Source organism: Nymphaea colorata, chromosome 4, assembly GCF_008831285.2.
Source record: "Nymphaea colorata isolate Beijing-Zhang1983 chromosome 4, ASM883128v2, whole genome shotgun sequence".
NCBI classification, from domain to species: domain Eukaryota; kingdom Viridiplantae; phylum Streptophyta; class Magnoliopsida; order Nymphaeales; family Nymphaeaceae; genus Nymphaea; species Nymphaea colorata.
Window position 1 is genome coordinate 13581762 of NC_045141.1, and position 72089 is coordinate 13653850.

The window sequence follows — 72089 nt, forward strand, 5'->3', positions numbered from 1 at the left end:
TCATCTTCTCACGGATTCTCAGCTGTACCCAAAGTTCTTGTGGTGAGAAGACCTTAATTGTCTGTAGATTTAACTTACCATTAGTATTCGTGATCTAAATGCAAAAGGACTTACCATTTTGGCTATGTTATTAATGATATAAGAAATTAAGCTTAAATGATTAATCTGGAGGTCAACTTTAATATATTGTATTATTCCAATGCTATACAATTGTTTTAAACAATTTATGAAACTAATTTGCATAAAAATGTGTCTAATATTAAGAAAACTTAAAGTAACTTTTTATGAGGATCAAATGCGGCAACCAAAATGTCTGCTTATGCAAGATGAGCTGCAAATATTTGGCTTAAGCTTGACAAAAGAACTGTGACAGCCTATCTACAAAGAGATAAAAGACCTCAAACGGGGTTGGTGGTATTGTATTTTAATCTTTTTCGGCCAAGGGTTGGTCGAAACCTATAGCTTGGCTACAGTATTGTAGTATTGTTAGAAGGAGCAGAAGTGCCACCTTTGTTAGATTAAAATAAAGTGTTTCTTGCACTTGGTTACCATCATTTGAACTATAGTTCTTATTGATCATCAAGTATTAAATGTTGAGTGAGTATGAGTATTTCATCCTACTATCCAACAAGAGAACCAATGCCCCCACCTATTCCTCTGTCCTGCAGGGTATTAGACTTGCTTTTCTTATCTTGGGGGAAGGGAAGAGGAAGGATACATGGTAATGCCTCCGCCATGATTTAACTTGCATATTGGTGTTCTCACTTTCTCATCCCCACCCTTCTCCCCTCCTCTTGCCTCCGCCATGATTTAACTTGCATATTGGTGTTCTCACTTTCTCATCCTCACCCTTCTCCCCTCCTCTTTTCCACATTTTGTAGTACAGGAAGTTGATATCCTAAAAATTCCAAATAGAAACTGTCTGCCCACCAGCCCCCACCTCGTCCATTGTGCCAACTTCCTTAGAAATCACATTGATTATTAAATGAAGAGTTGACAACAATAATACTCTTACAATACATAACTCTTTACTAATTGGGCTTATAAGCAATATAGGCGACCATCACCTTACTCAACACCATGCATTCTCTTCACTCACTCATGCTACTATTGTGGTTGTGCACACGACATGTGTGCCCAATATGAGAATTAGCCATAAACCACACATATCCTTGTGTGGAACCTAATGTCAATTATGGGAGGAGTAACAACAACCCCATGTTAGGGAGAACATGTTAAGCTTTCTGCTTAACTTAGCATCAAATTGCCAATACATATTTTTTCCAAGTCTTGTGTCGAAATGTCTCATACATTCCATTAGATTGTTAATGTTTACTTAAGAGAAACTATCGTGGATGTAAAACCTTTAAGGACACAATACCATTATGTCTCCAAGGTTCTGCCTTGCTCAATGTCTAAGCAGATGTACGATACACCAATTACTTTAGTGTCGCGCTTGTCATCATTTTCAGCCTCAGGAATAACATGATGGAACATGCCAACAGCCATAGGTTACAAACCACAAACCCTTGAAATGTGCACTGCCTTACCACCCAGTTGCACTATGACTGTCGAAACTTACCTTTCACTAAATTGGTAACATTCTCCGACAACTTTACCAGCTTGGCACATGTTGAGGTGAAGGACAGACGTCATTAATATGTCGCCACTCTCTTTCACATGTATGTTGTTCATCGTGCACTGGCTATCTCTTCTAGCATTTATTCAAGGGGTCTGGTTCGATCGTTGCCCACATGCATTTCATGTATTGAGCTTGTAGAATTCTTCAACTCCAAATCTTAAGGTCTCCTTAATGGCCATGTCAACAAAGGCCTCGTGGGCACGGTCAGGGTTAGGTGCATCGAACCACTTAGGCTCCATGAAAGAGACATATATGTGTATACATGCATGCTCCAAGCATTTATGACCAAAGTACACGCATACATCACGTATTTATCCACAACCTTAGAGTACTTTAAGATGTGCTTAAAAACAGATAAATAGACCGACTTTTTAACCAAATTAAAGAGTGCAGGGTCAGTAAAAACACGACTGTCTGAAGACCCTGACACGAGGTCCGATGGCAGTGGTGGAGCCAAGATTTTTCTAAGGAAGGACCATTGTATAATCATTAAGCATGTGAATAGATATGGCGATTCGATGAGAGATCGAAACTGTTCCACCTTCCTCTTGTTCTTGGAGTTCAAGGCCGCTTTATGACCTAAGTGGGAAGCAGAGCACTCGTCAATTGAAGTGCAGTGCATCTACAATTTGCAATGTAGAAGAGTAGTTCTCTCAATCGCAATCATGTTATTTTTTATGGCGATCTTATGAGTTTTATCCTTAAGCAATTTGAAGTGAGTGTTATGAGATCATCTGCGGATATTAGATCTGCAGTAATCAGTAATCAAACACAACCTAAAATAAAAAGAGAGAAACCCTAAGAAAGCATTACCAAAATCTAGCTACTAGAAAATCACAATCAACGCTGCATGAGACTTCTTCATGTGAATAAATATGTATAACACCCAGTAAATTATTCATCCTTACTAAAATTAAAAAGGAATCTTGAAGTCCCTAAAAACCATCGTTAAATATTTCAGTTTGAGGGAAAATTATATAATACCAAATATTTAATAATAAAGTACGAGGAAAATTTGTATGGTACAGAGTCGCGTTCAACTATTTAATTAGAACGGTTCGAGTCGCTGTTTTACTCGTAAAATTTTCCGTCTCATTTCTGAAGAACGATGCGAGTCAGAAGCCGCTTCCGACCACAGTGGATAATGCCGCGAGAGTCTACACTCGACTGCCTCCGTCTTGCCGAAAAGTTAGTCCTCCCTCTAAAACCCTCCTCTCCCTCGCTCTCTGTCAGAAGATGCTGCCATGGCCGATCCGGTTGCAAGCAACGGCCTCTATTTTGCGTTCCCTTCCCGTTTTCTTCGTTTCCTCAACGCGTGGCTGTAATTCGACCTTCCTCCGCCCGCGCCTCGTCCGACGCTGCCTTGGTGCCGCCAAGCGACGATACTCCGCCACTTCTGCTTGCGCTTCTTCGTCTTCGCAGGAAACTCTGGTTTCTGAGCCCGTCACTCGGTCGATTGCCAACCAGAATTCCCTCGAGTGGGTCTCGAGGACCGATCTCTGCGGCGATCTGACTGTCGACGATGTGGGAAAGAGAGTTCGCCTTTGCGGATGGGTCGCGCTTCATCGAATTCATGGTTCCGTTACGTTCCTCAACCTAAGAGATGACTCTGGACTTGTCCAGGTACATTTTTCTCGCCTAGCGTCGTCAATTCGGCGTTTAGCTTGCATGCCTATGGCTTATTGTCCAGGTACGTAGATTGTGTTTTCCAACGGTTTGGAATTGATTTTTTGAAGGTCACGACGCTGCCCGAGCAGTTCCCCGATGCACACTCTGTCGCAATCAAGTTGAGGTTGGAGTACGTAGTTGCTGTCGAAGGTGTGGTCAGGTCTCGCCCGAGCGAGTCCGTTAATCGGAAGATGAAAACGGGGGATGTAGAGGTGAGATGAGACATTGCAGATCAACACAAGCCTCTTTGTTTATGAACGTTTAATCTGATTGGTTGATTAGCTACTTTTTGGGAAGCGGACAAGATGCATTTGGCAACGGAATAGCGAGTCTCCCTAAGTTGCCTTATCTAGGAACTAAATTTTAAGGATTTGGCCTTTCCAAGGCCATTCAGAAGCCATCTGAATGCTGCTGGATTTGGTACGAAGGCATCTACGTGCCAACTCCAGAACACAGACCCTGTGAAGCCACTATTTTTAAGCAGTCTTCGTGGACCCTTTCCAATAATGAACCGATATTGATCGTTTAGGCGCCCACTTCGAACAGTTGATAGCGACAAAATGAGAAAAAAGAAGTAACTTTCCTCGAGTCCCATGCACATCACTTGCCATGACGCTCATATCACACACACATAGCGCAGTGAATGAAAACTAGGATTTCTGTTGGTCAATGTTTTGTTTTCCATTACCAACTGTTCATTTGTTCCCCTAGTGGTTGGAAAATTCTAGACCGAATGCCTCTCAGTAGAAGGGTTCCCAGCCTTTCCATTTTCAACTGTATTGTCGCATCCTCCCTGCCATCGGCAGCTTATCAACTTGTACCTTGAGAAGGACATCCATGTAGTGTAGGGTAGTCGTAGATTGCAGAAATAATGAATGAAAGATGAGGTAGCTAAATGAGCTCTCTACCTATCCCATAGTAGTGCCTGAATTCCTAATTCTCAGGAAAAGATGCTTGTGCGAGTGAAGTGTATCTAAATAAGGTATGTGATTTCTGATAGTTTCATGCATTAATGGCTCTCTGCACTTGATGGCATGCGGAATTGCATGATCATTTGATATTTCCGCCTTTCCTTAGGTTTTCTAGATATCTTATGTTGGAAGTGAAGTTTTCTCTATTCACTATTTTTCCATTGAAGGGGTTCAGCTTTTGCAATTTTCTGATAATTTATTACAATAGCTGTTATCTATTCCATATCCATAAATATTGCACGTTTTGATGTGTTTATGTCAGGTTACTGCAGAACATGTCCAAATTTTGAATCCTGTCAAATCTGCTTTGCCTTTTCTGGTCACTACTGCTGAGGACGCTAAGGAATTTGTGACAGAAGAGATTCGCTTGAGGTACTTAAAATCTTGAAGAATTTTTTGGAGTGAGATGTAGTGTCTGTGTGAGATACACATGTGCCTATTTTCAGTTTCTAAGTTTCCACATGGTGTGTAAAATGCATGTTCTTTGCCGAATATGTTCATTTTCTGGACTCATCTTCATTTGGTACATAGTATACACTTTCCTTCTTTGACGTTCAGAGAGAGAGAGAGAGTGTGATATATATATTGACAGATTCAACATAATATTCTCTTTGTCTCTTTCTGTCTCTATTTCTGTCTGTCTATCTGTTTGTCTCTCTCACTCACTCTCTCTCTCCTGGAAGGAAGTAGATGGATTGATGATATATCTCAATGGAAGATTTTTTCTTTGCAATGCAGGAGTTACATAAAATTGATAAATATTTCATTGTATCTATGGAGGAGCAGATGCATCCAGTTTGGCTTTTATCGAGTATCGTTTTCTCTTAGGTGGCTTTATGGCTTGTTTTGGTGGCTTATGTCTACTGCCATTTGTAATCATGCTATAGGTCCTAAATTGTTCTAATAGTAAACGATTTGCTTGCATATAGATAGGAATTGATGTAGATATGAGCATTGGTGAGTTACATCACTGAGTGTTTGCATCATTCTCCCATATAACGTGTTTAAAATTTTAAAAATATGGAAAACAAAAAAATTAAAACGTGAAAATTTACAATACTTGAAAAAATCACCAAAAGATAAAGAGCACATTTTTAAAACCCTAATCCCTAAACCCAAAACCCCACTTGTGTTTCTCTGAGACTTTTTTTGAGGAAAACAAACTTACCGATTAATACCTGACAAAAACCTTAAACCTAGGAAAGATTTTTATTACAATGTTTTGCATTATGGTGGGGTCACTGGGGGACCAAGTGGGGTTGGTAACTTCAAGGTACTCAGGGGGAGCCTCATGATACATTCAGGGTCTGAGGACATCCCAGGCAGGCAGATCAACTGGTTGTTTGATTGCCAGAAGCAAGTCAATAGTGGACCATATGATCATGAAATGTACCTCTTTAGAAAGGCAGAGAAATGTAAGATACAACTGGAAAAGTTAATTTAGGCAAACCACGAAGATGGAATTTTGCAGCTGGAGTAGAATGCTAGCTAATAACTGTCAATTTTGATATTGATTAACTTCGAGTGACATGTTATTGTGTAGTAAGAGATATTCTACTTCAGATATATAGGTGCACATGAGACGATGAGCTCAAGAGCATCCTGTTCAAGTTTGGACTTGGTTCAAGTTGTCCTGATCTGAACTTGAACATAGTTGCTGCAGTCATCTTCAGTTGTCTTGCTTTGCTTTTCAGAGCCTCCTTTATGACAGTATAAATCCATCTAGGAAATTTTCTTTCTCGCTGTTTTCCAATTTTTTTGACTTGCAAGTTTTAAGTACAAAAGGGAAAATGAAATGTAAAGATACTATGTTCCTTGAAATTTTTTCACATAAATATCATGACATTTTTCTACATTTTCTTGTTTTTTGGTGATCTTATGAAAGTGTTGCAAATTTGCAATATTTCATTGTTGTTATAAGATGGTAATGCTGTTTTAATATATTAAAGATATCAGCGGAAACGGTAATACTTTTATGGGAACCTTTTTCTTGAAGAAAAGGTGATGCAGTGGAATTTTTGTTTTCAGTGACCACCTCTTGCTTCTCTGAGCCATTGGGTCACAGTATTTCTTTTCCTATATATTTTATTATGTAAAAAGATAAAATGATGCTTGAATGGGCCCAAATGAGCATTGTTTTAGGCATAATACCATACAACAAGTGCATTATGATGACTGTCATAATTGTAGAGAAGAAAATTGATAACTGTCATGAGTTTTTTTACTAATTTTTCTTACAAAAGCATCAATAAAAATTGAAAATACTTACTAAAGAATATAAAATAAAAGTTGAAAATATATTAAAAATAAAATATTCACAATAGTTTTGTAAGAAACTCTAAATGATGATAATTTCACAATATTGAAATAAGTTCCTTTTTATTCATTTTATTCTGTTTTTGGCAATATTATTGCAATGTTATGAAAATGTTATTATTTGTGACTATAGCATCCGGAGACCTTAGATTTGGCTGTCCAATATATAAACCATGAATGTCCTGCAATTTTGGCCAGGATCTAACTTATATTCACAAATTGAATTGCATGGATGTGGCTGGATCATAAAAAACCATATGACCAGGGAGCATATAAATCATATTTTATGATTTTTTAACCCAAGACTGTTGATTGTTGAGCCCTAAACTCCAATTTACACATCAGATTTATTCTTTTCTTTTTTTCGCAAATCCTTCAGTTTCAGATTATCTGACTACATTTGTGTAGTTGGATTTGTGAAAACTAACCAAATCCAGCCTTGATAACCCAGGACAGCCTCAGATATTGGATGTTCAAATCTCCTCCTCCCCACCTCCACCCCCCCACCCCCGCCCCCCACCCCCACCCCCACCTCTCCCTTACACACACACACACACACACACCCAAATGCCACACTCTATATACATACATACACACACAGACACAATCCTATCAGGTCTGTGGTTATTGAGCTGAAGGTGGGTCCTTCAATTATTTATTTATTTATTTTTTTTGGGGGGAAGCTTGCCCATTCTCACATTTGCTTGTCATTTTTAACAAGTATGATTATCACATATTATCCCCTGGAAGAGAATGGTAAAGCACAAAGGCAAGAACCTCATGGTTAGCACCAAGTAAATAACTAAAAAGTGTGAATTTTTAGAATGAAGTTTGATAAGTGAAAAACGTAACAGTTCTAACTTCTAAACTACTAGCTTCTTAATACTTTTTAAGTTAAACAAAACGACCGTTGTACTAATTTTTTTTTCTTTTACTTTATCGAATGCTATTGAGGTAACTGAGTGATGTTCTATGATACAATTTGCTTTTATCATCTAAATCCAAGGAAGAGGGAGGTTGCTACATGCTTCCTTGTGATCAAGTTATCCTATAAAATAGTCCTTTCTTTTTCTGATTCACATTGCACCTCTATCCAATGGAATGATATCATATTTGAAACATGTGCTTAAGTGGGAAAATAATATTGTGGGGTCAAATAAATTGGCAGAACATGACACATTCTCATTCTATTATGTTTAACAATGTTCACATTCACATTCATTTCATTCTCCTCTCCTGTTTCAGGAAAACCAACATAGCACATATGCATGTCTTCACGTCACACTACATCTGTGTCTATATCCATTTAATGTAATATTTGCAGTTTCCACAGCATCCTGTTTCTTTGCATTCTCACATTTTCATTTCTATGCTTCTATGCTGATTCTGTTTGTTGATTTATATCTGATTCCATCCCACAAATTTTTCTGAGCAGATAGGATTTTGTCTCAATGCCCAATGGTCTATGATTTTACTACTCTTGTTTTAACCTTATGTTGATGGAATCTGAATCTGAATTGTTTTTGCTTTAGAAAGAGCATATGGAGTACAATTTCTTGTCTGAGCAACATTTATACCAATTGGATGATAAACACCATATCATATGGCTGCTATTGGACTCTTACCTGGAAATTGGTGGAATGGTTGGCTTTGCAATTGTGTGAAAAAATAATAATGTTTATTTATATCATCTTGCATTAGTTTTGAAGTATGTGGTGAAGGCAATATGGTAAAAATGAAGGTACTGAATCTGTCATTGGTGTTGGGAAGTTATAGTTGCAAAATTTATTCAATCAAAACAGTAATGTTTTTGCTAATTCTACATTTTCTAATGCTAGGTACCGCTGTCTTGATCTACGTCGGCAACAGATGAATTCCAATTTGATATTGCGTCACAATGTGGTCAAGGTCATCAGGCGATACCTGGAGGATGTACACAGTTTTGTGGAGGTAGATATCTATTGTTTAACAATAAGCTGTGTTGTTTGAGCTTCGTTCTTCTGCTTGTTTTGTACAGTATTTTTGTGATGGTCACTTAGCAACTTCAGAAAATCTTTGCATTATTTTGTTCTCACTCATTCATCCACTCATATGATAGGTAGAAACCCCAATTTTATGCAGATCTACACCTGAAGGTGCCAGAGATTATATTGTACCATCAAGAATTCAGGTACTATTATTCCCTTTTGCTTGAACCTGGTTCACTTTGTAGTTTGAAGTTTGAACCTCTAATGTGTGTTATAAATATTAGCTCATCCCATCCATACCTTCTACAAATATGCTTTTGTGTGGTAGTTGATAATTCTGCATTTTCCTGTAATAACGGCCAATATAATCTAGTTTTTTGTCATTGAGAATTGTATATTCATCAACTTCTAAGTTTGTATTCAGGAGCTAGAGTCTTTTTATTGTTTCCTATCTTTCACATCTCAAAAGACTATAGGTCAACACAGCCCATTTAACTGTGTCTTGTGCCTTTAAAATGTCATCATGATATTTGGTTTTGCAATAACTATAAAGCACCAATAACTAATCTTTCTCTCATCGTGTTGTGCAGTCCTAACTTCTCCCTCTCTCTCTCTGAGTGTGTGTGGGTGTGCATCTAAATATAATATTACCCCTAGCTCACAAATTTTCATCTCAGGGGCTCCCGCCCTCAGACCTCCAACCTTATCGGCAGACACCAGATGGGCAGGAAAAAACAGGGGAAGCCCATTATATTGGGGATCAGGCTCCACACTCTCCAACATGGAGGGCATAAGTGATCTTGTATGTTGCTAATTGTGACCACAATAATCACTGTTATGAATATTCTGGAAATATTAGTCCAACCAACAATATTCGTACAATATTATTTCAAAAGTATTGCTTGAAGCAAAAATATTGTGATAATATCATAATACTATGTCAAGCCAGAAAAGTCCCTTTTCATAATTTCATGCATGTTCTTTTTTTTCTTTTCTTTTCTTTTATGTTTCAAAGCATTCTTTGTACTTGTTTCTTTGTATTTCTGCAAAAATTTGTGATCAGGTTCGTGATTATGATAAACATTTTTAGCTCAAGAGTCAAGAAGTGATGTAGAAGAAAATGACCTCTCTTCAAGTTTTTGTTTTGTTTCCTAATGCCCTAAACTTTTTCTTTCTGTTCATGTCAAGAATTTTGTGGTTTGATTTTTATATCATGGTTGACTGTGTGAGTGGGCACTTTTAGTTTCTAAGCTTCACACTGTTTGCAGATTCTCAATGAAGATCCGTTTTCACATAATAAGTTCATATTCTTTTATGCAATGTCCATGGATTTATCACATTTCTGATCATATGTCCTTGTGGTTATTGAAGCCAGGATCTTTTTATGCTTTACCTCAAAGTCCACAGTTGTTTAAGCAAATGCTGATGGTTTCTGGGTTTGCTAAGTACTATCAAATTGCAAGGTCAGCATTCTCTTTCAGAATTGGTTTTGTTTCTGCAGTACGGCAGTTCTATTGGTGGAGATTGAGTAATTGTGCTAGTTTGTCTTGATTATAGTACTTAAATGTCAGCCCAATAATAAAAATATCTGTTGCCCAACTTTCTAATTTTTTATGGTGAACTCTTATCATCTTTTTCTTCTAAAATTGTTTGATACTAGAATCGGTTATGTTCAGGTGCTTCCGTGATGAGGACTTGAGGGCAGACAGGCAGCCTGAGTTTACACAACTAGATATGGAGTTAGCTTTCTTTCCTTTTGAAGACATGCTCAGACTTAATGAAGATTTAATAAGACATGTTTGTAATGCTTATTTTATGCTTCAGTTGCTATGTTTTTTATTGAAGAATTGATGCAATCTAGGTAGAGTTCAGATGATAAACCTTATATATTCTTCCTGATGATGATGAAATTGCAGTGGGTAATTTCAGGTATTTTCTGTCATCAAAGGGATTGAGCTTCCAAATCCATTTCCTAGGATTACTTATGCTGAAGCCATGAGACGATATGGTTCAGATCGACCAGATCTTCGCTTTGAATTGGAGCTTAAAGTTGTACGTTTCCAAAATAACATGCATTATGAATAAAGGCTAGTAGGCGTGTCTGCGGTAGATGCTTGTGTTCATGATTGTTTACTTGTCTTTATTATGCTTGTAGGATATATGTCTTTTGAAACTCCTTTTTTATTATTTCTGTCATCATAGAAGACTTGTTTGCTGTCAGATTGTAGCAAATAAAGCAAGTCTAGTTGTTGCATGTAGGATTGCTTTGTCTATCTCTCTTTATTGAATGCACATTCAATAAAAAGAGAAATATCTGTCTCTCTCTTTCTCGTCATTAAGTACAGGTTATCGACACACACACACACACACACACACACACACACAGACACACACACACACACACACACACACATATATATATATATATATATATATATATATATATATTGAATTAGCCGACTGCCGGATGTTGGCGGATGACAAAATATTTAAAAGCAGTCGCTAAAAATACTATGCTACAGCACTAACAACGGTTTGTAGTACAGCGACGGTTTATGTTGCATTTAGCCATTTGGCAACATCCGGTAGCCGGCAGATTTCCATTTTCATATAAATAAAAAAATAAATTATATATACATATATGTATAAATGTATGTATGTATGTCCTGATATCTGGAGAATATGACAACCAGATTGCTTTGTCTATCTGTCTTCATTGAATGTGCATTCAATAAAGATCTCTCTCTCTCTTTCTCTCTTTATTAAGTAAAGATGAAAGTAGTTTGGGTGGGTGGGTTGCACTGTGCACTATTGCTGTGGTTTAGCCTCTGAGCTGGATTCCAGGTTCCCAAAGTTTGTCACACAAGATGATGTCAGATTGTCTAAATCTACATATCTCAGAAAAAAAAGAATCATAAAAATCAGGTGAATAGATTGGATTTTATGACACAGTCAACCTAAAACCTTGATTTTGATAATTGTGAAAGATCTGAGCTACACATAGAATTTCATTTTTTTTTGCAAACATATAATTTTGGATAATGAAGTGAATTGTGTGGATGTACAGATAAAGTGAATCTAGTCCTCCAAAGTAGTACCTACTGTTCTTACCACCTTTTCACACAATTCAGACGCACAGTGTGTATAGACGCACATATAAGTTTGCTGCACCTCTAGCCATGTTTTTGCTTTTGGAAAGTTCACTACCTATATTTGCATCTGCATTAGCCTTGTGTGAGATAGGGCCAATATTAGAAATTTAGAACTAAGCAAACAATAAAACTTAAGCTTCATTGTCTTAGCTTCTCCTGACAATGGAAGTTTAAACTATTTTCTTTTGGAGTTGCAGGTCTCTGAAGTTTTTGAGGACTCTTCTTTTAAAGTCTTTTCAGATGCCTTGGCCAACGGGGGTATCATCAAAGCACTTTGTGTTCCTTGTGGTGCAAGTAAATATTCAAATACAAATCTTAAAAAGGGTGACATTTATTGTGAAGCAATTAAATCTGGGGCAAAAGGCTTGCCTTTTCTCAAGATATTGGATGATGGTGAGGGAAAGGTTCTCTTCATAACAAATGATTTTCTTTCTTGTTCCTTCTTTTTGCTGCTCTTTTTTTACATTTGTGAACTTCCCAATCTGCTGCTTTGGCTTAACAACCTGTGCTTGCTGTGAACCAGGAAATTTTGAAGGGATTCCAGCTTTGGTTTCAAGTCTAGAATCTACCAGTGGGGGGCAGTTGTTAAAATTGTGCTCAGCAAAACCTGGGGACCTTATTTTGTTTGCACTAGGTGATCATGCATCTGTCAATAGAACCCTCGACCGACTTCGTGTATTTATTGCTCATCAATTGGGGATGGTTGACCACGTAAGCCATCAAACTCTGCATTTCTTCCTTCTTTGCTTATTGTTCTTGTAGGTTGTTCATTTTGTATTAGTTTTTAGTTCTCACCTTGAAGGCCTCTAAAACATTTTGAAGGATGCTTACTTGTTGGTAATGCTTTATGCTAGTTTTGCAAAATAATTTTTTCATGGATATTGATTTACTTCTGGAAATTGAGTTTTCTTTCTTGGTACTGACTTGGCTTTGCTGTCTGATTGACTGGTTGAACATGATTCCCTTTTTCTTTTGAAAAAAAAAAAAAAAAAAAAAAATCTGGAAGGGCTCATTTTGCTTGAATACTTTTAGATTGCTTCTGAGGGATAAGATGTTCTGCATAAAACTTTAGAAATGTTTCTCTTTACTGTAAGAAGCTATTTGCTTTTATTTTTTTGCTAAAGACAACAGTATGACAGTCTTTTATCCAGACTGTTTTCAGTTGGCATAAAACATGGAACTGTTGTACCAAGAAAAGAGTAACTGGGCCATTGTTTTTCCTTTTATTTAGTTTTTCCTATGCTAAACTTTGCGACAACAAACAGGCCTTTTAAAAAGAAAACTGAGCTTCATGAAGGGATATTATTATTTATTAGAAATAAAAACAAAACAAATGAAGGGAAGTTCTGTATACCATCTAATAGTGGTACAACACGACACCTTACATCTTGAAAGTACACTTTAGATTATGAAATTGTTCTTAAAATTGCTACTTATCAAAAGTTCATTCTCTACCTCAAATTACACGATATTAGTTCTATCCTTAGTATTATAAATATGTTGTTTGGAGGCGTTGGTTCTTTTTTGGTAATAGGATGTATCAGTTTGTATTTTAGACCAAAGACAAGAAAACTGACCTGCAGAAGCCTATCCTGAAAATGGAAAAGCAAAGTAAGTACAAAATAGAAGCTATAGTTCTTAAAAATTTTTGTCACCCTTCTAGAACGTCCACATTTCTTAGATTCTTTCATGCCCATCTGTTGGGGCTTCTCTCTGGAGAGAGCAGGCCCACTCTATTCTTTATAGTCTCAGGAGGGGACTATGATGAACTGAATAAACTGTTGAATATTGGAGGAAGAAAGGGGCGAGAGAGAGAGAGAGGAAACTTTTTGATTGCATTCACGTGACCGTAATCTCATATTAAAAGTGATTAGGGTGCGTTGCCAAATTTACACATTTAGTTCACTAAACATTAGATAACAATTAAGTAGACCCATTTCAACTTTCTAATATTTCAAAAAGCCTCTACCTGACTCCTAGAATTATTTAACACCTCCCCCTCAAGCTGGAGCATAGATATCAATCATGCTCAGTTTGTTACATCTTCTCAAGAAATTGCCGATGGGAAGAGCCTTAGTAAATATATCAGCAGCTTGATCTTCAGAAGAGACATGAATAGTGCTAATGACTCCTTCTTGTACCAAGTCCCGAACATAATGACAATCCAGTTCAATGTGTTTCGTCCTCTCATAGAAAACATAGTTATTTGCAATGCAGGTTGCTGCTCTATTATCACAATACATCTTCATTGGGAGTTTCATTGAAATCCCCAATTCTAGAAACACCAATTTGACCCAAGACATTTCAGCCGCAGTTTGCGGCTTTGGGCTATAGCCGTATATTCAGAATCAACACTAGATCTAGCAACCACATTCTGTTTCTTGCTTCTCCAAGAAATAAGATCCCCGTCGACAAAGACGCAAAAACCTATAGTAGATCTCATGTCATCTACTGAACCTGCATAGTCAACATCACTATATGCTTCTGTGTCCACACATTAGAACAGCCTCCCAATGAATTTTTTGAGGTTTTTCCATGAATTGACTTAACTTGTTCACATCAAAAGCTGATGTCAAGTCGAGTGATGGTCAAATATAAAAATTTTCCTATCAAAGATCTGTAAGAACATGAGTCAAAAGCCTCTGAGGCATCATCATGAATATGAATTCGAGGATTCATAGGAAGTGTAGCAGGTTTGGCTCCCAATAACCCTGTTTCCTGCAGAAGATCAAGAATATATTTCCGTTGAGACATCACAATTCCTTTATTACTACGAGCCACTTCAATACCAGGGAAATAATGAAGTTGACGAAGATCATTTGTGACAAAATGTTTCTATAGGAACTCCTTTGTCTGAGCTATCTCTTGAGTACTTTCTCTAGTGAGGACAATATCATCAACATATACAATCAATATCACTACATCAGAAGTACCTCACTTGATAAACAACGAGTGATCAAGCTGAGATCTTTGAAATCCACATTTAGAGACAACCTCACTTAGCTTATGAAACCATGCATGGGGACTTTGTTTAAGCCCATAGATAGCCTTTTTGAGTTTGCATACCTTGGAACACTCTCCTTGTTGTTCGAAACCAAGTGGTTGTTGCATATAGACTGTTTCAGAGAGATCATCATATAGAAATGCATTTTTCACATCAAGGTAAAAAAGAGGTCAATCCTGTTGAACTGCGAAAGATATAATTAGGCGAATAGTACCTAACCATGCGACAGGCGAAAACGTCCCAAAGAAGTCCACCCCATAAGTCTGTGTATAACTTTTAGCAACAAGAAGAGCTTTGAAGCACTCTACAAAACCATCAGAGTGATATTTGATGGTGAATACCCATTTGGAGCCGACAACATCACAATTCATCGATGGGTCCACCAGTTCCCAAGTCTCCCTAGAAAGAAGAGCATCCATTTCCTCCTACATGACTTGCTTCCATTGTGAATCCAACAAGGCTTGGTGGTGAGAGGTCAGAATAGTGTGACTAGCCATTGTTAAGTTTGTACATATGGATCGGGTCACCCAGACCCAACCCATTTGATCCACACGCCCAACACATCATGGACGGTGGCATACTTGTAAATCTTATTGTTATTTTGTGTATTTTATGATGTACCCTAAATCGTAATTAGTATATAATGATAACAAGATGCATACGTCATTTGTTGCTGCTCTTTTTCATCTCTCTCTTGCTTGGACGTGCAACCCACTTCTCTCTTCCTCCTCTTGCATCTAAGTTCATTCGGTGGTTTGGTATTAGATATTAAAATCTTACAGCCATAGCTCGATCAAACTGTACCAAACTTGTGCTCAAATGGTCCATAGAAACCGAGTTAGAGATCGGATGCCTTGTGCACTGTCGCTGGCCCTTGCGAATGACAATAGGTAGATCATCTGCAGACTAGTCATCATTTCTTCCTGAGTTAGTTTTATAATTGGAATTTACCTCATGAGAAGACTCTGGTGGGAGGTTTGGAGAGAGACCTTGACGTCGAGTATAGACTATTGGGGAATTAAGAAAACGGTCACATGACAGTGGTTGAGAGGAGGGATTGACTCAAGTGATACTGGGGGAATAGGAAGAGGAACAAATGCAGGTAGCTCAAACACAGTGGTATTTGAAGTGGAAAAATAAGGACGAGAGTCAAAGAATGGAACATCTGCACTGACAGCTTGGGAAGCAAGTTTGTTTTGGTTTGGGCCCAAGATGTGTGCAAAGCAAATGCATCCAAAAATTTTGGGAGGTAATAGTCGATCTGGATATAGTATTTGAATGAGAATGCGTTCTTAGATGGCAGACGAGGGCAATCTATTGGTGAGATAGCATGCAATAAGAATAATATCACCTCAAAAGTAGGCAAACATATGAGTATGCAATATGAGGGTGCGGGCCACATTTAGAAGCTGTCGATGTTTGCGTTCAGCAACACCATTTTGTTGGGATGTATGGGGACATGTATATTGTGGTAGAATCCCACGATTGACATAAAATTGAAGTAGAACTGGAGATTTAAATTCAAGAGCATTATCAGTGCGAATATTTTTGACAATAACACCAAACTGAGTTTTTATTTCATTGATAAATTTCTGCAGAATACAGAGGACTTCAGACCTGTCCTGTAACAAAAATACCCAACTGACTCTAGAAAAATTATCAACTAGAACAAGGTAATACCAGAAACGTGAACGAAAGGAAACACGACTTGGACCCCAAACATCAACATGCAGAAGATCAAAAGGACTTCGAATCGATGGACTCTGACTTGAATGGAAACTATTATGTGTATGCTTGCCTAACTGGCATGCATCACATAAGAAAGACTCTGAAGCAGGAATATTTGGAAAAATGCGATGAAGCTTGGACACAGAAGGATCACCTAGTTTGAGATGCCACTGCAAAGGAGAAGGCTTCGACGTGAAAGTGGATGCAACAACATCTGCAGGGACAACATTCATGGCCGCCACCAATCATTTTCCCAGTTTGTAAGTCCTGAAAAAAATATGAATCAGGATAAAAAATGACTCATACACTGTAAATCTCTAGCCAATTGCTTAACAGATAACAGATTAACAGGAAATTGAGGAGCATATAGCACATGTAATGGTGCCAAAAGGTGTGAGATAGATATCACCACTGCTCAGAATAGAGGACAACTTGCCATCAACCAACCTGACGTGCTGTGGTGTAGTGAACCTGGTAAACGATAAAAACATCTATGGCTGATTATAACAATGCCCTGATGCTCCTTAGTCAATCATCCATCTCATACCTGGGTCACTGGTAGGGGCACCAATAGAGAAAGCCGCGTCTACTGCAGCTGTGCTGGTCGAACCAGATCATATTCTTCCTTGCTTAAGTTGAGAGAATACGATGAAGGTATAAGAGAACAGGTAGGAGACTCAGCCATAGAAGCTGTAGCCTGTGAGAAAGTTGTAGTAGATGAAGACCCTTTTTTTGCATTCGTTCTCCCTCCACCACATCCTACAGAACGGAGATGGGGATGCTTGTCCCAACAACGGTCCTCTAAATGCCCTAGTTTACCACAATAGGAACACTGAAATCTGCCACGTCTAGCACCACGTCCTGCACCACGTCTCCTAGTTCCAACAAAAGAACTATAGCCATGTCCTTCGGATATCACAAGTGCAGAGACTAGTGTGTCATGCATAAACTGAGTAAGAGTGACTGCAAGACAACTCAGTCTATTATAAGTATCTGCTAAGTCTAGAAGGTCATTGCCTTGTGAGAATTTGAGACTTCGCCACAAAATACTCTAAAGATAACCTAGAAAGAAACTTTGCTACCATACCAGTTTCAAAATGTGATGCATAACAGTGCTTGCAAGGTGGGTGAAGAGCTTTTAACCGTTCATATGCAGCAGTCAATGTAGCAAAATATTGTGACAAATCTTGATCTCCTTGTCATATGTTACATAGCTCTTCTTCCAGACTTCCAGTTATAAAATCTTAATAACATTAGTGGCATGCAAATATGTCTTCTTCAAGAAAGACCACATATCTATATTTCTATGCAATTGTTGGAGCTATACGGGATTCTACACTGTTCATGATCCATGACATAACAATGTTATTGTCTTCATCCCATGTAGCATATTTTCCCTTTTTTTCAAGAGGTTCATCTTCTTCAAGAATATATTTTTTCTGATGACCAGCCACAGACATCGTAAAAACCCTAGACCAGATTTCATAATTTGGACCATCAAGTTTGATTGTGGTTCCATAGGAGAATGACTTACTGGCCATCTTGTATTCATTAGACCCTTCTGACCTACTACCGTCAGCCATAGGGAAAAAAAATTGTAATAGAACATGAAGTCCACAACCAAATGATGTGCAACAGGTTGAACACAAACACAAAAATAGCAAACTGTTTTCTGACGTGGATAGCAGGCAACACTTTCAGATGTAGATAATAGGAGCAAACAAGCACAAGTTTGACAACAGAAAAAAAACAGTCTCACTTCAACGATGAAAAAACAGAACCCTGCCTACTCCATACGATTTCAAACCTGTCTCACTTCAACGATGCAGGGAACAACTGAAACCTGCTAACACGACATACCTTTGCTTGTGGGAATCCACCAGACACCACACGACTAAACAGATCAGACTGCCCTAGCAGATCAGGCATTCTCTGACCTGAACATCTTCCACAGCAGCACCTAAGTCAGATATGATGTTGCAGCAAGGTCTGATCTGATACACCATTTCAGCAACGTGATCTGGCTCAAACTGCTTCAACGGCAGCAGCTTAACAACTACAATAACTTTCAGCAACTTAACGACAGCAACATCTTTCAGCAACTTAACGACTGCAACAGCAACACAAGGGTGCTAATCACGTGTCTACATGTTAAATGTGATTAGCCCCTTTCCACCCACCAATATACTTGCTTGTTTTGTAAACAGCAACTAGGCGTGTTGTTTTGTAAACAGTAAGAACCCTAGGCGTGAAACCCTAGTTTGGAAAAAGAGGAGAAATGAGAGGAGGAGGGAATCCTAGGCATGAAACCCTAGATCGCACAGCCCTAGGTCCATTGCTCTGATACCATGTTGAATATTGGAGGAAGAAAGGGGAGAGAGAGAGAGAGAGAGAGAGAGAGAGAGGAAACTTTCTGATTGCATTCACGTGATCCTAATCTCATATTAAAAGATATTAGGGTGCGTTACCAAATTTACACATTTAGTCCACTAAACATAAGAAAACAATTAAGTAGACCCATTTCAACTTTCTAATATTTCAGAAAGCCTCTACCCAACTCCTAAAATTATTTAACATAAACGAAGCCAAATGATTGATTTTGTAAGAAAGCCCACAACATTTTATGAATAGATGGAAGGGGAATTGAGACGTAGGTCATTCATTCAAATAATGTCAGTACATTAGAAGTTAAATTCAATCAAAGTTAGTACAGCTAAAAAAACCAAAAATGCAAATCGGTTCTAAAAGTTTACTTCTGTATTCATCAGAAGGTGGTATATTGATGCAGGACTAAAATTACCTCTGTTGATCTTGCTAACAAAACACGGCTGATAGGGTGGCCCCCTGGAGGTATAATCTGGCCTCATAGGGTGGCCCCCTGGAGGTATAATCTGCAGCTGCCAACACACGGCTGGAGCAATGAGAGAGCATGCCATGAAAGAAAACCATCAGGATAATGGACACCAACCCTGCCAAGCAGCTTGGAGAAACAACAAACAGATGCTTGGTGGTTCAACAGCCCTGTGAAGTTGTGAACATATGCAGGGCACTCGATGATGGGGTTATGATGAAGGATATTCAAAAAGCAGGTCCAGTTATGCCTATTCCTAGTCCCAACATGCAATGTAACTATGCTGGGATTATATAGAACATTATGTCTATCTGCATATGTTCAAATGACCTCTTCTCATAAGAATGTCAAAATGTACATAACCCTATTGTAATTGGAGTCAATTCCATGATGCCAAGTGAAAAAGCCCAGCCCATTCCCCTTTTTGTAAGAAGCAATTTGCTACTTTGATTCTACTAAGATTATCTAGGGGGATTAAGAACTAATTAATAGCATAATGAGTCAAAAACCCTGAAAATTTGCAAGAGAGAAGGGTCATTGATAGTCATTCCTGGTATTATTGATGTTATTACACATACAAATGAGAGAAGGAATTGTTTGATCCTGAAGGAGATCTCTAGTCTGTCTCATTCAGGCAGTTATATTCTTTGTTAACTTGTGAAAGTTTTTATTCCTTCATTCATAAAGACGAATCAGCAGCTGAACATGATACAATCATGGTATATGATGCTTGACATGCTGTTATGAAAATGCAACTACAGAAAAAATGAAGTATGCCAATTTATGTATCCTTGCTGTCTTTCAGAGATCTTCTTTGAGGCTTTGAGCAATAAATCCATCATCTTATAATAGGTGCTAATTGTTCAGTAACCAGCAATAGCTGATGTTGAAGATGCTTTTAGTTAAACTGAATTTTCCTTCTTTGGTTATACTCTTACTTTGTGGAGTATGAGTCACATAATATTTCTTCTATATTGTCAGTCAAAGCATTCCATCCTGTGGGTGACAGACTTTCCAATGTTTGAATGGAACAGCTCCGAGCAAAGGTTTGAGGTCAGTTGTGCTTGTTTCATCTTTATTCCAGTTATTTCATTCATAAACATTTGGGCTTGTCATCTGGTTCTGCTTTCTGCAGGCAGTTTAGAAAATTGTTGTTTGTCTTTGTAAAAATATTTGGTCAAGCATCCATTTGTGTAAAGTTTCATTTCAGCATGCATGCTTGTGCAAGTAAAACTAAAAAAAGCTGATCTCAAACCACAGATATTTAGTCATTTTCTTGCTAGAAAATTTTACATGCAGTTTTGTTATTAAATGACAAATGGCTGGTCTTCTGGAAGGTTGTAGGAGATGGATAAGATCATTTTGGGACAAGAAACGGAGAGGTCCCCTGGAAAGGTCATGTTAGATGAAAGGAGTTGTTTTGGAACAAGAAATCAAGTATGTCCTAAGACACACGGATACTTGGGTTTAGCCCATGTACCCGCTCCGATACGCCAACACGCAGATCTGGACATTAATTTAATGTTTTTTTTTTCATTTTATCATTTTTTTGTGACGCATCCAATTATTTCCATGAACAATCCTTTCAAATACTCAACATTTTTGTGATAAAACAAACTTTCTTACGAGATTGTAAGAGTGAACTATTAGTTTAATGTTTTTTTTTCATTTTATTATTTTTGAGAATATAAAATTTGCCGTATCCGCGTACCCAAAATTTTTAACATTGCCCTGTCCGTACCCGCGAATGACTTACAGAGGATGGCAAAATTGTTGGCAAGTTTCTTACAGTCTAATCACAACAGGTGTATTTGCTGGGACATGATTTGTTCTGTATATTGTCTAGTTGACACAAGGTAGGCTGGTAACAAAGTAGTAAACATACCAAATTAATGTAAATCAATCAATTTGATTTAAACCTAAAAAAAATTGGAAAAGGACTAAGTCAAAGATGTGGATGACTTTAGTCATGGGTGTGTGGACCGCATCTGACATGGCATTGACCATGTCCGTCGCAAGTTCGGAGCTGTGCCCATGTCTGGCCGTGATGACATGGGTGCGGCATCTTCCTAGCTGTCTCTGTGTTACATAGGTTTTAAATTCTTAATAGATAGGTACTTGGACATGGCGTACACACACACACACGCACATGTGTATATTATTATATATGTATATGTATGTATGTAGAGTAATTGGTAGATCCCAGACCACTAGGTCAGGGACAAGAACCAGACCACTTAGAATTGAGTATTGAAGTACTTCTTTGTATGATCCAATCACATAGATATGATTTTAGATTCTTAGGAATGTTTTGATGAGAATCATACACTAAGTCATTTTCTGAGTTTAACATTCTTCTATAGCCATCGAAAAATGAACGGCTCTTATGACTTCAAATTTTTAATAGTATAAAGGCCAATGTTTTCTTTAAAAACAACTTGAACTATATTCTATGTTGAATTAGTATCTATAAAGTTATAAACACATAAAAATGTTAATATGTTGTTTAGAGTATTTCTTACAAGAATTTAAGAGGACTGGTTTTTATCCCTGACTTCAGTGGTCTGGGATATACCAAATTTTCCACTCATATATATACATATATGTGTGTGTGTGTGTGTTTGTATGCACAATCTAGTTTGGATTTAAGTTGTTTGAACGCTATCCTATGGCTTAGGTCCTTCTTTGTGGTCTTTGATGAAGGCTATGCTTTAGCTTAGAAAATTTGATGCATTTTCAGACACTTAATTTGTTTTGAACTATGAAAGCCTTAATACATGTCAGATTCCAGGATTCAAAGCTGACACACAGTGAACTGCCCTTTTTCATGTTTGAAATAAGAAAAAAATTGAAAAGTGAAAAAATATGTAAGTGCACGCTGGATTGCATGTATTGGTGATTGTATTTTCTTTGTGCATGTGGTGTAGTGATTTCCAATTCTCCCCCCAATTTTTATCTGTTCCCTTGGGCATCTTTTTTTCCCAACACCTATGTGCTAGTTGTAGAGGGTGAAGGAGTATTGGTTAATGACCTTGATGTTCAAAAGTGTTGACACTGGCATCTCGGCTCTCTAGATCTGTCAAGGAATCAACATAACATGGCTTTACATACTTATGGATGTGATTAATATTCTCTTAACAGATTCCAGCACATACACAAAAATTTCAACGAAAATGTGTCATTCATGTCAATTGTCCATGAAAATTATGTGATGGTCACCCATAAAACTAGTTGGACTGCAGAAAAATTCATCACCCCACTTGTCTCATAATTGAAAGTTTATGATATTCAAGTTTCTTTGAATAGTTCAGTTATTCCTATAGCAATTATGATAAGCTAAATAATCTGGAACACAGGCTCTGCACCACCCTTTTACTGCACCAAACCCAAAGGATATGGACAACCTTCCTGCAGCCAAGGCTCTTGCCTATGACATGGTGTACAATGGAGTTGAGGTATGTCTTATGTTTTAGTTATATTCTTTTAGTTCTTTTGTTTTCTGGATCATCAGTTTTGTCACAGTTTTTTCTGATGATGTTATGCTGTGATATCCTATTGCAAACTAGATTGGCGGGGGGAGTCTAAGGATTTACAAGCGAGAGGTTCAAGAAAAGGTGTTGCAAGTTATTGGTATCACTCCTCAACAGGTACAAGCATTTTCCTACTATGTTGTCAGAAATGCTAGGTGCAACTTTGGCAGTGAGTTAAGCCTGGAGTCTAGCTGTTGTTAGGCAAAGTAAGTGGTCCCAAAAGAGTGGCAACCAACAAAATACAATGTCAGTTGTTAGAACTAACAGCAAACTTGAAACACTTCTCAATGTAAAGCCTACGGCTATCAACTTACAACAGAAAAAAATTAAAGATGTTAAATAATACTACCACAATAGAATTCCATAATATGATGATAAACATAATTAAAAGTTTGAAAGATCAAATTTTGTAAACTTAAGCAACTGCTAAAACTCTAATTTACATTTCTAGCACTTGAAAACCTAGCCACAAGTTGCAACCTAAGAGTACTAATCTAGTTTTTACTTTTTGAAAAAGCAAACATAAATCATCAACAGTCACTGCATGTTAACACTTTTTGTCATAAAACTGTCTTCTATCACAGTTCTAATAAACAAAAAAAAATGTTAGGAAGATTAATATATACAGGGTTAACTATGTGATTTCTATGATCCATACTGATAGTTTTGGAACTTTAACAATTAACTGTTGAAAAAAATGTTAGGAAGATTAATATATACAGGGTTAACTATGTGATTTCTATGATCCATACTGATAGTTTTGGAACTTTAACAATTAACTGTTGCGTATTTATCTTTTTTTATTTTATTTTATTTGACAGACTTCGAACAACTAGTCCCAACTTGTCCTGGTTACTCTTTAGATCATTTGCTGACTCGTGTCTGACTTCTGATTTTGACAATCAATCAGTCATCCTAGCCAAACGTTGTTGGTTTCTTTTTCATTACCTACTCAATGTAGTGGTGGGAAACCTGTGTTATTTCTGTCATCTTTGCCCAATTTTATTTATTACCTAGTTTAGAAGATGCCTAGTGGCTATTATTTTTCTGGAAAGTGGAATGGTGTTTTAACAGACTGATAGTTGTCATATTTTGTCTCCTGCTGACAAATGGGAAATGTTAATCTTGTTTAATGTTTTATGTTGACTGCAATGTTGTTCAGGCTGAAGAGAAGTTTGGTTATCTTCTAGAAGCGCTTGATATGGGTGCTCCTCCACATGGTATGTTCTTTCTTCTTTCTATCGTTTCTAACATGAATAACCATGCCCAGGATGTGAGATTTAGTCACGCTCGTGGCATACTAAAACCCTGTGGCTAGGATCTTCACCGTCAGGGCCTATACCTGCTTGAGCAGGCACAGAAAGTGAACCCATGGGGTTTGAACTCAGACTGCTTTTGTGACAGCTAAATATGCATTATATGGTTATACCAACCCCTCTAGGCTAATTTCTCTGTTCTTTTTCCTTTAATGTTCCAATTCCAAGCTAATTACTGTCAAGAGATGTATACGTCATTTCCTCGTTTTTTCTACTTAATGCTACACGTCAAAGGAAACATGACACTCTCTCACACACACATGCACTCACACAGCATATCTACTCCTAACTGTTGTAACCATTTTTATAGAGCATATTCAGGCTTCCTTGTTTAAGTGGGAGATGTAGGTCTATGGGCCATACATTTTCATTCTAGCAAAGAACATGAATTTAATTTCTAGGCAGTAGGTTATGTAGTCACAAATATAATCTCATGTTCGTATTGCCAAAATCTTTCTGAGGTTTCTACTGGTGAACCTTTTCTTGGGTATTAATCTGGAAGTTTGTTTTTGTTAAGAAAATCTCAGGAATTTGAGAAATTTCAAAATATACAGAAAAGTAATATAATTATGAAATTATGAATTATTGTATTAATTTTCTTGCAAAAGACATTAGCAAAAATTTAAAATAATTATTAAAACGTTAAAAGAAAAAAAAAGTTTAAAATAAAATTAAAAAGTGAACTTATAAAAATCTAGGAAAATTATGAATTATTGTATTAATTTTTTTGCAAAAGACATTAGAAAAATTTTAAAATAATTATTAAAACGTTAAAAGAAACAAAAAAATTTAAAATAAAATTAAAAAGTGAACTTATAAAAATCTAGGAAAATTTGTGATATTTTTATGAGAAATTGGAATTGGTAGTATTATTAAACTATCTTGATGAGCTTCAAATTTCTTACATTTTGTTTGGGTGATAGTATCACATTATTTTGAAAATATCTCCAGCATTCATGTCCATCTATGTGACACGAGTACGTGTAATTTGCCTAGCTACCTGTGTTGGTACGTGGGTACGGTGACACGGGTACTTGGGTACGGTGACACGGGTACGTGGGTATGGCGACATGGGTACATGGGTATGGCTGCATTTTAAAACATTTTTAATTATATGTTCAAACTTAATATTTTCTCTAGTTTTGATTTTTCCTTTCTTTTATATTTCCTTTCCACTATGATTCTATATTTTCCTCCCATTTTTCTTTACTTTTGAGAATTTTTGTGGATTCTAATGCTCTTTTTTTCATTTTATCATTTTTGAGAATATAAAATTTGCCGTACCCGCATACCCACAATTTTAAAAATTACTGTGTCCGAACCCGTATCACCGTACCCAAACCCATACCCTACCCGCACCCATGTGACATAGGTGTCCATTAATTAAATAAAGGTGAGGAACTTGTGAAATTTTCACCAATTTTGTTAAGAACAGCACTGTAAAGCATTCTTTATGGTTTTAGAATTCAAAGGAAAGAGAAAGTGAGTGAGAGGAGAGAGAAAGCGAGTGATATGCATGGTTGGGTCGACCCATCCATGCATATTTATCTCTCTCTCTCTCTCTCTTTGCATGGATGGTTGGGAGATGAAAGGCCATATATGAGAGAGTGATGCATGAATGGACAAACCCATCCCGGCACATTTGTTGCTCCCCTTCTCTCTGCAGTCAGGCATGCCTATTTCTTGCTCTCTCTCTCTTGTTCTCTCTCTCACACACACACATATATGCACAAAACACTTATGCCTGAATGGGGAGATGAATTGTTGCGTGGGACAATGGGAAAACGTTGTGATGTTATTCGTGATGATATGATGATAAATGTATTTAACTTCAAAGTATCACAAAATTTTTCATTTTCTTGTTTTTACGTATATTACACCTCACCACAATATGTTTGTTGCTTGACTAACCTGTTTTTAGGTAGTCAATGTATTATTTTCGTTCCTTAGCTGTTTTGTCACATATCTGTATCATAGCATTCCTTATTCTTTCTCAATGAAGAGGACCACCTCAGCTGTTTGTAGCGAAAAAAGAAACTTGCAAATAAGTGCTAGAAAACGGCAATTTTTTAAAAAACTCTTAAATGCAACAATAAGTCTTGCATATATATGCTGATAGAGATACACACACACACCCTACCATACCCCATAACCATGCATTTAAAATTTTCGGTATCAGCACCCACCCTGCACCTATACCAGCATCAATTTGAGTTAGCTCAAAAGTACAATTTGGGATATTCCATCTAAAAAGTACACCTTGTGAATCAAACTGGTCAGTAAGACACTTTTATCTTAAAAATCTCAAATTTACACTTAGAACAGTTGCACTTCTAGGGTGCAACCAGAGAGTGTGCCATGAGAGACACGATCCCATGACTAGATCTCTAAGATGGAGTGTCTCATGACACCCTTAACATGATCTAAAGCCTTCTCACCTAACCGGGTATGTGCAGTTAAATGTACTTCTCCTAACATGCATTTGGAATTATTCTTCCATTAAATTTCACTGCACATTGCAACAAAATGACTGAGGAGAGTTGTGAAAGACTAAGTGAACCTAAAAAGAAAGGAAAAACAGAAAATAGAAAAGAAGGGAGTTGCCATGACGAAGCATCTGTCGAGTAAAATTATTCCTAGCTTCAGTCCTAGAGGCATTTCTCTTTTTCGCTTCCTACATTTTCATAAAATCGAACATAGTAAAGGCAAGATTTTTCCTGACCTTGTGGATTGGAATAGCTGGGATTGGCTTTTGGTGAGCTGCTTGTTGACTTCTGCTTAATTTGTTACAATGCAAAAACCAGGTCATGTTTTCTATTTAAGTGCTTTAGCTAGACATGCTGTACAATGTTGGTGGGTGATTTTGTTGAAAGATGCTTGCTTGCTGCCCAACTAACTGAGGAAAGTAGCAAATCAATTGAGAATTTTGGGATGTTTGTTTTCTTTGATAAGCTACTTCTAATTCCTATTGCTAAATTAGGTCATATTTTTAATTTAATGATTTAGTCAATATGATGTACAAGAATGGTGGATTGTTTGTTGGAAGATGCTTGCCTGTCTTTCTGACAAGCTGGGACATTAGTATCTACTTGTTTTTTGAGAAACAATATATTCCATCGTGAAAGTTGTCAAGCTGTTAGTGAATGTACAGGAATAAACGTTATTTTACTATTCAGGTTCTTTCGTATATTTATTATCTTACTCCCTAATAAGAAGCACATGGTTGGTGCATTTCACCGTAGACAACCCCACAGCTTGTAAATTTTGTTGCTTTATTTAGCATCTGGCTCAGAATTGGACTCCGATTTGAACGGCTAGCCCCAAGCTGTATAATTTTTATTCTGTTCCTCCTTTCCAGTTTTAGTGTACCTAAGAATACAATCTTTTTGTCTCTGAGCTGTGTGTATATTGTTTGTAGGGGGGATCGCATATGGACTGGATCGCCTGGTCATGTTGTTGGCAGGTGCCAGTTCTATAAGAGATGTCATTGCTTTCCCAAAGACAACAACTGCTCAGTGTTCTCTGACAAGGTCACCATCAAGTATCGATCCCCAACAACTGCGAGACCTGTCTCTTACTGTTGCATCCTAGTAGGTAATGCAGAGAGGCCAAAAGCTGTAGCAGATGCTTGGTCTGGATATAACCTTCCCAGTTGCCCCATGTTGTGCTGAAATCAGTATGACTTGGATTTCAGGTACTCTTGATACACCAGAAGTATGATCTGATGCGTAAAATTTGTTTTGATTTCTCAGAGTATTGTTGGAACGGGTTAGAAAATTTTGGAAGGATTGGGGAAGCATAGAATGCGGTTGATATAGTTAACCTGTGATATTTTAGCACCAGTTGAATTGATAAGGTGCTTTTCGAATTGTATATGAAGATGCAACGTTTTGAGCTCATCTATTCATTTGTTGAACTAACTTCTTGGAATTTATACGTGGTAGCTGCACAGTACGTGTGGTAAAAGAAAACTTGATGATAGGGCTTCGGTCCTCGGATATTGAATTGTTAAAAGGATGCTTGACGCTTTTGCCGGGTTCCCTCTTGGGAGCCCAAAGAACATGCAAGAGGGTTCAGTCTGGATATCACGTTGACCTGCGACTGGAGAAATTGTTGGGACCTGATGAATATCTATTGTATCCTGGCACTTGGCTTGTTTCTCGAGAAAAGCTCAATGGTGTACCAGATTCAGGCGAGGTGACACTGTTAGGTGAGTTTCAGATATTTGGTGTGAAGATCGTCGGTAGTTCATCTGTGAGTTTTTTGTTGTGCATCTAAGGATGATCCCTTTAGAGTCTGGTGGAAAGTTAGTACGCCCCGTCTTTTGTAATTAATTGCAAGCTATCTTACTCAACTAATTAAGATTATTTAGGAGGTAATGGCTTGCAAGCTATCTTATTCTAATCTAGTCAATTGTTCAGATCTACAGGGTGTAAGTTCAATAGATTATATTAAACTTTCCCAATTAGACCTTTTGGCAATGTATATAGAGTAAAACGAGGACCTCGAGTGTGGATTTTAGGTACTGGCTTCAGACCCATAATCTAATAAACTGTGGATTTTGAGCACATACCAAATCAAATTCATGGATCTAAGATTAATGATAATCAAATATCTCTTAAAGGGCATTTGATTACTCCAGATCTGATTTCCAAGGGTTTAACTGGTATGAGATGGAGGCCTGTCATAACATGGTTTTCTCAAATTCTAGATTTCCAACCCATGAATTTTTAAAATCCTTATGATTCTCATATCCATAAATCTACATTGAAAAGGGTGGGAGACTAATTTCAGGATTAAGTATTAAAGATACTCAAGTAACAAATTTCTGTTCTAGTGCATGCGTATTTCAAACAAGATATCCATAATTTCACGTTGGAGACAGTGAATCTGAGATCAATCTTAAATCACCTCTGATCTCAAAGAGGCATTCAAATGACAATTATTTGCTGGGAAAAAGGGTACTATAATCAGAGTTATAAATTCTACTGTTTGATAGACTCGTGGGTTGGAAATTGGCCCACATATGATCCAATCCTCTTCTGTCAAATCTGGGACAATCAAACAACTCTCCTGTTGGGCAGCCAGGAATCTAAGGTGTAACCACCTCAAAATCCCCGCTTCTCAAATTTACAAATTGCTAAAAGTTTGTTAAAGTCAAGAAACTACAATTTTGAGATCTAAGATCTCATATGTTATCTTACCACAGATCTGAAATCTGAGGCAACCAAGTGTCTTGTTAAAGTGAAACACAAAGTATATATCCCTCCCTTGTCCACTGCGAAAGTCTCTCTCCACGCTTTAACTTTGTTTCAAAAAACACACTCAAGCATGCGGCACCAGACCTTCTCCAACTAAAACGTTACAAGCAAAACTTGCTTAGCCAGGCGCGTGGAGCTTTCAGGAATAAAGGATTAGGTATTTAGACCTCTTTTATGCTTGTTTCTAAAGCCCAAGCTTTTCAACCTTTGGTTTCAATTTTGGATCTGGGTGTTGCCGAAAAATATTAACCTACACACGAATCGGTTTAAAGAAATAAACGCTTGGGTGCAGATTCATCTTGGAAACATTATCTTGCCGTTACGGATAAGGTATTTTGAGAATAAATGGGTTGGCTTTGTTACAAGCCGACATGCATTCAGCTGGACTAATCTATTAATTCGATTGTATATTAGCAAATACTACTATAAATCCTAAACATTCAAAATGGAAAGCTTATCAATGCCACTAACCTAGAATGCGCTACAAATCACATCTTTCAGTTATATAATGGAAATACGCAAAATTACATTATTTTTTGTGGTGAATAGATGTCATTTACTTCTTGAAAGAAAAAAAAAGAAAACGGTGAATCACTTGTTGGACTGCGCTGTGAGCATCCTGTTTATTTCTTTCTTATTTTGAATATTTTCATATGTATTTGATATTTCCTAGTGAACTTTTAAAATTTAGGTAAAAGTACTGAACCATGTTTCTGCCACCATTTTTTCTTTTAAACTTCTGTTTTCATATACATATATATATATATATATATATATATATATATATATATATATATATATATATATATATATATATATATATATATATATATATATATATATCATCATCATCATCACACCGTCAAAAGTCACCATTGCTACCATTCTGCTTGACAATTCATTACTGCTTTGAAACCATTCTTACCGCCGGAGCTACTGTTACTGCCGCCATCAATCCGCTACCACTGCCATTACTATCGCCATCGACATCGCTGCCATCATTGGATTCATTGCTACCACTATTACTTCATTATCGCTGATCGAGTACTGCAACCTCGCTGTCACTACCATCGATCGCCACTGCAACCCTCATGATTTCATCACCGCTGTAACATCCCACCACCACAAGCGTCACTGCCATCAGCACCCCATCACCAAAATTTCACAGCTACATCAGTTGCCACTGCAGCCATTAGTGCCAACACTAGCTCAGTCTCTCCCACTGCTACTGCCTCCTCCATACGTATTATGCCACACCTCCTTATTTGTCATGCTACCGCCTGTGCCGCCATAAGTACTGCTGTAGAAGTCTAGCAACATGGGCCTCAGTCGGTGGCAAATCGTCTCATTCATTGTCCGATACGCTATTCAATATTTTATTATATTTAAATGCATTTAAATTTTTATTTTGATTATTTAATATATTTTTCAATTTAAAATACAAAATCTAGGTTTTTTCCGATTTCTAAAGCCATACATGGTAAAAAGTCCCGTGAATTCCTTTCCGACAAGTCAGTGGTAAAATTAAAAATTTACATTTTTCCTATCTAAAGAACGCCAAGATTGCGCCAACCACTTGAATAAAGTTTAAGACTTCAGGGAAAAAAAAAATCTACCGAATAAATATACTTGAAACTTTTGAGAGAGCTCTAAAAGTACACTTAATTTTTTGACATTGTCAACAGATTTTACTTAGCTAACTTAGTCATAGTTAAAACGTGCCTACTAATTTGCTACATAGTTAAGTATGCATTACTTGGTTGAATATAGTTAAACAGGCTAATATATGGCTTATCTCCCAGATGCTTATTCAATATTCTAATTTTAACTCGTTGGCAATCAACTTAGTTGGATTAATGAGGTATTGGTGTTCTTGATTTACACTGCAACATGGTAAGCATAGGTTTTAATAATACCATGTCTCTATTTCTTTTATCAAAAACTTAGGAGGGTATTATTAATTTTTATAATTTTTCTATGATTAGTACAGCTGACATATAACATCATAGAAGGATAGATTAATACGAACAAGAAATATTTGAAGTTAAGTACACCCTTGTCATCCTTTCGCAAATTCCTTCTTGATTGCATGAAATACATTTCTCTCCCTCCTATGTGCTGTCCAGAAGTAGAGATATGTTGTCTGTGCTCAAGCCTCCCATGCAACCCTAGACCCTATAGGCAATGGAAAGGGCTGAAGGTAGCCTTGGCTTCTCATGTCATTGACATTTCTCTCCCTTCCTACCTTACAAATTTATTTTACTTGGGTGCATGATGTTTGAATGTTTTAATCTAACTAATATTTATGCCATTCCCCTTTTAGATTGTTTCTTGCTTTTACCAATAACCTACTGGTTGTTGCAACTCACCTGCCTTGTAAGAATACTTTTTTTGATCTGAGTTCCCCTCTCTTCGTATGTGTGTATATTTGTATATATTCAAATTCACTGCATATGATGATCAAGCTATAGCAATATTTTATTTTGGAGGCCTAGATAGGGTCATAAAAGACTACATGGAACAAACTTGGTTGTGAATCTTTCGTATTTGTTTATTTAAACCCTAATAGCTTGAGAACAATGACAAGATTAAGTGAGACCCAATTGAAGGGCTGCAAGAGGGTGTTAGGAAATAAGATATCTTGTTGATATCATAGCTAGATTAGGTTTTACATTTTTTACATTTTATTTTCATTTTTATGTATTTTATTATTTCTTTTATTTTTCTTTTATTTTCCTTTTATTTTTCTTTTCTTTTTCTTTTCTTTTATTTTTCCTTTTCTTTTTCTTTTTGTTTCCCCTTTGTTCTAGCCGTTGGGAGTTCCAACGGCTCCTTTATGAGCCGTTGGAACCTCCAACGACTAGAACAACCCTCTCTTCCTTCTCTCCTTCACTCTAATTGGTTATATATATTCTTGGGCTGCCTCTTGTACAAAGTATGCTGTTTTACACAGCCATTTGACATTCATTCAATAAGATTGATATATTTCAAGTGGCCTTAGTGCCTTTTTCTATCATATTCTTTTTTAGTGACTATTATAGTCACATTTATATGGTATCAGAGCCATTGGGCTGCATGTTGGAAAGCTTTTATAAGCTATTTTTTGCTGTTTATGCTACTGGACTGTTGAAGAAAATTTTCAGACGAGGCCATTGTTGCTGATCAACATTTCTTGAAGACCTTATTATTGCTGCTCACCAACTGTTTGGTGAAATTTCTAGGAGGACTTCCTCTTTGTTTCTCTTGGAGATTGTTACTTAAAATCTTGCTCTTATGGAGGACTCCAAAGTCTTGATCGAAGGAGGAAGTTATCATGCTCCGTACAAGCTTGATGGAACCAACTACACTCTATGGGCAAAATGCTTGGCATATCAAAGGGAAATATTTATGGGGTTTCATAAGAGGTACGTCTACCCCTCCTTCTCTCAAGTTGACCAAAATTGAAAATGGAGTTGAGAAAGACTTGAATGTAGAAGAGAGAAAAAATGCCATGGATGAATACTATAAAAAATTAGATGATTGGGAGGCCAAAAACTCTAGAATTAAAGAATGGATTTACGGAAGTATAGAACCTAGAATTGCCCAAAATCTCATGTATTATGAAAGAGCAAGTGAAGTTTGGGAATATCTCAAGGGAATGTTTACCCAGAAAGATATGGCCCGTAAATATCTCTTGATTCAAAAAGCCCAAAGTATCAAGCAAGGTGAGAATAATGTTAGAGATTATTTTATGGAAATCTCTAGTGTATGGAATGAGTTAGATCAACTTACTCCCAAACTAGGATTGGATTGTAAATGTCATGAGATTAGAAGAGAAGAAATCGATGAATTTAGGTTTTTTCAATTTCTTCAAGGTCTACGACCCGAATTTGAACAAATTAGGTCAGCCCTACTTTCTTTAGCCTCTCCTCCACCCATTCATGAACTTCTTACGAAGTTAAGCGGTGAAGAAACTAGAATGAAATTATCCAAAGAATTAGATAGTGTTCTTATTTCCAAACAAGAAGAAAAAGTTTTAGCCGCCTCTAGACCCGGGAACAACATCAAATCTTTTAGACCTCCTCACTTTAAAAATCAAAATAGAGGGGAATTTAAGGTTGTTTGCCACTTTTGTCATGAACCGGGTCACATTAAACCTAGTTGTCCAAAGTTGAATAACAATGAAGGACAACCACGAAACTATGGAGGAAATCTTTTCAAAGGAGGAGCTTCATATCCTCAAGGAGGGCAACACAACCGTGGAAGTGGAACTTCATATTCACAAGGTGGGCAATACAATAATAGACAATTTGACCAAAGGAGGGTTGCAAATGTTGCAAATGAAGGATGTGATCTCTCTTCAATCTCCACAACGTTGAATCAAATCATGTCGGTGCTTCAACCTATGATCAAAGAGTCGAATCCCGGAGCACTAGCAACAACGGCATCTACCTCCAACACTCCCGGTATGTTTTCTTGGCTTTTAGATTCCGGTGCATCTTTTCATATGACACCAAATATATCATCTTTGACCAATTTTGAACAAGCAAGAAAAGAATCTAATGTAGTTACTGCCGATGGAACATCTTTGAATGTTAAAGGGATCGGGGATTTTGAAAAAGAATTTGGAAAACAAAAGTTCTTTGTTCCAAAAGTTAGTTATGTCCCTAGACTTAATCTTAACTTACTTTCTGTATCTCAAATTTCAGATCTTGGTTTTGACATCGTTTTCTCATCAAATAAATGTTTGGTGCAGGATCACCAAACCGGGAGATTGATTGGGGAAGGTTTTAGAAAAGGGGACCTTTACTACATGGACAATTTATGCATCCCCATGGAAAAGTTTTGTCACTATGTGAAAAATGTGGACATTAATGTTTGGCATCAAAGATTAGGTCATCCAAACATTAGAAAATTGTCTATGATGAGTCCTACCAAGGACGTTTGTATTGAGAATTTCAAATGTAATGATTGTATACATGGAAAAATGAAATCCTTATCTTTTGGACAAAGAAGCTTCTTTTCCTCTTTTCCCTTTGAACTTGTTCATTCCGATGTGTGGGGGCCCTCTCCTATCATGTCAAAAGGAGGGCTATCATATTATGTGATATTTGTTGATGATTTCACTAGATATTGTTGGATATATTTCTTAAGATACAAATCTGAGGTTTTTGAGATGTTCAAAAATTTTCACAACTTAGTACAAACACAGTTTAATGCTAAATTAAAAATCCTAAGGACTGATTCTAGAGGCGAATACATTTCAAATGAGTTCAAAAGATATTTAGAAAACTATGGAATAGTCCATCAAAAATCTTGTCCAAGAACACCTCAACAAAATGGACTTTCTGAAAGAAAACATAGGCACATAATTGAAATAACTAGAACTCTTCTTATTGCCAAAAATGTGCCTAAAAACTTTTGGGCCGAAACAGCCATAGCATCTGTATATCTCATCAATAGAATGCCTTCAAAAGCTTTAAATAATACAACCCCTTTTGAAAAATTATTCAAATATGAACCTGATTTGAAAAGGCTTCGTGTTTTTGGTTGCAAATGTTTTGTTCTTAATGACATGGCTGATAAACTAAGTTCAAAGGTTATTGAGTGTGTTTTTATTGGTTATTCTGAAACACAAAAAGGCTACAAATGTTATGATCCAGTCAAAGACAAGATCATAGTTTCAAGAAATGTAAAGTTTTGTGAAGACGAAAATGGATTCAAAATTTGTGAAAAATCACAACACAACAATGATTATTCCTTTTTATTTAAGTATCTCTCTCAATGTGATGATGAAATGCATGATGTTGATGATAGTAACACTGATGATAACGATAACGGAGTAGCCAAGGATATAATCACATATCATAGAAGAAACCGGCAACAAGATGTTGATGAAGGAGAACATCATGAGACTATTGATCTCCAACCAACTCCACAAAGTGAAGAAAACCTTAAAAGATCTATTAGAAATGTAAGACAACCCAATAGGTTTGTGTCATATGAAACTTTCACTCCAACTCATAGAGCTAGAATTAATGCCATTCACTCTCACTTTGAACCTTCTACTTTTAATGAAGCCTCTAAATATATTGAATGGAAGAATGCCATGATAGAAGAATTAGATGCCTTGAGAAAAGCCCAAACTTGGGAAATACAAGACCTACCTATAGGAAAAAAGACTATTGGATGCAAGTGGGTTTACAAGGTGAAGACTAGAAGTGACGGATCTTTAGAAAGATATAAAGCCAGGCTTGTTGCCAAAGGTTACGCTCAAGAATATGGTATTGACTATGAGGAAACCTTTGCTCCTGTAGCTAGAATGACTACTGTTAGGACCCTTATTGCTTTAGCATCTATTAAAAACTGGAATATCTACCAAATGGACGTTAAAAATGCATTTTTAAATGGAGATCTTATGGAAGAAGTTTACATGTAAGTACCACCAGGGTTGTCAGTTCCTCAAGGAAAAGTTCTTAGACTTAATAAGGCTCTTTATGGCCTCAAACAAGCTCCTAAAGCTTGGTTTGACCGTTTCTACTCTGTTATTTCTGATTATGGATTTCATTCATGTTTAACTGACACTGCCTTGTTTGTTAAGAATACTAATGCAGGTATCATAATCCTCCTACTGTATGTTGATGACATGATCATTACAGGTAGTGATAAGGAAGGTATTAGAGAATGTAAAAAATTGTTACAAAGAACTTTTGAAATGAAAGATTTAGGTTTTCTAACGTATTTCTTGGGTATTGAGGTTGCATATTCTACTAGATGATATTTTTTATCACAAACTAAGTTTGCTGCAGAGATCATTGCTAAATCAGGCATAACAGATGATAAGGTCATAGAAACTCCTGAAGCAGTAGGAAACAAAATGAAGATTGATGATGGAGTTCCACTTACAAATCCCACTCCTTACCGACAACTTGTGGGTTCCTTAATGTATCTTAGCATCACTCGGCCTGACATTGCTCATGCAGTTCATACTGTGAGTCAATTCCAACATGCTCCATCAACCGTTCATATGGGAGCTGTTCTTCGTATCATTAGATATATCAAGGGAACAATAAATAAGGGAGTATTTATGTCTTCCTCTTCCTCTTTAAACTTGATTGCTTATACTGATGCTGATTGGGGAGGAGATCCAAATGATAGACACTCAACTACTGGTTTTTGTGTTTTTTTAGGAGAATCACTCATCTCATGGAAGTGCAAGAAACAACAGAAAGTCTCTCTATCCTCTACTGAAGCTGAATATCGAGCCATGGCTTCTACAACTATGGAAATTGTGTGGCTTCGTCAAATGCTTCTTGATATGGGAACAAGAATAGAAGAACCTACTGATTTGTGCTGCGATAACAAGAGTTCTATCTACATTGCCAAGAATCAAACATTTCATGAACGAACAAAGCATATAGAGATGGATTGTCACTATGTTCGTGAAGAATTTTTGAACAAGACAATCAAACTTCCATATGTCTCCTCCGAGTTCCAGCTGGCTGATTTCTTCACAAAGCCTCTATGTTCTCCCAAATTCAACTTTCTTTTAGATAAACTTTCGGTGTTAGCACCGTAAGTTTAAGGGGGGTGTTAGGAAATAAGATATCTTGTTGATATCATAGCTAGATTAGGTTTTACATTTTTTACATTTTATTTTCATTTTTATGTATTTTATTATTTCTTTTATTTTTCTTTTTCTTTTCTTTTATTTTCCTTTTCTTTTTCTATTCTTTTCTTTTCTTTTTCTTTTCTTTTATTTTTCCTTTTCTTTTTCTTTTTGTTTCCCCTTTGTTCTAGCCGTTGGGAGTTCCAACGGCTCCTTTATGAGCTGTTGGAACCTCCAACGGCTAGAACAGCCCTCTCTTCCTTCTCTCCTTCACTCTAATTGGTTATATATATTCTTGGGCTGCCTCTTGTACAAAGTATGCTGTTTTACACAACCATTTGACATTCATTCAATAAGATTGATATATTTCAAGTGGCCTTAGTGCCTTTTTCTATCATATTCTTCTTTAGTGACTATTATAGTCACATTTATAGAGGGTTGGTGCAACTTTTCAACCCACTGCTTGGGTAGCATGAAGAGGCCAAAGCTCTTTTTCCTTTCTTCCTAGCTTTGAAGTTCAGAACTGCTTCGAAACCTGGGTAGGAAGTGTGATGCTTGTAAACTAAGCATTATATTCCACCATTTGCAGTCCAGAAAAATAACACCCACTATAATTGAACTGATGACCAGATTTTCACTGTTCCACTAATTCGACCAGTTATGCTACACTTGTCGAGAGAAACCAATATACTAATTGACGTGTATTAGGAGCTCCATGCTTGACAACAACGCAGCTCAACCATGGGGGCAGGGAAAAGGGAAGTTAGACTCCACACACACACACACACACACTCTCTCTCTCTCTCTCTATTTATTTTAAAATATAAATTCTCTAAAAAGGTTTCAAAAGAGCTCAAAAATGTTGAGAGCTGTCGGAAGCAATAATGTAAATTCGACGAAGGCAGGATATGCGTCAGTCGTGCATGGCCAAGCTGTTATGACATGGTGTAGATCTGTAAGTGTACAATATGAAACACACTGCCCGCATCTGAGCTACAGTGCCAGCGACTGTGCTAGGTGCAAGGCCAACATTTTTGACACCTTTGGACCTACCGCAATAAATGCGTGCAAACCCTCGAACCACCCAATTTACTGTTCCCAGTACTACTCTTTAATTTGTGAACCAAATTGGAGGAAGTTTGATTATAACCTGAATCGTATATAATCATGGCAACATTGATGTTATATACAAGTAATTTGTCTCCTCGTATCTCTACACGCAATACAGCCAAACATAACATGTGAAGAGCTATATATATATATATATATACACAGAAAAGTTGGTGAAAACCAGTCCTTGACCTATAAAAATCAATTATTGAAAACTTTTTTTTTTGCAATCTAACCTTATAGATATGATCTTAACAGACATATATTAAGGTAGTTATTTTCTTACTTAAATAACGGTTTCTTAATAGTCAAAAAATGAACTGCTCTTATAACATTAAAATTTTGATAGTATAAAGCTCCATTATTTTTACAAAAATGACTTGAACTGAAGCATGACTTATCTTAAATTAGTGTTCATCAATGGACTCATGAGTTCAGCCCAGCCAAAGTTAATTTGCAAAACTCCCAACCAAGCTATATCTGAATGAAAACCCCAAATATGAGTAAAGAGGTGCTAAAAAAAAAAAGAAGCTTTTGGAGGGTGGTTGGGAGATAGCATGAAGAGGCCGAAGCCCCACTCCCTTTCTTTCACCTTTAGGGTTTAGGGCTGTTTTGGGACTCAGGTGGGAAGTAAGACAATTATCAACTAGAGTATTGCACATCCATTTATTACAATTTAAAGGAATAGCATGCATGAGAATTAAACTGGCAACCAGACTTTAACTGGCCCGCCAGTCCGACCAGCACTTTTAAAAGGGAGAAACTTTACATTGTTAGAGAGATTGATCGTTTCCCACTTGAACAGCTTGAAGATGTAAACACTGACTAGAAGATTCCATGACCCAGGAGTGAAGGGATTATATGTACAGGCAGGGGCATTTGACTAATAATTAAGCATTAGTGTGGTAGCGCACAAATTAAAGCAGGTCATTCTATCATCACTTAAAATTATTGCCCTCCCTATTGTTCAGTGGCTTCTTGAAGCCAAACTAGATGATCGAGCCTGTGAAAAGCTGAATTCGTCCTAGTTCAATCAACTTGGGGCAAAATCCAGGATTTGATTCGGGAAGAACATCAAGGACTGATGACCTCAGACTTAGACCTATGAAACTAACGACATGCTTTGGCTGACATGACAAAAGGTCCACAATAAAATCCATGGTTCACGAATTAAGAATCTTATGAGAGACCTAAAATTCACACTTGCGATTCTCATTTAACTTTTTACATTAAAAATTGCTCTGATCTAAGATCATAGAATGGCGACGGATCTGATCTTAGATTCATGGATCTCGAGCCTAATCTACCTCAACTCCTGAAGAAACAAATTAGATCAAAGTATATCAAGGGCAAAATAACTCGTCCTTTGGCGGAGAGACACATGAAAAAGTTCTACTGCACAAAACCTTGCATTATTAGAAAGGTGACTATAGGCACGGCAGGTTAAACTAGCGTGAGCATGAACTCTTATCGGCCCATATATAGTGACATATCTCTTAGGATAGAACAATACACGCCCACCCTGGCCCTACAATATTTCTTATACTTGGGAACCGCCCAACCTGGACACAGTTGGCAATCATTTTACGTCTGCTTCCTTTGTTTTCGATTGTAAATGAAGCAAAGGCAAAGGAGGAAAGGGAGAAAGAAAAATTCTTACAGTATTCAACCAATCTCATTCTAGCAGCCTCTAGTACTATTGCCAGTGTCATCCCTTGAGTTTAGACCTCTCAACTCCACAAAATGAATAATACATAAGCTCATGTGCACAACAAATTTTTCACACCACCCAATGATAATAATAACAATGTTTTATAGCTGGTTGAGCAGGCGTCGCTTTACATGAAAATCATTGGTTCGATTCCGTGGGTGCTACTCTTCCGATACTACAAACTGTGGGATTACGACACTCTTTGAAAGATGTAACGGACCCTATCTAGGTCTTCGGTACTAGGGAAGGGCAGGAACGAGGGAAGAGTAGAGGGACTTTTTTTGTAAGTGGTGGATGATAAGTTCTCAACCTTCTACTCATTCGGAATGACAATAATAACAGTACCAACTATAATAATAAAACAAGGCAACGAGTTCAAAGATGTTGTCATCATATTGCTTCAAATATGATCATCCATTGTCCTAAAATTAACAAACTACATGCAAGAACAAAAGCATTCGTATGAAAAGTGAAGGCGCCCACTTTGATTGATTTGGAAGTAGTGAACAGTGATATTCCAAGTAAAAGGGCAGTAAGGTATGTCTACAACCGTGATGCAACATGAGTAAATTAAAGAGTAGTAGAGTCCAAATGAATGACCTATAAAGAATGACCTACTTATGCTTTACTCCTATTAGCCCTTTACATATATAGTCATATCCCACATGGGCTCCTGGCTAGTGGACAAATTCTTCTCTATCACTTCGCTTGCCAGCACACGTGCAGCTATGTATGTTTATAACTATGTACCTTTAATTCTTTCTGTTTATTATGGAAAATATTTAACACAGTGCCTTTCTTTTTTATATTATAGAAATTATATTTGGAACCGAATCCTTTGAAACTAAACCCAATAACGGGCTTTAAATACTTATATTTGTCTATGCTCGCAAATCCTAAACGGGATCGAGTTAACTTTTTAACATCTTCCAGCGCATGTGAGTATTTGTTTTTCCATTTTTACAACAAAGAAGTAAAGGGTGTTTTAGAGATATTCGCTAACTAGTTTAACTATTTAATCTTATAAGTTATCTAACTAGTCATTTGATCATAGGTTGTAAAAGCTTTAAGTGGTATAAAGTAGCTGGTCGGTGTACAAAATGTATGTGGATATTTTGACTCTCATAAACTCTAAACTTATGAGCTCTGCCATGAAAAAGTGAGATACCAAGTCAATGGTACATTGTCTCCAAGCTCTGGTGCGGCCCTTAGATCCAAAAAGGAAAGGAAAGAAGAAAAGCGCACTTTGATGAACTTAGAAACATCGGATCGCTTCTTTGCAAAATTGCAACAAAAGTGAGCCTCTAAACGACATTTTTTCCAGTAAGATACAACGCTTTGGAATCTTCTCAAGTTTGAACAGCAGCATAGGATGCTCTTTTATTCTGCCAGCCTTGGTAAATAATTCTACATAATTTTCCATTAATAATTGCCAGACAGTAGTGCAAGGGACTATCGCCTGTCACCCTTTAGTTCTTTAGTCACTGATTGGTATGACAGCTGACAGATGTCAACGGCTACTTTTTCTTAAACGTCAATCTTTCTAAAACCTTTTTCTGGGAGGATAGATTGTATTATTTAAATGCCATGCACACTCAATGTCAGTTGTGACAATACATTCCACGTCGCATGTCCGTCACCATAAATTATAATTTTTTCATAAAAAGTAAATAATAAGTGAAATTAATTTTATTTTTTTAATCTTTTTTATAGAAGCTAGGCAAGGGAAGGTTCATATGATCATGAAAAGGGATGTTGTTTTTTTTGTTTTTTTTAGCAACAGCGAAACTTAAAAACTTTTTTTTGCATGAGCTAAATTATAGTTTCAAAATTTTGACAATATATAACTTTTAAATTTTTTTATGAAGTTAAACTTAAATTTTTCAGACTTATAAGTAAATTTTAATTTTTTTAGAATCTAAAGGAGGGTCATGGACCCTGCCGGTCCTGTGACTTCTTTAATTGGGAGTTCTTCTTTCTTCTTGCTAGCTTTGGCTTAGATTTTATTGTCTGCTGCTTATAATCCATGATCTCCATGTAATGCCCCGCGATATAACAACTATAACAAAAAATCCTTCTTACTAAAGGTCGGAATCTGCTGTGAAGAATAAAACTAATTCGCCAAGTAATGGTGAGACAATTTGTCTCCTAAACATTTAAGCAAACAAGCAAATTATTTTACCATATCGTGTTTGTAGGCAGAGGTAGATAACCCCATGATTTTCACACACAAATAACTTTTGGATCTCAGATCTACCCATCTCAAGTCCGACCCCTCCCCAAAATCGGACATCAGATCATGGGGAAATATAGAACTGGAATCCACGTTTTCAATTATCATGAAAACCTACCGTTTGTTTAGGACCTTCGAAACAAGGATTTTAGATCGGGGGTGCAACTTATCCAAAAATTTTGAGTGCATGACAGATGAATGAGTCTGGAGCCTTGTGTCGACATCAAATCCCAGCACAACACAACAAAGACACGACAAAACATCCAACAAACCCGACCTGACTCATTTTGCAGCACAGCCCTTCGTTTTCAGATGGACATTCACATCTCCACGTGTTCCCTCTCATTTATGGGAGGAAGTCCTTTGTTCAATGAGTTGGAAGAGAGACGATGCAAACACAGGTTGGATACAGTTAAGATGTGACCGCCACTTAAGGGCCAGGTACGTTAACGAGCGTCATATTCAAATTCAAAAAACAGAGAACTTTAGCTTAATTCAAGCTCCACTAATTAGAGGCTCAAAACTTAATTAGCATATGGGTTCATGGATTTAGTATGTGTCGGTGGAAAGGTATTTTTTTTACTGACGTTCACTTCTTGAGTGTCGACAAAGACAAAATTTCAAGCCCATGTTCATCGAGGTCTTTTCAATCATCAGCGACATCACCTTTTAACCGTAGGTAAAAATTGACTTTCACTGACACTTTTTTTTTTTTTTTTTTTTTTTGGGGTATGGCCATTGGCCAGCCAGGCTATTATAAAAGTGACATGACTGCGATCGTATTCAACCTAAACACGACGCATGCACCTGACCATGCACAAGCCGTAGGGGCAAGGGTACTGGCTACAATTAAATGCGATTAAATATCATGTTCCCCAATGCAGTGTGTCGTATTTCTCTTATTATTGGGATGAAAGAAAGCGATTTAGGGACGTTTGAATCACAGCCCAAGACTACGTTTTCTGGATGCAAATATGCTTTCAAAACTAAGTTTAGGGCGTCCTTGGATGCCGTGAAAAGTTGTTTTTGACTAAAACCCAATGAATAAACCCTTAAATTACTCACACAAAGTTGTGTGTTGGGTGGGTCTTCCAAATACAAAAACCACTTTTTAAAAATTCATTTAAGAACTTGATTTTTTATCTTAAAGGGAACCACCAGTGGGTGGCTGATGCTACAAAAGAGAACCACTAACATGCATTGTGAGGGTAGCACCTGAAACACTAAAAGCATATCCTTTACCTTTACTTTGAGAGGGATAAAGGGTTGGGTAGGGGCTTCGCCTTCTTCTCGGTGATGAGAAACTCGGTTCACCCAAAAGAACTTACTTTTTCATTAAAATCTTTCATTTTTTGGTAGTTAATAGTAATTTGTCTTGATTTTTGAGAGGCTTAGTGTAGCGACTTGGGGTGATGGTTGGTAGGTGGTCAGTTTTCATTTCGAGTGTCAGTGCATTACTCTCTTGTGTTGCATGACAACTAGATGCACCAAAAACAATTTTTATACCCTAAAGGACAAGGGATTGGATAGGAGCTTCTGCTCTGTACCAGACGATGGGTCTCCTTCGCTCACTTGAACGTGTCACTTGTTCTCATTCATTCTTTAACAAATAAAAAGTAGGAGGCCCAACCTTTTACAATGCGGTTTCAAATGCCCCTATGATTTTTGGATGTATTAGATTTGCAAACTCAAGCCATGCCTTATTTTGCTTATGTCTCTTAACGATAAAGATACATGATTGAAAATCTCGTGCTTAAATAAAACTTTTTTCATTGCTTTGGCATTAAATGGAAGATTATGCATACACTTATGCTATGTTTGCTAAACCTTGGATCTAATATCCACATTCTATGGTGATTTGATCTCAGTCCATGGATCTTAGGTCCAAACCCCCTCCCCCAGCAAATGGTAACTTAGATAAAAGGCAAAGGCTTTGTAGGGAAAACATGGATTTGAAATCTACTATTTTTTATTTTTGTGGAGCTTGATTGTTTGTCCAAACAATGGGTCCAATTTCCAAATAAATTATGTGTAAACTTTGTTGAGAACCCTATTCAAGTACTTTAGCAAATTATCTTTTCAAAGACATTCGAAAAAATTGGAATGATACAAAGAAGATTAGAATGGCCCTTTGTAAAGTGAGTCGGATGCAACTGCAGAAAAAGTGCTACATCCATCTAAGGGAGTAGGAGGTTCAACAAAAGGCTTTGAGTTGAAGATCAGGCCAACAATTTAATTTGGAAGCTTCATCACGCTACTGATAATATCCTAGTAGGAGTCCACCTAACCTAGCTTGCAATATATATAAAACAAACAGTATGCGTTGATTGTCTTAGTTCTTTCTCTATAACTCAACTAAACAGGTCCTACCCTGTTAGATATGATCTCATTGAAATGGCTCACCTAATTGGCTTGAATCCGTATTAAGAAATGACAAGTCTGGTAGGTGCTTGCCACCCCAGCAACAATCAAGTGCTGCCTGTGTAATTGTAAGCTGGCATGCCCCAATAGTTGTAGTAATAAAAGGCAACAATTGGGAGGCCTTATTAGATTCTTTCATTTACTATAAATATATATATATATATATATTTTCTTTCCTTTTTTTTGTTTTTTCAAAGTCTTCAAAGGGCATAGCTCAATAGAGCGGTACTGTCATGTTCTGATGTGTTATTTTTCTGAGTTGTTAAAGGTGGTAGCAAACACCACACTCAATTTCAAGGGTGTACTATAATTCTACACAGACCCGAAAGCAAGATAGTACCTAGGAGGCATAAGAGTATTATTGCCTTAGGGGCTTTACATTAAACCCAGTTTTTCTTAAGTCAAAACAAAAAAAATAAAGTGGCACCTATGAGATTCGAACCATGGTTATTCATAATGTCAGTATGACCCCTATTAGTCAACCATAAATATATTTAGAAATTCAATGTTTTCAAGTTTTGAGACAGTGGACAAGTAAGTGGGTTTGCGATGGATATAAATATAGAACTAAAATAGTCTTGAAAGTAACTTTTTAAACATCAAAGGAGCGAGAGCACCCACTTCAGTGCTCAAATACCAAAATGACCAAAATGCACAAAGATAAAAAAAGGTATAGATACCCTCTATAAGGAGAAAAATGGAAAAATAAAACATTTATTTTTTCCAAAATAAACCATCCCTCATTTAAACATGTGGTGGCTTGTGATGGGTGACTTAATTTGTTATACTACAGTCACTTTTCCAAGGGGATAAAGCTCTGGAGTGAAGGTTTCTTGAACCTTGAAACCTTCACACAAACCACAGCTTATTAGTTTGAGAAAGCACTAATAAAGTACTTCAAACTCATAACCAGCAGTCTATATGTTGAACTTAACATTAGAATATTAACTTCGAGGGGTTGTTGAGCATTGGGCGGCAAGTGGGTCCACTTCAAATGGGTTTGAAGTTTAAAATCTCATGGTCGCTGTCACGACACAGTGCATTCATCCTCTAGACCGTAATAGATTCCGACACAAGCTCTGTGAACCCTAAGCGTGATGGACACATGAAAAGGGAGTTGTTTTCCTTTTCAGTGTCAGAATAATACTACTCACCCTGAAAAAGGAAACAAAAAAATAAAAAAAGCAAAAAACATTCAAATATTAAATGAACAACAGTAAATATAAACATGAACAAGAAATTAGTTTCTCTTTACATGGTGAATTCATGTGTACACGTGAAGCATGCACCACCCACCTGAACTAACAATATTGGACCCATTAGGCACCTTCAGGAAATCTTCTTGTGCAATATTGAAGATCCTTTGCCTTCTTACTGATTCATACTGTATTGTCAACATAAATTTGTGGTTCTAACCATAATCTCAACTACTTTCTGGTCCAAATGAAGCAGTTTGAGAGATTCTGCTGCATCTGAGGTGAATCTCACCCGACTTTCCGTGTGTTTATTAACTATCTTCGATCTGAAATTTCTAACAGTATTCCGGGTCCAACAAGCTACGAGGGTCTTTCCATTTCTTTAAGTTGACGATTTAAGCTTGAATGCTGAAATACGTATATACCAAACTATGAATTTGTCCTTTTAGCTTGAAGGTTTGAATGTCTTCAAGAAGTGACTCACCTAACCAGACCATTTCCTGCAACTGAACATGTAATCTGTTCTTCCTTTTCAGGGGAGAAAACGATAAAGAGAACGATCGAAGCCAACATTCAAAGTTTGAACCGGCTATCTCCTGTTCCCATGGCGGAAGAAAGATTTCTCCGTGCCCACCAAACCTTCTTTGCAGGGGCTGCTAATAAGTCTGACAGAGGACAGCTATAGTTAGAACAACTTTTGTGGAGAAGGGCCCAAGAAAGGAATGCATGAGCGCGCACGCGCAAACACACACACATATATAAAAAAACGGGGGCCCATGCAGTGGAAACACAAAAAATACTTATTTTTATTTTAACACTTTAGGAAAATGTTTTTCATTTACATGTTAATGCTCTTTAAGAATTTAGAGTCATAAAAAAACATATTTTTATATTAACACTTTAGAACACTTTTTTTTCATGGTACAGACAGGGAAATGCTTGAGACTTCAACTTCAAATTCTAAACTGAGATGATATATATATATTTCCGGTACATTGTAATTATATCAGACAAATAAGTACAAAGGAACAAAAATATATTGACCAATAAAAAAATCGGATTGGCACTAATTTAACATGAACTGATCTAATCTACCAAAGATACGGGTCTAACTTAACATGCTTGAAATATGAATTTATCCACTATGATCAATACACCACATTCAAATATTAGATTATGATAACGACGTCGGCACATTGGAGACAATAAAAAGCGTACAGGGATAAGCAATCCGTAAGTTATTTTCTAAGGAGTGAGGTCCCACCCTTACATTAGAGGATGAGTCGGTACAATAGAAAATGACAAACCCTAAAAATAAAATTGAGCTCATTATCTCTTCGCCTACCTTCCTAACGATACCAACAACATAACCCATGATTTTCATGCGGGGAAAGAGTGTGAGAAACAATGCATATTTCTTAGTGGCCGTCCTCCGGTTTATAAATTAAAGGCTCTTCGTGGGGTCTTCCTTTGCTTATATGACAACACAACTCGATTTTCGCTTTATTCTTTCATAAGTCGCTTGAGAGTTTGGAAACTCAATTTAGAATTTCTTTTTTTTTTTTCCTGGGTAGTGCTAGTTGAGTGAGCCGAGGAGTATTTCATCATATTATTGTCCAATAAGAAGGCCAAAGTTTTCGCCCTTCTCCCATCTTTCAGGGTACAAACATATTTTTGGGGCGATATCTCTTATATACTTTAAGTTGTATATCGATATGCCTCTTTTGCAGCACAGCACAAAAAGTTGATGCCCTATAAGTTTTAAATATAGACCGACCGCTTACTAACTTTCGCTCCGTTTGTTTTGCCAACTCCCTTAATGGTAATAGTATTTGTAGTAATGATTCTAAAGTTTTAAAATACAAAATACATTTTAAAAGCAACAATTATGGTAAGCCCGCTCCTTAACAACAGAAAGAGATAATGAGAGTAAGGGAAACATTTCCGTGTGTATTGAAGGGGGAGAAGCCCAAAAGTATACTGGTTTAGTGTTTATTTGGCTAATGAGAGGTTAACTATGAAAGCGCAGAGTTTTGCCAAGAAACGAAGCGTGTTTATGAAATATTGAGGGAAAGTTGTTTTCTTTTGGGAAATTTTGCTGTCCACTGGACGCATTCGACAGCAAAGCGGACGCTTTAAATTGAATTTAAATCGATCGTCAAACGGGCCCAAATAATAGTGAGAAGAAAAGTACCATAAATTTTGTTTGGAATGGAATGGATTTTTTTTTTTCTCTTTTTCCAACAAACTGGCCGTCGCTTTCTGAATTCGCATTCAACAAGTTCGAATAAACCACTTAATTTGTTGTCCCGTGACAAGTAAGCCCCGGATAATCAGTAGTAAGAAAAGTAGACCGTGAGATAGATACGATTCAGATCAAACGGCCGGAAGTGTTTGTGCTTCCATTTTCAAATGTTTGGGTGAATGGTTACGCTGACTTCTGCGTGTACCACAAGTCCACGCTAAGTTTATCTCGAGACCTTTTTCTCCATAACACTTTTCAAACAGTAAAACATCAGCAACCTGAATATTTCTGAAAATTCAATAAGAAAAAATGTGTTTTCTTTTGTCTCTTTCCAGTTGCCAAGTTGGGTATTCGTGCATTCTGTCCCGAGAAATTATAATTGTGAAATGGTTATATATTACCTTTTGTATTCAAGCATTAGGCTAATGGAGTCAGAAACTTTTTTTTTATAAATGACTAAATATACAATTAACAAATTTTTAATTAAGATTGTCTTATATAATTAGACTTATTAGATATACCTAAATTCAACCACTAAATTAAACTTTTAGAGAATAGGCTCCGCAGTAAAACGTATCTCACCTATCTCCGTCCTTGTCATGCAAACACGTCACAATAATAAGATCTGGATTGTATTAAAACTTTCATAGGAAAAAAAAAGGTATTACAGCACACCTATCAAGTTATATACTTTACAAAATCTAAACCAATTGCTCAATTTGATCCATCTCCTTCATCAGAAATGGCAAGCCCATTAAGTCTAATCTAAACCAGAAGCATGCCATGTTAACAGCTGCAGTCTGCAACTTCATCTCTTTTTTATTTCATAAATTCGAAATTAAACTAGTTGGCGAGTAGAGCAGGATCCAAAGCGGATCACTGTCCTCGGTTTCACCATTTTTACTTTTTTTACTTTCCACCGTTCTCCGTTACCGTGAAAATCCGACGGCCGCGGTGAAAACCGGCTCTCCAATCTCCACCGTCGAGGCTGCAGAAAGATTCCGTCCAGAGGCGGACGCCTGACGTCGGCCGGCCGCGAATCCTCAGCAACAGCCCACGAATTGAAAAAGGAAGGATAATAAATCGACCCAAAGAATTGGTGCGCCGGCGGGACCCATCGGGCGACCGGCCACCCGGAGGGACCGGTGCCGGTCGACGTCGTTCGACAGCTGGGCGTCCAGCCAGCCTGTGTCCAGCCAAGCTGACAGCCCGTCAAGGGAGAGAGAGAGAGAGAAGGAGCAAGACTCCAGATTAATGGCTCCGCTCCCGCCCCCACCAGCCGTACTCCTCCTCGTGCGCTTTCCCTTCTCTCTCCATCTCTCTCTCCGCCTCTGACCGCCATTGCCCGGGCCCTCTCCTTCTCTCTCTAGGCTGCTACTGCTTGTCGCTTTCCCACTCGCTCTGATAGGTTTAGAGAGAGAAAGGGGAGAACCAGACTGGCCGTACGTGAGAACAGCTCATCCCCGCACGCTCGACGTCGGGATTCTTTTGCCTGCTGTGGATCCGCTATCCACTTCCAGCCTGTAAACACCAGAGGGCGACCATGGCGGTCACCAGCTCTTAGCTGTGGGCCTTCACCTTGTCCCTTCCTCCTATATACTCCCCATAACCAACCCTTCCTCACTTCGGTTTTCGGCTGCGGTTAGTCAGTTCCCGTTTCGGAGATTTTAGCTTCTCTGCTACCACCAGTACGGGTTTTGGTATTCGCCGGACGGAGAAAGAAGAGGAAGGCCGCTACGGACGGACGGAGAAAAAGGCGTAAGAGATGGATCCGTGCCCCTTTGTGAGGGTGCTAGTGGGGAACCTGGCCCTGAAGATCGCCGCGGCCTCGAAGCCGGCGCGCACCGGCGTCCACCCTTCCAGCTCCCCCTGCTTCTGCGAGATCCGCCTCAGGAACTTCCCCGTCCAAACCGTGATGCTGCCGCTCCTCTCGCCGGAATCAGCCGTGCCCGAGGGGCAGACGCTTGCGGCCACTTTCCACCTTGGGCGGGAGGAGCTGGAGAGGCTCGCCGGGAAGACGTTGTTCGCCGGGAGGGCGAAGCTGACGCTCGCGATATACACGGGGCGGAGGGGGACGACCTGCGGGATGAGCTCCGGCAAGTTGCTGGGGAAGGTGTCGGTGCCGCTGGAGCTGGAGGGGACGGAGTCGCGGCCATGCGTTCTGCAGAACGGGTGGGTCGCCGTGGGGAAGGGCAAGGTTGGGTCGGCGAAGCCGGCGGCGCAGCTGCACCTCAGCGTGAAGGCTGAGCCCGACCCGAGGTTCGTGTTCGAATTCGACGGGGAGCCGGAGTGCAGCCCGCAGGTGCTCCAGATCCATGGCAACATCAGGCAGCCCGTCTTCACCTGCAAGTTCAACTGCAAGTCCGGTGCCGAACGCAACTCGCGATCGAGGTTCGTTTCCTCCTTCCCTGGCATGGTCTCGTTTGGAAATTGGGAAAATGTTCACGATTTTGCTCGAAGATTACAACATGTTTTTGAAAGTTTAGAGAACCAAATGCCGTTTGTATCACGATTTTGACAATTTTGGGATCTTGTTAGGCTTTTGTTAAATCCTTGCTTTTGTTTCTCCGTGTTCTTCGTCGTGTGTGTTGCTTCCGGATGGTATGGAATCTAAAGCGCGTTTTGGCGCCATTTCTGCAGATCCCTGCAATTGGATCCGTGTAGCTCGTCTCGAAGCTGGCTGGGTTCTCTGGGTTGCGAGAAGGACCGGCCGTCGAAGGAGAGGAAGGGGTGGTCGATCACCATTCACGACCTCTCGGGCTCGCCGGTGGCGGCGGCGTCGATGGTGACCCCCTTCGTTCCGTCGCCAGGCTCGGACCGTGTGAGCCGCTCGAACCCCGGCGCTTGGCTGATCCTTCGCCCGTCCGATGGGACATGGAAGCCGTGGGGGCGCCTGGAGGCTTGGCGCGAGCGCGGAAGCGGCGACGCCCTCGGCCACCGCTTCGAGCTCATCACCGACGCCCTCGGGGGCGGGATGGGGAGCGGCATCCCGCTGGTTGAGTCGACGCTGAGCATGTCTAAGGGCGGGAAGTTCACCATCGACATGGGTGGCACCGGCCGCTCTACCCCGGCCAGTTCTTGCTCGCCGGCCTGCAGCCCGCGGAGCAGCGGCGACTTCGGCAACAGCCTCTGGCCCTTCTGCGCCTACCGGGGCTTCGTCATGGGTTCGACTGTTGAGGGCGAGGGCAAATGCAGCAAGCCCGTTGTCCAGATAGGCGTCCAGCACGTATCCTGCATGGAGGACGCGGCCGTTTTCGTCGCTCTCTCCGCCGCCATCGACCTCAGCATGGACGCTTGCCGGCTTTTCTCTCAAAAGCTGAGGAAGGAACTCTGCGTTCCGCACGACAACTCCGCTTAGTAGAAGCGACAGAGAGGGAACAGAGCAGAGCGAAGACATTTTCCTTTTTGTTCTTTTTTTGCTTCATTGTTTCGTTCGTCAGTGGTATTATTTCTATTTTTGATTGTGAGTGAATTTTTCTTACTAACAATCAGAATGAGAGAATTTGGATTGTAAAATTGTACAGATGACTGAGAGAGCTAATATTAGCGGCTGTATTCGTTTCTTCTTTTTTTTCTGTAAATTTCTTTCGCAGCGGCGATGTTTTCCCTTCTTGTTTTCTTTACTTTTTCCTGTCCTGTAACAACTCAGAGGTTTAATGGAGTTCTTTTCCTTGTTCATTCTCAAGTTTCTTCTCCTGTATTCATTCTTCCATCCGTTCACCGTGGCGGGAATGAATGTCTCTCTTTCGTTCTTCGTTGGCAAAGACAAAAAGCGGAGCTCGCCGTGGAAAGAAGAAAGACGGGCGATTCTGAGCTATTTGAATCATGGTGGTGGTGTCAGGTTTCAGTCGTGTCCATTAAAGGCCTGCGCTCTGTGCTTGTGAGAAGGATGAAATAATGAATGGCCGTGTATAAAGTTCGTTGGTGCTCAGTGGGAGGTACTTCACGTGCTTCGTACTCCACCATTGGTAGCATCAGAGCAGCAGCAGCGAGCAACTTCTGCAGCAGCAGGAATCGTGCCTATTACTCAAAGAAGGGGAAGGAAGAACGTGAACGAGCAGCACCCGCAGCGTGATCTCTTAGCGTGAACGGGCCGACCGACCCTTCTTGCTCTTCCCGAGATCTTTTATTTTCCTATTTCTCTTTTGGTCTTTAGCGCTACACAAGCTTGAAATCTGAAACAATGTCCGCTTTCCCCCTCTTTTTACGAATCCTGTCTTTGCTCTTCGATTCAGAAATCCCGCCTCCAGAAAAGTTTGCTGCAGTCTGCATTTCGTCATTTCCATACTCAGAAGATGCCTATCAAGGCCCCATTCAGAAACCCTTTTTCCTTTGGCACTTGGCAGGCATAAAACTTTTGCCATCACATTACAGGATTTGGTTTCAGATCATCTTTAATGCAACAAAATATGAAGAAGGTTGTGAGCCGATGATTTTGGAAATCACTGTAAAATTTCAAAACATTGCTCAACAGTTAATCAGGAGACAGATTTAAGGTCATGCGTATAGTTTTTCATTACTTAATCCGTTGATTAAAAGAGAATTGAAAAATGGCTTCTTATTGCTTGGTTGCAATCCATCCTCATCATCAACAATTTAAAATCAATCTGTGGTATGAAACGTAGCAAGAACAGATTGCCAACTAATGTCCAGGCAGGCAAGATCTCGTTAGACACGTAAAAGTGTTGGAAGTACTGATGGAATCGTATGATCACGAGAACTCCCCACGTTCATTTGTCATGCTTCGAAAGCGACTAAGCTTGCCATCGGGCATCGATCACATGACGTGTATAAAAACTAATCTGTCAATTCCATTACCGCTTAACATCACTTTCTCTCTTCCTACGCTGCTGATTTCAGCAGGCCAAATATGATCATTGAATATATATTGTTATATAAGAAAATAGAAGAATAAAATAACAATGAACAGAGAAAATTTTTGAAATATTAAAAAAGATAATAAATAAATGAATAGAATATATAACTTGTTAATTAATCTTGTATCGGGGGTTGATTTGTCCCGCGGCTTGGCTGAGGTGAGCAAGAGAATTAATCCCACCACACAGATGAGAGCAGAAGCTCTTCTTCCTTATGTTTTTATCCATGGATGAGATCTCCACGTATAGGTAGGTCTCACCTCCTTACAATACAAGAACATAGCTTTGCTCGAGTCAAACATGAGACGTGTCGCATTATGCATTCTATACCCACCTGTTTGAGCTATGCCCCTCGCCCCTTCGGGGCTAAATTGATTAGGCCCCATTGTAGTAAGGGATGGACCCAGAAACCAGGCTGTAGGTCAAGCTCAGTCTTCCGCAAGTTAACCAAAGCCCAGGTTGCTTTTGGACCCTTTCCTTCTGTCTTCTTCTTCCTTTTCCTCCTTGCTCTTCTGCAGAATGAGTGCACGCGTCAAGCATTTGGTGGCTATTGGACTGCGTTGGTGCATCGGTCCATGGCTTTTCTTGCAGTTTGGTTTTTGTGACCAGACTGAGCTGGCTAGGCCCACTTCTTTTGTATGGTTGCAGATGGCCCCGTTAGCTCCATGCCTCTTGTACGAGGCTGGACCGAGTGGGGTCTAATACTTGACCTCCTTTTTCTTCTTCTTACAAGGACTTGACACCGCAAAGAATGGTCGAGACAACTTTTCTCCAAAACTGCAAGCTAGAATAGAATCCCAAGGTTGATTTCCTGCCAATTCAAACATGATTCGTGTGCCCGTTTGTTATAGATCTAATATTAGCATAATTGCACTTACAACTTCTGCTTGAATCAGGCCCATATGTCCACAAAATTTCGTCCAATCATGCAATGAGTAATTCAAATCAATCCCATCTAAGAAATGACATACGATTGGATTCAGATTTACATTCAGCTTTAAGTATCTGATGATATTCGAATTCGGGTTTGGTATTGAGTATATATCTTGAATTCGATATTCGAACATTTTGCAAATCGGTTCTTAATATATTGTAACGTGGGTTGCATTCGGTTTGTGGATTTAAAAGTCGGATTCGGATCGTGAAATTGACAAATAGATGGGGATATGGTACAAACTTTTCTTTCTTCGTATTCAAATCCAAGTTCAAACATAAAAGGGTACGTCCTATTTGAATATGATCCGTTGACATCCTACATACTAAGTATAAGTACAAGAATGCAATCACATGGCACGTGAGACATCCATCGATCTCGATTATATACAAGAATGCAATCACATGGCACGTGAGACATCCATCGATCTCAATTAGGAAACCAAAGCTTAACAGTGAAAGCAAAAGTGGAAAGCTCTTTAATCTAAACCAGATCTCTAAGCTTCTCTATTTTTTTTAATAAGAGCAGAAACCACATGAGCCGTCAGCAAGCTCTTGCTGTAATGACAGTAAAGCCGACATTTATTAAAGCCAGAAGTAAAGATAATCACACGATTAACATTATATTTAGCTGCAGAAGTACAGTCAAAGAGTGCTGGCTCTTGACCATTACAGCTAGGAGCATTCTTATGTCTACTGGATATACAAGAAAACCAGAGGCATCTATCTGTATCCTTCCTGCAATTCAAGAGTGCTTCTATGTTAGTTAACAAAAGCTCCATCCAGCTCCTGGCTAGGGTTTAGAACTTGACACATCTTGAGTGAATGGGATCAAGTATTCAATACTTGATGTGGAGGTTGGCGTAGTTGGAGGCACCCTTTATTTGAAATCCTCAAGATTTGAGATCTATGGGTTTAAGATCAGACATCCCCCAGTAGCATCAAATCAGACCTTTTCTCAATGCAAGAAGGTAAAGTAAGGATTTCAAGTGCGGATTTTTTGTCAAATCTAAAATCCTTAGTTTGATAAACCATAGATTTTACGATGGCTTTTTACTACATGGGCAATAAAAACATCACATCATATCCACATGATGATCTATGGATTATAAATCTGAAGTAGTCAAACACCCCCTTGTGGGTGTTACTCCCTTGCATGAGCCAAAGCAACCCGTATATGTTAAGAGTAAGAGAGGTACATTCTAGGGTTTTACCACTGCTCCAAGAGGACATGACATCCGATCATATTTAAATATACATAAATATCCAATTGAATTCAAATTCCGATTCAGATTTAGATCAGATTTTGTTTTCAATGAATATCCTATATCCAATGCTCTTACATTTTGAAGATTGGAAACATTTGGTTATCCGATTCATATGGTGAAATCAGATTTTGGATTGGGATTCAGATATGAGTTTTCTTTGTTCACATTTGAATTTGAATTTGAATCAAAATATGTGAAGATCCGAAAAATGGACATGGTTTAAGGTATATCCGATTCTAATCCGATCTGTCGACATCACTAGCTGATCCAAAACATAAAAATGTTAAAAGATTATCAAATTGGAAATAAGACTCAGGAAATCAACCAAACATATCATCCAACCCACTACTATGGAAGCCCTAATTCTGTTTCAAATTTCGGAAACGGACCCGAAATCAAGCTAAGATTTAAATCCAGTTAGAAGAAAGAAAAGGGATGTCGAGATTGGATCCAAAGAGAATCCTAGGCAAATGAGCTGGGTTAAATATGGATCTTACTGTGTGTTCCTCGATACAAGTATTTAATATGGACTCCGGGTACGGAGGAAAGTTCATAATAAACAAAACCCAAGTCGTGTTGTGATCATATGCTTACGGTCATGTGCATGAGTTCTCAACTTAAATTAAGTTTGAAGCCTATTCTTTGACTGCTGAATCAAATAAAGTAAGGAAGGAGGAAAGAGAGCAGAAGCTTGGCTTTCTTGCATCAAGGGAATAATTTATTTGATCTCAACAGTTGGGCATATTTTATGACTTTGCTTCTTCTTTTGTGTAAAGAAAACAGCTTTTACCAACTTGGGTCTTCTTATTTAACAAGGAATATGAATGTTTATTTTTTAGAGGTTGACAGTAAGGGTGTGTCTCTGATTTAGTATAAACTAGTATTAAAAAAGTCGGCAAAGACCAGACCATTTGAATCGAATGGTAGCAAATTAATTTGATTCATCGACTGACATAATGGTAATAGTTATGTGTTCCATACACTAAGCATTTTTATTTTTATATTGTTTTTCATTTAATAAGAAAATAAATGTAGAATTCTTTGCTCATTCAGTAACAGAACTACATATAAGCTGGCATGGACAGTTGCCTACACCAGCAACAAAAAATTTCTTTATTTTTATATAAATGTCTTATAATTATTTACTTATTTATATAGGTTGTGCCCCATCAAAAATGAAATTTTTTACAACAGTGCCCCTTAGCAAAAATTTTTTTGACTCGGCAGCTGTTCATAACTGGTTTAGCTGTATTAGAACCTGGATGATTTGATTCAGTTTCTAGTTTACAAGATAGTGGACTAAACCATAATCACAAAAAACACACTTTTTTCAAAAAAAAAAAAAGTGTATAAAACACGAGAAATAAATTAGCCGTTTAACAATTAGAAAATTTTTCTTTTTTAACATCAAAACAAATCAGAAAAAAAACGTTTTTTTGCATTTCTCCCCATTATTTTCGCTTTAGGCACTTTTTTTACGCTTTTTAATGTCAAACTGCTTGTTTTCATTTTCTAATTTTTGTTTGTTACTTGTCTAATTTTTTATGTTTGTGTTATTAGTTTCTCACTTATTTTATTTTCCCTCATTTTCAAGATTTTTTATAAATACTTACCCTTTTTCTGCTTTTTTTCAAGCTCTTAGTATTACACTCAAGAAAAACCTCACTTGAAAACAATTTTTTTTTCACTACAGCATAAGCCGATAAATGTCATTTCTGGCCTTTTGTGATGATTGTATGCAAAATTTGCATCCTAAATGAAATTTTCCCTTTTTCTTTTTGAAACTAAACTTGAACTTCAATCTAACAGGAGCGAAAATAAGAAAAAGATGCCACATCGAAGCACTACTTTCCAAAACAAAGCAATTAGATTAAAGCTAGCTAGAAAGCAGAAAGCAGGCTTCAGACGTGTAGTTTTATACTCAACTTTCTCAAAGGCCAAAAACATGAATTATCAATTCCAGGAACTGGTAATCAGTAAACTGAGATTCAAGGTTCATAATTCAAGAACAGATTGATCTCAGAGACAGGGCTGACAGGAAGGTTCAGCCTGTGTTTCGACCCATGTGGGTCCTGACCTGGACCTGGCTGGGATGATGGATTATTGGATGCAAAATAAGTTAAGTCTTTGGACTCTTTAAAGTGCTCATTTTTACTAGCAAATTGTACAAGTAGACTGATCTGGACGAAGCCAGTTCTTATGCAGTGGACCAATGGCATAGCTAGGATTTTTTTATGGCGCTCGAGTCACGGTTCTGCATGCAATTTTTGAGTCATCACGATATAATTTTGAGTTGTTTCAATAAAATTTTTGATGAACTGGTGTTGGCAGTCGGCTGCACGAGCCCCCATGCACCTCTGTTACTGCAGCGGATCGAACTCCAAAACTTGATTGTTAGTGTGGACTTAAAGCAGAGGTCCCCTCGCCAGCCTGCCTGCTATTTCTCATGGCTGTGACAAAGATATTCAGCTAACAAAGACACATCCACCACATTGAAGGGCAAGACTGAGAGGCAAGGATTCTGTTCTCTACCCTGTTAGGGCACAACTTGATCAAGATGCCAGGCAGCCAATCCACATAACAGGTGAGTCTTCACTAACAAGTAGAAATAATTTCTGATCTCTGTCACATGCGTGCTCTAACTTATGTTGGTCTTATGTGCTCGTGGATACTATTTTCATATGCATAACTTAGTGTTATATATGACTTACTTGTATAATATTTCTAATGTAAAGTTTATGCATCATTTACCGGGTAGTATCTTGTCTTCTTTCTATCCATGTTCTTGTGACATAATGACTCAAAAACTAAATTAAATGGTTGGTTCGACAGATTTAAACCTGCATCTAGCTAGCTTTTGTTTATTCACAAAGACATAGAGCACTAGCATAAGTGGTAGTAAGTCAGGTATTTTTTTAGACCCCTCGTTTTATATATGACTATTCTTCGGTTCTTTCTCTCTTACAAGAGCAAGGTAAGGTGTCTTGGAGTTTGACAAGTGTTCCGTCACTCTACCCCAATCTTTAAAACAGATTTTTGAAACATTGTGTCAGTATTACTATAGTCAAACACCTTCCTTAAGGTACACACATCTGCGTGTTCAGGACTGCGGATCTAAGTATTGAATGCTTGCACCAACTGTGACGGCTCGGTCCAAAACTGGCGCAAATGCTTAGTTGAAAATCTGAACCTGCCTGTTAGCTGAAATCATTTCATGCGGCGAAAGAAGTAAGAACCAAGTTGCTGATAGCAAAACAGCTAGGTTTTTAAACCCCCTCATATAATTTCAAGATGATCAATAGAACATGATTCTCAAGTCAACTTCACAAATGCAGGGTTTACAATGTAGTACTCACGACGAACTTGTTCAACGTATCAAGTGCTGTGAAATCTCAAAGAAGCTGTTCGACTACAGTAACACTGTTATTATCCATGAACAAGGCCCAAAGAATGAGGTATATTCATAGAACACAACACATGAATCTGTTCCATTTTTTTGGGTACAGATTCTTGTGACAACAAAAATACATTACTGTTGTCACACAGTGTCATAAGTAACTGCGGTGTGTCATGTGTAATTGATCTGGGCTCTCGTATAACCACCTAATTCTATGGTTTAGAAACAATCTATGGGCAAAAGCTTTATTTTATTCGTAGCTAGGGTCGATGAAGTTTTTTGATGTAGCTGGCGTTGGCAAGAATTGGTCCATCTGATCTAGGAGTCTAATTTTATTAAAATCCTGGCTAATAGATCAAGATATAGGATCCCACTATTAATTTGGTTATATCACTTATTTCAAAGATTCTTGGATATGAAATATAAAACAAAGATGCACTTTACATGCAAAAAGTATCTGGATCAGATCTTGATCCATGTCCAATTTTACATGATATCCAAATTCACTTAAATCTGGTCCATCGGACTTAAGTATGATAAAAAGTGCGTTCAGATTTTATTTTTAATGCTTGAATGTGGAGACAGTGAATTTGTTTTGAATCACATATTCCAACACACAGGCTTAGAATTATTTTAGATAATGATAAAGAACTATGAACCAACCCTTTATTTGTAGTTTTTGTCTCAAAAAAGTGTGTTTTGTTGAAGGATGAAAAATTTTACGCATTTTGTTTATTTACTGATGCTTGTCCAATTTGAAAAGGGGGTTGAGGTAATGGTGAGGCGGGTTTGCTAGGTGGCTGTTCTTGTTTCAAGCTCTTGTAGCTTCAACGTTTTATGCTGTAAAGGGGGAGTACCAATATGTAAGTTGAAGCATAGCAGAGGTGACATTCCAGGCACTTAAAAGTAGCCCCGTACTTTGGAGGAGGAATAGGAGGAAGGAAAGAAGGGGGGAGAGGGGATACTTCGACCTTCACTCGGACAGCGGGATTTCCTCCCACTCACCCAAAAAACTGATCTTGACTAAACAAAATCTATTGATCACATAAATGAGAAGAGATCTTTAAAACTAAGAAAAAAATCCCACTACGCTTATTAAGCAATCATTTGCAGCAAATATATATAATTTGAAAGTGTTTTAATCTGTTTGAGTTCTTTCCCTAAGATGTTAAGATCCTAGGTTTTGTTGCTCCAGAAAGATTTTGTACTGGGCATGCTTGTGATGTATTGTATCATGATATACAGAAGAAATACCACTTGGATGGTTTGACAGAAAATGAAAAGTCTGGAAAAAGGATAAAATTATGAAAGATAAGAAAAGTAATAAAAATATAATGCAGTGAGTAATAAAATAAGTAACTTTCCAAAGTAGAAACATATACATGCGTTCATGAACCTTGTAAACTTTAATCAACTTAATTTAATCAGGTAATTGCTTGCTAAATGACCTGGTTCGTTTTCATGTATGTCAAGTTACATAAAGATCATACAAGACAGCATAGTATAGAAATGAAAAAAATCTAAATCTAGTTCTTGAACTTGTACTCACATTTATATTTAATGATTTAAAGGATTGAAGTTCGTATAAGAAATGCTACTCTCTCAAGGTAGACCAGGGGTGGAGGCAGGTGTAGGCTACATGTGTGCAATTGCCCATAATGACCCCAAAACATTTTATATATATATATATATATATTGAAATTTATGAGCAATTTTTCTCATTTACATATTCGCACCCTTTATATATTGAATTTTCCAGCTCCACCCTTGAGGTTAGCCACTAGAAACTAGAAAGATGACTAGTTTAAGTAAAACTAGGCTCATGAATCATAAGCAGTTAATAGCTACTTGCTCATGATGTGTCAAAAAGGAGAACTTGCCTTAACATATTGAAATTGATGATGGACTGCTCAAATGAAGTTGGTGGAGAAGGTGTCCATAATGTAGATGATGCTGATGCTGGAAGTGTGTATATAATTGTTACTACTAGGTCATCATCATTTCAAAATTTAGGGATAACTCTACCCAAATATTTCCTATTGTAATGCTTCGCTCTTGTTTTCCAAGCTCGGAAGCATGTGAAACAGAATCACATCTGGATTTATGGACATATATATGGTCTAATGAGGTCAGAACATCTGAAATTAAGATGACAGTTATACGTACTACCATGCAGCCTTGATAAAAGTCACATCTTCCAATATGTTTATCTGAAGTTGATTTTTCAGTTAGTCCATCTGACTTTGTCATGAATTATGTTTCTACCTGCCATTCGGGTGAATGGGGTGTTACACACCGTCCGAAAGAAAGCCGAAACCCCCACCTAACTTTTCATCCCTTCAGTGACTCAGTGGGGTTCTTAAAGGCCCTTTAAGAAAGATTAAATAGTGCTCGAGACTGGTGTGGTGCACATTTTGAAGTTGTGTAAGATGACAAGATAGTCTTCCCACTCTTCCTTCAATGTGGAAATGGCTGTTCAAGTGAATATGTTAGTCTAGGAACTTATTGTATTGGTTTTCAATCTCTTGAATCTACAATGCTAAAAACTTCACATTTTGTGTTCAATATTCAAGAATAATGTAAATCGTATAATGTTTGACTGTTATGGATTATTCTTGTATGATGACTATATCATTATTAGTTATTATACAACTTATTACATAATTATTAATAACTTAATATATATAATAGTTGTTTCCCATACTTTTTTAACATATATGTTAAGTTATATATGACAAGCCGATATATAATGTAATATAACTGTATTAAGATTGACTGTATGTAATACATACTGTCATAGTTAGTTAAAGGGTCGCATAAGTGCGCCTAGTCGTGCCCAAGCGCTTGGCACAGCCTATTATCCAAGATGCGCCTACTAACGGCTTCGATAACATAGATGTAAGTCAATCTTAGCTCTTGGGCTCAATTGAACTTCAAGAAAATTGCATGAAAAATGACTGAAAAAATGAAACAAAAGGTGGGGTTTACATGATTGGTGGTATCCCAAAAATGTAAAAGATATGCAAAACTCTCTTAAAAGTTCAGAATGCGAAAGGAAGAACAATATGAAGAGAAACTTGCGGTCTCCTAAATCCCCATCTTCTTCTATCTTCACTGCTGTTATATGTTGCCAACACTTCCGCAGTTTCTAGAAATTTCTTTTCTTTGGAAGAAAGTTGGTTAAGCAGAAGACTTGGAGTTTTGAGTTTCCAGTATCCCCATTTTTGGCATCAAGTACACTAGGGTAGAGACTATGCTATAGAAAGAGGTCCCACTGGCTTTTGGAAACTTAAAAGCCCCAAAATGTTGCTGGAAATTTATATTTTGGTACCAGTAGAGTGTTCTAAAACTTTGTCAAATTTATAGAACCAAATGTCTATCTCCAAAGAGGTTGGCGCAATGGTCGGGGTGGGGTTTGGTAGGCAGTTGGTTCTCTTTTCAAATCTATTTGGCATCAACAAGATCAAGCACGGCAGAACGGCATCTTAAAGCTCCGAAAGCATGCCCTATATCGTAGGGAATAAAGGGTTTGGTGTGGGATGCCAAAGCGTGAGGCAGTAATGAAATAGTAGACTGGTTCTAAATCTCGGTGGAATTGCCTGGTTGTGCCTGTTTTTGGTAAGGCTTTCTATATAGTTTTATTGGTACCACCACAGTACCTCTTCGAAGCATATTTGGGAAGACTAGCTTAGTCATTTTCTTTTGTTTGCATTACTCTTGCAATTTTTCTCTGGACATTCTAGAATCTTATCACTTTGGTTCTTTGGTTCTTGATTGCGAAAATGTGTCTTGTAACTATGTTTGGTTCTTTGCTATCCTTTTTCACCAAATATAGAATGCAAAGATAAATTTTTGTATCAAGTGGTGCAAAAAATGAAGCACTGGGTAGATCAACGTACCCGTGTAACTTAGCTTATCAGCCCCATCAACCACGGATTACACCTGTGGTCTTTCTGCATTTGAATGTGTTCCGATACCTAAAACTGTCAAGTTTAATTAGTAATAAGTTTGGGCAGGAAGTTTTTTTTTTTTTTTTCTTAAGTATACTCAGGTTGTAGTAAACAATCTATCTGTGGATGTTCCCTACGGCTCGTTTGGCAATAGTAATATTTGTTATCATGGTTCATCAATCTGTCTCACACAGATACAGATTAAGGTAGATTCATAGAATATTTGTTACCATGGTTCATAAATCTACCCAAATCTTTAGGGTAGATTTATTGTTATTGCCAAACAATACTCTAAAAGATAAACATTTTAGGTTTGTATTGCAGATCTATTATCTTGGCCTGTCTGAGAGAATCAAGAGTTTTCCGCCATATACCTATCCGGAGAGTGAAGGACGGTGCATAGCAGGGACTAAAAACCGCATATCCAAAAATGGGAACCCACAGGAACATTTTATCATATATCAATGGGATGCATAGAAAAAGGTGCAGGTAGAATCAGAATTTTTTTGTTAAGGGGCATTAGAAATAAATTTTTAAATGCCATCAACATAAAATGAATAAAAATTACCCTAAAATTTAATCTAAACAAGCCTTTTTTACGGATCCTGAGCAATTGCACACTGCAAAGGTGAAACTTAGGAAACCAATTAGACATCCATCATCATGCACATATCAGTCCCTAAATCCGAGCCTAAGTTGATGCATGACTGTTCTTCAACTAGTATAATATCATAGATTAGTCATTTTTCATGTTTAACCTTTTCTAGGGTGATAAGGAAAACGATGGCTCATATTGCACCAAAAGTTTGTTGAGATCAAATCAGAAATTTTATTTAATTTGGTGTAAGGCATTGTCTTTACAGAGTAAGCGACAACAGGTGCTCTTTAGGGTTCTGACCAGTCAAAAAAGCAGATGCATTTTTAGTGTTGTTTAGAAGTGAGTATGGCCGTTCTGGATAAATGGCTTAGGAGCTATTTGTTCCTCTTATTTGTAACTTTAGTTACATGCAGCTTCTGTTCTATGTCCTCCCCATACATGATTTTGATGCATAATTTGTTCATCTCTACTTAGCAAGCGAATCGTTTCACATTCAATCCTTTCTCTCATCATACCTTTGCAGTTTGAGTTCCACTTGGCAATCAATCCATCGGAGAGAGTTGAGGAATGATAATGCGTCTGCTATTTTCCTCAATCATAAGTTTCTGTAACGCTGACTATCGTAGCCATCGCTTCCTTCTCCGACGTACCTCTTCTTCTTGCTTTCTACTCTCTCATCTCCTTCATTCTTCGCCCTCTTCTGGCCATGTCCAGAAAGCAAGGAATAGCCATGAACCGAGGACCGCCCACAGTCCAAGCCCTCGACATGTCACTCAAAATCGGGATCCAATGACAGAAATGGTACTCAGGATTCTCCGGAGCATCAATCACAAGGATTTAGAATCTGGGTATTCGATCCCTGCTCTTGACAACGCCATAATCGACCAGAAGGTAGTCGGTGAAGTGATTAAGAGCCACGCCAACGATTGGAAACTCGCATATGCATTCTTCAACTGGGTCTCGAAAAGATGCGGCTACCGACACAGCGTAGAGGCATATAATTCAATGATCGATGTGCTAGGGAAGGCCTTGGAATTTGATCTCTCTTGGGTTTTGATTCAGAAGATGAAGCGAGATGGTGTCTGTCCAAACTACGTCACATTCAGAACCATGTTCAATCGGTATGCTTGCGCTCACATGGTGTCTGAAGCCGTGGAAGCATACCATCTAGCTGAAGACTTCGGTTTGAGGGACCGAACGTGCTTCTCCAACCTCATCGACGCTCTCTGCGAGCGTAAGCACGTCGTGGAGGCCGAGGGCCTGTCGATCGGAGAGAATTGCGAGTACCCACTTGATACGAAGACGTTCAACATCCTTCTACGTGGTTGGATGAAGATGGGGTGGTGGAGCAAATGCAGGAGCTTTTGGGAGGCAAGGGAGCAATTAAGGGTCGAAGCAGACCTTCACAGTTACAGCATTTACATGGACATTCTGGCGAAGTCCGGCAAGCCGTATAAGGCTGTCAAACTGTTTGCTGAAATGAAGAAGAGAGGGATCGCTTTGGACGTGGTCGCTTACAACACTGCTATCCATTCATTGGGCCTTGCTGGTGATGTTGATCAAGCGATTCATCTCTTTCACGATATGTTGGAGTCCGGGCATCGGCCGACCATTTCTACGTATAACGCGATACTGAAGAACCTCTGCAAGGCTGGCAGGGCTAAGCAGGCGCTTGTGTTGCTTGATCAGATGCCGAAGAGAGGGTTCCCGCCCGATGCCATCACGTACCACTCTTTCTTTTCGAATGTGTCGGATCCCAAGGTCATCCTCCAACTGTTTGATAAAATGATTGAAAGAGGTTGTACTCCAATAATGGACACATATGTGCTGCTGATCAAGAAGTTTGGGGAGTGGGGTTACCTCCGCCCTGTGTTCAAGATCTGGAAGACGATGGAGGAGCATGGAATCAGCCCAGATCACTTCGCATACAATGTGCTGATCGATACTTTGATACGGAAAGGTTGCATCGATTTGGCAAGGAAGTATGACAAGGAAATGTTGGCACGGGGCCTTTCTCCTAGGCCTCGCAAGGAGTTGAGAACTGAATACCTTAGTGGAGAATCAGATGTTGATTGTGCTTGAGATTTAGATGCGGCAGGTGCACAAGGATCTCAGCTAGAAGTGTCCTACTTGCCACTTGCCAGTTGAGATGAAAATCATGAAATGTCTCATTATTGGCCGAAAGGTTCTATTAACTGAAGATTGCTCTCGACTATTGAGCAGAAGGGACTAAGAAGTTTGTACGAACTGAAAAATTAGTTGTGCCCATCTAAGCCGCAGGAGATCATGATAGATACTGTCTTGGCCTAGCGAAGAAAGGAAAGACAGCAAATATATTATGTTGATTTAGGAGCAACGGCCAATTCCTTGCACTCCATTTTGTTGCAAAGAACCCCAACTGTTGAAGATTTAAGATGATAGATGTTAAATCCCCATCTTCTTAGAGTCCACATCTATTTGGACAACTATTTTTGTTATGAGCTGAATGCGATTGTAGTCCATTCATAGATAATATGTTCGGATGAGGAAGTGCTTCATAACTTAAGCGGCTGGAATATGCTTTTGATTTGGAGATGTTAAAACGGGGAACTACTGGACTTCTGCAACGCAGATAGAGATGCCATGCTCCTGAGAAGGCTAAATTGGAGGGCTGATGGTTCCCAATTTTTGGCTCCGTCTGTACAAACATTGTAAGAACTAACAGAGTACATAAGGAAGATACCCATGCAGAAATATTTGTGTACTCGTATGCATGTTTGCTATTAAAATATTCCACTTGGAACAGCATAAATATGCCGGATACGCTTTTATCTGTAATGGGCAATAAAATTCATAGGTTCTAAAATTAATGGGATTACAACTGGAATCAGAGTATCCAAAAGCAGAGGAAAGAACAGCTACCAGTTGATTTGTGACCATGGATCATGTTTTCCCAACTTAAGAGCATCATTTTATTTGATTTTATGGAATTTTTTTGATCTGTTTCAAGTATGATTTCTTTACACATTTGTTCTTCAATGCGTCGATTATAATATGCAAGTCATTTTTGTTATTTACGTCATAAATGAGAAAAGTTGGAAAACCACTTTTACAGATTCTATCATGCTTAGCTGCCAGATTTCTTTCAGCTATGACTCCTTTCTTATGAGCAAAACTCGCACACAGATATACACAAAATGCCTTCGACCTGGTTTGTTTGAAGGGTTCTCCCTTTCTGCAACTACTTAACTAAAATGATTAAGGAAAAAATCTAATTTAAAAGATGGTCGATTATATATCACTTGCGGAGATTCTTTTCAATGCCAAGTGCATATATAAAATGCCTGCAAATAAAATAATGTTTTTTGAAAGCAATATTCCTTGCCTGGATAATCCTTCATGCAATTTAAATATGATAATATCTTTTGCCGGCTCACAACTGACTCGATTTGTTGGCTTGGCTTGGCAACCTGACCGTTTGAATTCAATCTCTGGCATTTATAACTCCACAGAGAAGAATCACTGTTTCCGTTCTCACGTCCACTAAAATTATTGACTATTTAACCTAGGATCTTTGAAGAAAAAATGTACTGGCAGTTGATTCTATGTAGAGTTCAGATTGATTGAGATATATATAGAGTTTTGGGTGGAAAATCCTATCCCTTAAAAGAGTCTCGAAGCTTCCACCCAACTTGGGCTAGAGTCTCCTTTCGATGTCTCCGGAGTGCCTTGTGCCTTGATTGGTCCCTTACAAACATGTACCAACAAGAACTTTTCATTTGGTTTGAACTGGTACATGTCGCTTTGTCTCTAGAAGAAGACGTGTTAATCAGATGGGAGGAGAGAGATTTTGGGCTTTGATCTGTTGATCAGATGGGAGGAGAGAGGAGAAGACTTGGATGACAGCTTTGTGCAGAAAATGGCCGCTGCCATGAATCAGCAAGATTGAATGACCTTCTTTTCATTTGCAAGATGATCAGGATGGGTAAGTACTCAATTAGCGGCTGATAATCTACAATTTCGGAGGAAGCAAGCTTGTTATTCAACCGGCCTGACTTGTTGATGCTGTCCTTAATTTTCCTGGTCGTTTGAGGAACAGGAATCAAACGTGCTCTTAGGCTCTCTTTCAACCTCCGTTCAAAATGGAGTCACATGATAATCGATTCCAATCTTTCGATAACAATGGTGATCTCAAACTCTCAACGGCGTTGCAGGAACCATGGTGCTGCTTTTCAATTGCCTGCAACAGAACGTTTCTCAATCGGTGCTTCAGTGTGAGAAAGTTAAGAACACAACTAAAAGCCGAAAACCCGGCAAGTAGACACACTACTGCTTGATATTACCTACTGACAGAAAACTTACCAAACCAAAAAAAAAAAAAAACTTCAACCAAAAAAAGTTTTCCAGTGTTCAATTTGCCGTCAGAGGTTCCATTTCTGCATTCAGCAGTCACAGCATTCGGTGATTCATTTTTGTTTCATTTTTTCTTTCCTCATAAAGGCTATCATTTACAATTTGTAAAATAACAAGCCAAGAACTGATTGAGTTGCGTTGGCCGTTAGGTGCAGGCAACCCATAAGTGCAGTAAGAGCAGGGCAACATTTTGTTAAATTTTTTTTAAATAATGTCTTTTTTAGTTTTTTTTATTGTTTTCGATTTTCATTTTTGTCAAAACAAAAAGTTTTCTTTTTCTATGTGAACTGTAGTTTCATCATGGTTTCGTCGTCTTTTTTTAAGTGTGATTGGAGAGATAAAAGGCCAAGGAAGAAGTGTACGAAATATATGATATTGTTGGAAAGTACACTCAAAAAGTGCAACTTATGAGTTTTTTATAAAATTGTTTTTTATTAATGATAAAACACCATTTTAAGCATATTTTAATAAAATAGCTTGCTTTTACGAATACTGCACTTTCGAAGGAGTAAAAGTTTTTTTGTTTTCATTTTTGACTTTGTACGGAGGGTCTTCTTTTAACATTTTTAATATAGGAAGGGTTCATTCCATGTCATGGTTATAAGAAAGGCTAGAGCAAAAGGCTGGCCTCCTTGCTCAAGGACCGGCTCGAGTCAAGTCAAGTATTTCATTAAAAATTTGGATGTGTTCTAGACGAGCTCGAGTTAGCTTGACTTGTTAAACAGTCCTAATTATCGGTAGGAGGCTTTCACACCCTCCCTTGAAGGCGATAACATATAATTTGCCTAGTTAATTGATCAATATATGAAAATTTAAATAGATGTATGTAAGTTTCTCTATAATGAAAGCAAGGAGCCCATCTTAATGTCTATCATAAATGTTATTAAAAATTTTCCTTTCCTTCTTCTTTTTCTTACCACTATGTTTGCATGAAAGGAAAGAGAAGGAAATGAATGGATGGAAGGGAAAGGAAGCGAAAGAGAAGGGAATGGAATGGAGATGGAAAAGGAGAAGAAAGGAAAAGGAGGGAATTATCATCTATTCCTTTCCCTCCCAATCTTTTCAAACTCATTTCCTTCTCCTTCATTTCCTTTCATTTTCCATGCATCCAAACATAGTTATTAATTCTTTCTTCCTTTCTCTTCATATTAATTAGTCATCCAAACAAGGAAAGACCTTTCTTTTCATTCCTTTCTCTCCCTCTCCCTCCATCCAAACAGGCTGTAAATGTTGGACTGCCACCATCTTGTTGGGTAGCAATAATAACTCAGAATGTCATATAACACTTTAATGAAAGATTGGGCAGTTGAGGACATTGAATTGAATTAGGACCTGCAACGCCTGTACCTCTGACCTGGAGACCAAGAGACCATCATCCCCTTTTTCTTAAGGTTCGCTTCTCGCCAGCTTCTGCGTCACTGCTCAATTCACAGCCACTTTCTCCAGCCTGATACAAATATTTTCCAAAAAAAACTTGCTCTCTCATCTCTATTGCGTGTGATGTAAGTGACTTCAAAATGCTACTTAGTCCCCAACATGATGAATCACCTCATGTCTTCTCCTGAATTGTGGGTGAGCTGAAATCCCCGCACTACAAACGGGACAAAAGTTGGTAGGCAGCTAGACTTTGTTTCGAGCTATCGTGATGAAATCTTTCATTGGGAAGTGAGGCAAACTATATTTTCAAAACTTTGGTGGGGGCAAAATATAAGTTTTCAAACATTTGTTAAATGAAATCTTTTATAATTTTTCTTTTTAAGAAAATTTTGAGAGGGGGCCACTGTTCATTGGGAAGTGAGGCAAACTATATTTTCAAAACTTTGGTGGGGGCAAAATATAAGTTTTCAAACATTTGTTAAATGAATTTTTTTTATAATTTTTCTTTTAAGAAAATTTTGAGAGGGGGCCACTACTGTCCTTATCAGCCCCCGTTTGGCTTCGCTCATGCTCAGGGTTTCCTATGGCAATGAGCAATATTTGGAAGTTGCAAAATCGTGTTACACATGGTGGTGAAGCCCTCCCTCCTCCACACAGGTTTGCGTTGGCTCTTTGGAAGGATGTCCACCTCATTTGGGACAATCTACTTGTGAACAAGATTTCTCATGCTTTGGCTCAAAACTGGAATTGATGCAGATGGCAATAGGCTTTCGTCCAGGACCTTTTGTGCACAGATTGCAGTTCTACACACTGTCACAAAAAACTAGTCTTATTGAAAAAAGATATATACAATATGTCAAAACATAGTCGGTCGTATAATTCCATATTTTTCCTGTCTTTTTTAAGAAATTGTCATAAAATAAAAAAACACATATAAAATGTGTATTATACCAATTTTTGCATTTTTTTTATATTTTTTATGATTTTTTATTTTTTTACAATTTTTTAGGATTTATTAAATGTTTTAAATTTTTTAAAAATTTGCCGAGATTTTTTCATTTTATTCTTGCGATATACAACTTTGCCGTATTATATCCGTCTTTTTACTCGCCGTATACACGTTTTTGCTGTTTCAAACTAGCTTAAAAACAGTACAACTCTTCACGGTGCTGTCCAACTGGCCGTAGGCCGTAAGCACCGGAGACACCGTTTTAGGAAGATGCTGAAATTTCCATCTAAAGCTGAGGAGGCTAATTACTTTCTTATGCTATAGAAAGCTTGTTACAATCACTATTCTTAATACTTTTTGTAAAGTGATTGAAATTTTGTTGAAGCCTTGATTTATGGGGTCAACTAAAATGGGACACTTGCCCCTGATGTCTGGGCATTCCCCCCTACCTTTTTGCACATTGTAAATAAATAGTCATTTTTTGTTAATAAAAGATGGGGCTACCCCCAGCAGGCTTTGCATATCATGGGCCACAATTACATGATAATGAATAGCAAAGATATATGTAGATATACATAATGATTCAACAAACTCTTTCGCTTTGCCCAGGCCTATGCCAATGGTTAGCCAGAACGGGCCTTTCCCCAATGAACTTTTGCATTGTGGGTGTCTCGATGTCAAGCGTCCTCAGTAAATAAAGTCTTATCTATCACACAACAAAGAAATAAATAAATACATTTTTTTTATTAAACCAAGGGAGCAACGTATCTCTAAAACGAGAAGCACCTACTCCTTGCTTTAAGAATATATTAATTAGGAGTTTAGGAAATTAACTTAACATAACATAATCCTATTAAATAAGCTGAGGATAGACAAATTGTTAATCCATGCCAAAAGAGAAAAGTAAGGTGATGCAATAAAATAGTACAAAATCCTGTTGGGAGTTTCTTCAAATCTTTTGCTAGTAAAAGTGGCTTGTTTTTATATTTTCTTATTTCCAGTTATGTAGTCGTTGATGAATTAAAGCACCCTGCTATTTGCAAAAACTAGCTGGATTTAACAACTTCTTTTTTCTTTCTTTTGAGATTGGAAAAACAGATCTTGGGGTGGGAGACTTGCATTATTTAGGCTAATCTGTGATACTTATAGTTGTCTCCCCAACCACAATTAACTCTGAATGTAAGACCCATTAATCCACAGGATCCTTCAACTAGACAAAGATGTCAAAGATACAGCTCGCAAGACAGAAAAATTGCGCTTGAAGCCATCACAGTCTCCGCAACTGTACTACTTTCCTTGAATTCAGTAGGTCATATGTTTTGATCTACTGCACTCAGTTCAGCAAGCCATATGTTTAGCTTGCAGTGAGATGTCTTGGAAGTTGGAACACAAAACTGCCCCTGGTATAGACACTCAAATCAATTTGACTATTGTATTACCGAGCAGCTGAAGCACAGTCTCATTCTTCTTACGCAGATTGGAGTTTATCAGCTATAACATGGAAAGCAATAGGACACTAAATGAGGTCAAATCTAAATATTCAGATTCTCTCATATAGCATTGCAATATAACGTGATTAAAAGAAATCTAGGCTGTCTTAGACAGTCTGCATCTACTCTGGCATGGAGAAAACCAGCAAAAAAAGGATAATAACACCAAAGAAAAATTGAAGAAATCTGGTAAAGAGTCGATGATATCACAATCCGTCATGGACACCAAGTCCCCTCTTTGAATCACTTGGTAGAGGATAGAGTAGTATGGTTCTTCATTGATAAAAGATTGTCATGATGTTGCAGACAGTGAGAGAGAGAGAGAGAGATCACTGCACATGTGAAGCAACAATTTCCCCAAACTTTAACGTGAAATTTCTAGGCTCAAGGTGTTGATGGAAACGACAAATAGAAAATGAAAAAGAATTTTCCTTCTTACCTTCTCTATCTGAGAAGACGTCTATCCCCTCCATTTTTTGAACAATAGAAGAAGCAAATTTGCAGCATCAATCTGAAGAAATAAATTCTAACAACTGTGAAACACCAAAAACCCTGACTTAGACTAATTTCAGATAGGAAAAAGGCAAGAAGGACTGTGGAATCAAGACAGAGAGAGAGAGAACAGTGAAATTATGTAATCCAATGACCTAATGACTTAAGGCAAGTCATTTGGTTTTGGGAACAGGTCCAGACCATTCCTAAGAACCCCTTCCTATCCATTGTAATAACAGATGGATGGAGACAGTTGATTAATATAACTTCATAAAATCAGAAATGATAAGGAACATACAAATACATTCCCTCTCTCTTCTTCACAGAAATTAGTAAATTATGGAAGATTGACTGAATGACTATCTTGTTCCTAGCAGACATCATGACTCTCTTTATCTGCTCCCATCCGCATTATGGGAGATGTGGTCCATTCTTTGTAAAAAATAGTAACGTCTT

General features: G+C 38.0%; 4 protein-coding genes across 4 annotated transcripts; all 4 read left to right on the forward strand.

Annotated features, from left to right (window-relative positions):
- The first annotated feature begins 2794 nt into the window (after positions 1–2794).
- LOC116252669 (aspartate--tRNA ligase, chloroplastic/mitochondrial) lies at positions 2795–28065 on the forward strand. The gene is made up of 15 exons (XM_031627092.2): positions 2795–3265; positions 3379–3522; positions 4544–4653; positions 8436–8547; positions 8696–8767; positions 9936–10027; positions 10241–10361; positions 10494–10616; positions 11914–12109; positions 12240–12427; positions 20281–20352; positions 22656–22754; positions 22866–22946; positions 23992–24049; positions 27564–28065. The coding sequence occupies exons 1-15, from the start codon at positions 2879–2881 to the stop codon at positions 27734–27736; spliced, it is 2028 nt and encodes a 675-aa protein (XP_031482952.1). The 5' UTR covers positions 2795–2878; the 3' UTR covers positions 27737–28065.
- A 5010-nt stretch (positions 28066–33075) lies between these two features.
- On the forward strand, positions 33076–34540 carry LOC126410016 (uncharacterized). The gene is made up of 2 exons (XM_050077536.1): positions 33076–33851; positions 34142–34540. Exons 1-2 carry the CDS (start codon positions 33137–33139, stop codon positions 34177–34179), a joined length of 753 nt encoding a protein of 250 aa, XP_049933493.1. The 5' UTR covers positions 33076–33136; the 3' UTR covers positions 34180–34540.
- Positions 34541–49405: 14865 nt separating this feature from the next.
- LOC116253534 (uncharacterized) lies at positions 49406–51588 on the forward strand. Its single transcript, XM_031628381.2, has 2 exons — positions 49406–50301; positions 50551–51588. Exons 1-2 carry the CDS (start codon positions 49676–49678, stop codon positions 51266–51268), a joined length of 1344 nt encoding a protein of 447 aa, XP_031484241.1. The 5' UTR covers positions 49406–49675; the 3' UTR covers positions 51269–51588.
- Positions 51589–63290: 11702 nt separating this feature from the next.
- LOC116252352 (pentatricopeptide repeat-containing protein At1g80550, mitochondrial) lies at positions 63291–65863 on the forward strand. The gene has a single exon (XM_031626548.2). The coding sequence runs from the start codon at positions 63501–63503 to the stop codon at positions 65013–65015; it is 1515 nt and encodes a 504-aa protein (XP_031482408.1). The 5' UTR covers positions 63291–63500; the 3' UTR covers positions 65016–65863.
- The last annotated feature ends 6226 nt before the right edge of the window (positions 65864–72089 follow it).

Coding starts and splice junctions, on each gene's coding strand:
- LOC116252669 (XM_031627092.2), top strand. CDS start 2,879: ATGCTGCCATGGCCGATCCGGTTGCAAGCAACGGCCTCTATTTTGCGT. Junction 10,028..10,240: donor AAGTACTATCAAATTGCAAG/GTCAGCATTCTC, acceptor GGTTATGTTCAG/GTGCTTCCGTGATGAGGACT. Junction 12,428..20,280: donor AATTGGGGATGGTTGACCAC/GTAAGCCATCAA, acceptor CTATATTGTCAG/TCAAAGCATTCCATCCTGTG.
- LOC126410016 (XM_050077536.1), top strand. CDS start 33,137: ATGGAAATCTCTAGTGTATGGAATGAGTTAGATCAACTTACTCCCAAA. Junction 33,852..34,141: donor ATCTACCTCCAACACTCCCG/GTATGTTTTCTT, acceptor TGTTTGGTGCAG/GATCACCAAACCGGGAGATT.
- LOC116253534 (XM_031628381.2), top strand. CDS start 49,676: ATGGATCCGTGCCCCTTTGTGAGGGTGCTAGTGGGGAACCTGGCCCTG. Junction 50,302..50,550: donor GAACGCAACTCGCGATCGAG/GTTCGTTTCCTC, acceptor CCATTTCTGCAG/ATCCCTGCAATTGGATCCGT.
- LOC116252352 (XM_031626548.2), top strand. CDS start 63,501: ATGATAATGCGTCTGCTATTTTCCTCAATCATAAGTTTCTGTAACGCT.